Genomic DNA, 71,818 nt, shown 5'->3' with positions numbered 1-71,818 from the left:
GGGAAGGCTGGTCTATATTTAGGGAAGGGCTCTGCACAGAATGGGTAATCCTCTTTCCGTGAATTACCCAGGCTGGGGATTAGACTGCTTTAAACTCTCCCCCCCACCTCCGGCCGCCCCTGCTGCAGGCAGGCTCGCTGGGAGCCAGGGGGGCAAGTGGCCCGAGGGAGGAGTGGGCAGGTTGCTGGTGACTCATTTGGCTGCTGCCAGCCTTGCCAAGCCCTCCGAGAGGTCACCGCGGGCCCAGACGCAGAGTGACACACAAGTGACGTGCAAGGCGAAAGGATGCATTATGGCATCCCGATTAAGAAAGAACATGGAGCTTTATAAATAATTGCGGAGACGAGGGAGTGCGGCAGCAGGTAGGAGGAGGGACAAGAGACCCAAAGCCGCAGTTTTCCGAAGTGTAATATCCTCGCTCGACTTTTTCAAGCTGTTTCTCTAACCTGAGAAAGGGATGCTTTTCGAACTGCAGCCGATACATCTGAGAAGATGCCTCCAAACCCACCAGCCTGGGCTGGATCTGCAAATGGGGTTCTGAGGATGCAAGTCAGGCTCAGCTATTTGGAGTACGAATGGATCACTGTCAATACTCCATTAAAATGTTGAAGGGAGGCCAATAACACAGCTCAGGGACAGTGAGGGTGCAGGGGAAATGGGATGTGAGGCAGGAGGCAGGCTGGATGGAACCAAAACCTGACTATTTTGCCTGCAGTCATGGGGCAAGGACCCTGTGTATAGAGAAGACAGATTTCTGTCCTTTAGCTAGTGGGCAGCTGCTAGAAAAAAAAAAGGAGTCCTGTCACTAATCTCACTCTGGGGACTTGTACATGCCATAGAGGATATAGACTTGTCACCCCTACATGTGGGTCTTGAGACGAAGCTCTGGTGGGAAGAGGAATGAGGAAGGCTGAGCTGTGCCATGCTGGGCTGGGGCTGACACCCAGCTCTACAGAGATGCCAAGGGGGCTCTTCCTCCTGGTGCCAAAGGCAACAGGAAAAAGGCAGGGATCTGCTTGTGAAGTAGGAACAGAGTCCTTGTTTGGGAGACTCAAGACGGTTGGCACCACTGATTTTCTGTATCTGGGTTTGTGGTGGGGCCACTCTTTTTCCTTCCCTTGTCTCTAGAAGCTGGAATCTATCTCAAAACTAGTGTGGTTTGTCTTCCTTCACTCTGCTTTCCAGGCTTTTACTAAGAAATCAGTGCAGGATTTTGATTTCCCCAATTCCCTTTGCATTTTACTGCTTCCTGGAGGTCTCATCACTTTGTCCTGGAGTTACATCCCCCTGGATGTAACCCTGTGGACCCTCACAGTACAGCTGCCATCCCCCAGACTCAACCTTGTCACGTTGTCTGAACTGCTGAAAAGACAGGTTTATTCATGGGGAAGCCAAGCGCACCAAGGCACTTTATTGTTCCTGCATTTAAATCAATTTATTCTACTCTGTGCTGCTTATCCTACATAAACCAAATCAGGACTTCGACCCTATTGTATTTTCCTCTGCCCAGAACTGGGACAAGCTGAAAGCCTCGTCCTGCTGTTCAGCATTCCCACTTTTACTCATATCATCTAGAGGATGCTGTTTAAATAACTTCAGGGGAGTTTGAGTCGAAGAGGGAATAAATGACCAGGCTCCCAAATCACTGCTAGGAAGGGAAATATCTTGGCTGGCCCTGCAGCTCCTGCCTTGCCCAGACACACAGGCAGAGCTTGTTTCTGCATGTGAGGTTAGAGCTGGAAATCGCCGGAGAAAGCCTGGATGGAAGAGAGGAAGCCAAGAAGGGAAACACCGGGGAAAGTCTTTGCCTTTAACGTGAGGTAGTGTGTCTTTCCTCCCTGCGTCGAACATCCTCAATTTCCTGTTTAACTTAAAGTCAACACATCTGTCACGTTAGCATCTCCCGCTGCCTGGTTCCCCCGAGCCACCCCCCTCCCATCTGCTCTCCCTCCTGCCTCCAGCCTCCCTCCGCTCCTATCGCTTTGTGGCTGGGGGGGGGAACTGTGTGCGCGCGCCTGTGTTTTCTGCTGGCTGATGGACTTTTCCATTGCTTGTGCTTCAGTACCTGGATGCGGTCACAGCGGGATGATCGGCTTGGCTTGCAGAGCATTTACTTCTAATCTCCGGCTTGTGACATCCTAACGGAAAGGGGCAACCCTTTCAGGAGCAGCTCCACGGGCTAGAAGGAGGGGAAATGGCTGGTGAACGGCTGTGATGAAGTATTTCCTAGTTCTGGTAAGCGATGCTTTTCTCTTTGGTCCCTTTCTGGACAATCGGTCCGGATGCAAAAGTAATAAGGCTTAACGGGGTAAAAAGCAAAGGGAAGGGAGCTGAAAAAGAGACAGAAAAAACCAATGAAGCCCGATCGGTTTGTACTGAAGCTTTTCCAGGGGTCAGTGCTCATCAAAGCAATTTAATTACTCTTAGCAAGAGGCTGGGAGCCGAGCAGATCAGCCAATGTGTGTGCCTCAGCAGTCAGTGCAGCTTTTACTTGCATGCGGTTTCATCGCCCACTCTGTATCTTTTTTCCTATGTGATTTCCAGCTCAGTCTGGGGCGTATTCGGGGCTCACGGCCAGGCACCAGTGGTGCTCTCCATGTGTCCTAAGTGAGCTGCTACCTGAATGCTGCCTTTTCTGCTTTATGCTCTTTACCGCCGGAGTTTTGGAAGGTGATTCATGAATTCTTCTTGCCCCTAAGTTGATGCATGGAGCCCCTCAACTTTTCTAGCTGATAAACTATCTCGATCATGAAGTCTAACTGCATTTTTCCCTGAAACCAGTCCCCTAGGTGCTGCAAATAGCTGATAGGGAGAGAGTTGCAGATAAAGATGTTTGGAAGGAAGAGGGTCTGGCTGAACTACACGCTGCTGGACGGTGACCTATCTGATGTCCTGGACATTAGCTTACTCTAAGTGAGAGGTTTGCAAGTCGATTTATCTCACAGGACTCTCAAAATGGGCGTCCTGATTCTAAGTTGAGTGACAGCAGAGCTCTTACACCAGGGATGAATATAGGGCCCTTGTTTAAAGAGGATCAGGGAATAATAAACCTAAGAGCAGCCTTTGCAATCTGGCTGTGTTGAATCTGCAAAGGTCTGTACATAACATACCTCTGTTGACTAAAAATGGAGGAAAAATACAGTGGTGAAGCTTTGGCAATTTTGCTGACAGGTACAAAGCTATGACCTTCTCAACAGACCTGTGTTCCACCCAAAAACTGGTGCAAAATTTGGTTTGGGGTTACCAAAACAAATTCTTTCTGGATTTATTTACAACAGGCAGAGTTAAAAAACTACTCCTGGAGAATATTGCAGAGATGATTTGTTTATAAAAATATTCCTCTCATGATGTATTCATACAGAAACCTCCGCTTGCTAAAAACTCACACATTTCCCACTCTTTGATGTTAGATACCGTGACACTTAGAGTGGGGCACTCTGGTTATTGTGCTAATTCTAGAGCAACCTTGAAGTTTCAAGCACCAGTTATATTAAATCTAAAGAGAAAGATCCTCTTCTCCTAAGCATCAAGTGTTGGCTTGAATTTTTGTTTCACTTGTGCTTCTGGGTGCCAATCTTTTGTACCAAATCTGGTAGGATTCTGCAGGAATTCCTCATTTGTTGCCTTTGGGGGGGGGTTGATGATTGTATTCGTGGGGAAATCTTCTTAGGGATGACAGCTTTTGCTTCCTCTCACTGAAACACCATGGTTCATTTCAAAAGGTTGAAAATCCTGAATTCCATGTTTCCTGGAAAAACACTTCCGAGCACCAGAAATTTATATAAATTTCTTTTCTTGTTGAATTATCTTCTAAAACCTGCAGAAATGTTGATGTCAGAGTATCTTTGCTGTCAGTTTTGGTTTTGTGTGCATTTGACTTTTCTCCACGTTCAGTCTGAGACATTGGCCAGTGGTGGTGATTGTGCTTTCCTGGTCCCTGCTGCAGTGCTGCCTGGAAGGGTTAATTTCCCCTGTTTAATTAATGGCTTTGTATTATTTATAAAGAGAAAATCCTTATACACAGCTATAGTAATTTTGGTAAATCTGCCAAGATGAAATTCTAGGGCCAAGTAAATATTACAATATGCTAGATGTACAGATTTTTATAACATCTCAAAGACATTTCCTGAGAGACGCTGACTTGATGTTGGGGAAGTGAAGGACAGATCCTAAAGTCTTTGTCTCTGGATGGAAATGGAATTGAATGTGCTACAGAATTAATGCATGTTATGCTAATTGAATTACAGTCTTTTCTTATGGACATTTGGGCTATAAAGGATGGATTTCACTTGTGAAAAGAACCCGAACATTTGGTAAGGGCAGGGAGTCATGCAAGATCCTAAATGAAGAATACTCCAGATCATTCTGGTGAAGACTCTTGGCATCAGTGTCATTATGTCTTCAAGACAAGGTAATCAAGGAGATGGAAGATGAAACCTTTCCTTGCCAGGGAAACTTCCACATTATTTGATTGAAATTGGAATCCAGTCACCTCATGCTTGTCTCTCCAGATTTTTCTTACCACATCTGCTAAATTACCACCAGCTATTTGCGTTTTAAATGAGGGCCTCCTCCCGCACAACCCATCTGCTCAGCCTGTTTGTTCTTCCTGTGCAGTCACGACTTTATGATCACGTTTATGTCAGAAGAAACACACTCGTGTTGTGGGGAGAAGGAAAAGGGGAACAAGGTGGCCTTGCAGATTCCCTTGGCTGTGTTGAATTCAAAAGAGGAGCTGGGTTAAAAAAGGGGGAAGAACCTCTTCTGAAAGAGAATTAAGCCAGGAAGTTCAGGTCGCTTTGAGGACAAATCTTCTCTTTTTCTAATACTATCCTAGGGAATCTTTATGATTAGACACCATAGACTCTCCCATGTCTAAGATGACATAGTTCACCTGGACATGTTCTTGACTGCCTTAATGCCAGAAAGGAAGAAGAAATTAAAGCTTTTCTTGCTTGGAGGTGGCTGAAATATGATAACACCTTACGGTATTCTAATCTGCCTCATTAAAGTGGAGGGGCTATAGGTTTTCAGAGATGTTTTCTGATCACCTTCGTGTGACAAACCTGGGGATATCATTATAGATGTAGAGGGATGTGAAAGAGCTCTACAAAGTTGTGAGTGACATGGAGACAGTGAGTAGGGCTGTTGACTATCTCTTCAAGCTCAAGACCCAATGTCAGAACTAGCTAATAGAAGCCAGGTGCAGATCCAAGATGGCTGTACCTGACTATTCAAATTTGAGGCAGTCCTGGTCCATAATCTAAATTACCATCTCCAAATAATAGGCGCTGCTGTGGACAACATGGCTTCCAGACCAGAACTGCCCTACGTCCAACCAGCTTGAATCTATCTGTACCCGTGTATAGATAAGATATCTGTACTGACGTTACTTTGTAAGATGCCCCAGAAAAAAAGAAAATCTGGATGTGCTGAGATGTCCTCAGTTGTATTTTCTTCTCCCAGCTCTCAAGGGAGGGCATGAGCAGGATAGCTCCCACACCCCACAGCCGTGAGGGTCCTGTAGACGGTGTGCCAGAGATTTAGGGTGTCATGACCTGGCTTAGCTCAGCTTATATGGCAGCCATTCATGCCTGGTGTTCATTTTCTATAATGAGAAGGATCATTATAATGAGTGGGATCACCCACTCATAGCTGTAAGCAGCCGTCTGTCTCTTAGGTGGAGCAGAGCAGCCAGGAGAGCAGAATATGTTATATTCACCGTGGAGATGCTGGGAAGGAATGGAAAGCAGAATCAGCAGTACTTTTGACTGAAAAAATTGCTCATGATGGGCCATGCACAGACACAGCCATCTGAGAGATGCCCTCTCCCTTCTCCTGCTTCGTGGTCGCTGTTGTCCTGCCTAGGAGAGAGACCCAATGTTTTTGCGTGAGGACTGCAGCAGGCCTGATGCTGGGCAAGCTCCTACAGGAGATGCTGCAGGACTGTGCAGCAGCTGGTTCTCAATGATTCAGTGTTTCCAGTTAAACTTGGTGTTTTGCTGTGATTCACAGCAGCTCTTGTGGGAGATGGGCTTGGTGGAAGATGGATTTCATCCGCTCCCAACTGGGTGATGGATTTGTTCAAGCTCTGGTTCCCACCGTGCTGCCAGCAGAGCAGCTGCCTCCCTGACCTCCCATCCTCCCAAGCTAACAGCAAGGGAGAAGAGTGGTGTCTTCAGGACAAGGCAGCCCTGGTATTTCCACCCAGCAGGGCGCTGGGCACTATTGCAACACAGAGAGTTTCCCCAGTCCTGCCCTGAAGATGGTCCCTGTGGGGTGTTTTGTAAAATGTGAGAGGGTGAGTAAAATCCCTGTAGATTTTTTGACTGAGGGGAAAGTGCTACGGGAGCCAGCCTGCTCCTGCACGTGGTATGTGTGTTTTACACCCCTCCTACTCCAAGGACTGAGCTCCAGTACTGCAGTGGCGAGCTGAAGGCAGGTCCTCTGACAAGACACGAGTGGTCACAGCCAGGTCTCAGGGACTGCTCCCACCACATCCCTCCAGGCAGCAGGAAAAAACCTGCCTCCTCCGTGGGACATTTCTCTTGCCCTTTATAACAGGTGGACAGACTGCTGCAGATTTGCCAGCTTTACCTGCTCTAATTATTGCAGCTTACAGGTTCCTGACCTCATACCCATGCCTTTCCAGGGCATGCGGCATGCTCCTGGTGTCTCCCCTCTGCTGTGGCACTCGGAGGAAACCCTGATAGAGGTGGTGGTGGTTTCTTTGAGGAACCTCATTTATGTAGCAGTCCTACAAGTAGTGATAGCCCTCAAACCAACCCGGTGATATCTGGTTTTGCAGATACCATCCTCCTCTAAAGCACATTCCCGGGGGATTAGCACAGCTAGAATATGAGGTTAGAGACAGATTGAATTGGATCCCTCCATGATGATGGTTGAGGGATTGGTGAGGTTTGGGGGACAGGAATGGAAGTACGCAAAAATGCTTCTCTGGCTGTACTTGGCACAGAGGATCTATTACACTGGACACTTACAGTGATGGATAAAAGCTCTTTTAGATTTACAAGCTATCCTGGATGGGTGGATCCTGATTTTAGTCTCAGGGCTGTAAATCCGGTAAAATAAGCAAAATTCCTCTGGACTTATACCAGAATAAGAGATACATGGGCTATTATGAGGGATATGGCACCTCATAATGTAATAAACACAAAAAGTGATCATTCTACTCTCTGTACACAGGCCCCAGGGCTCTCTCTGCCCTGACAGGTGGGAGGGAGGAGAAGAGGGGGTGATTTGGGCTCATGGCTACTTGGGGCCACAAGAGGTGTGGGCTTTTACCATAGCCCTGCAACAGCTGGCTCCAGTTCTCAAATGTTTTCAGCCCACTGCAAGGGAGGAAATCTGACCCAAATTGCTCTCACCTACTTCCAGTGAAGCTCACGGTGGGCATCAGCGAGATCAGCCACTTCTTTGGGGGGGGGGGGGGGAGGCGGTACGTTTGTCCTTCTGCATCCCCACGCCACATGCACTTGCAGCCCAAATTCACAGATGTTTTAGCAGGGCTGTCTCATTGCAGGGATCTAGTTTGCATTAATTATGAGCATGTGTAGATGAGGAGTTAAATGATTTATACACAGACCCAGATTGAGAAATCCCAGTGGTTTCTTTTCCTGATGTGTAGCCGCTGTTGGCAATTAGTCAAGCTTTCCTGGCATTTAGGAGAAGCTGAGGAGTCTTTTCGCTCATGATACAGACCCAAAGTTGCTGGGCTTGGTGGAGGCTGAACCTCCCTTGTGAGTCAGGGCTGGTTGTGACCAGCATGGAAGGAGCATGGAGCCCATTTCCAGTGGGGCGGGTGCATTCATGACAAATCCTGCCATCATCACTGCCATTCATTAGCCATATGGGGACTGTGGTGATGCTCTGATGTCGGGCCACCCTTGGGAACGTGGGGAATGCCTTTCACATTCTCCAAGCCAGAGGATGAGAATTCAGAGCAGAGTAATTTTAATTAATCTTGTATCTATTATTTATCACTAATTGAATATGCTTTCGGCGTTTGTTTTTTTTTTTTTTTCTTCTTTTAGATAAGGGTGTTTAGGGTTGGTTATTAGTATCTATTTTATAATGCTAGCAAGATAGGATCCTTTGTTCTTAGGAGCTCAGACACTGCAAATCATCCGAGATGCTGCCTGTGCTGCGGCCGTGCCTGGCGTGGTGCCCGGTGTGGTGCCCGTGGGTGCCGGGCAGCACGGGCACCTCCAGCCCAGGGTATCCAGCAGCAGGGAAGGGAGAAGCCAGAACCTCGCCGGGGGGACCTGAAAAGGACTGGGGAGGGTGCAGGACTCAGGGGTTCTGGTAGGAAACGCTCATGGACCTTTTCTGACCAGAGGGCATTTGGTATTTTGACACCTATGTTTTTGAAAAGCCAACCATGACCACTGACTAAAGCAGGACACTTCAGGGGCTTCTTTTTATGGCTTTATTTTAAAGTAACACTTCTTTAGCATGGGAGCTAAAAGCAGGGTCTGCATTGAGTGCCGCAGAGCCAACCCACTGAAGGATGATGTCCTTTCAACCCCTGTAATCCCCCTAACACACACAGGACAGGCACCAAGGTAATGAGGAGATATTAGGAAAAACCTGAATTTGCCCCCGCACACGGTGAGTTCTGTAAAGCCTTGTCTGTGGCCAAGATTTACACCCTGCCTGCTTTAAAACCAGAAAGAAGTGGGAGAGAGCTCAAGTCCTGCTGACTTACAATCACAGGGCGCTGAGCACAGCAATTTCCCAGCCACCAGGAGGAAAGAAAGTAAGATTTACACCTGGAAGGCAGCTGAGAAGCTGGAAGGGAGGAGTGAAGAATAGGGTGCTTCGAAGCCATGCTATTTGAAAGGGGCTAAGGCAGGCTGAAATGGGGCTCCCGTTTGGCTTTCTACTGAAGCAAGTGTGAGAAGGGGACGAGTGCCCAGGCTAGAGAAGGGCTTGGTGAGGACAGGAGGGCTTGCCCCCCCTCGCCCGCTCTGTGCCAGGCAGCTGCCGCCGGTCCCTGCTGTTTCAGGCCACGCAGCTGATTAAATATTGAAAGGGTTTGGTTGCCGTTGCTTGAAAGCTTCTGTCTGGATGAAAATGAAGTTATGTGGGGACAAGTTTGTGCCGGTGCAATTAGTCCCTGTTTAAATATGGCTGTCCGTAAACAGACCAAAAATAGCTTTGTGGGTTGTAACGTAAAGGCAGTGTTAGGACATGGGTTTGGGTCACTCTTTTTTGGAGCCAAGGCATGGGAGAGCTTGGGCGGGGGGGGGATCGCACATGGGGTTCAGGCTGAGCTGTCAGAGAGACCCTGTGGTGTTCGGAGGCTGCTGCGGGTCCTCAAAGGCTGGTTGTGGTGGGAGCTAACACCTGAGGTTTGCGTGTTCACACAGCAGCCTTGCTCCAGGCTCACCTCCCACACAGCCCCGGCACCCTGGGGGAGACAGTGATGGATGGAGATGCAGGCAGAGAGCGGAGAGGGAGAAGGGGTTTGTGGTGGGTTACAGGATTAGGCAGAAGCAGGAGGAGAGTTGGGATTATGGGCAGGGGCCAAAAGTGGATGGAGGGAGAAAGGAAAAGGGTTGATCTTTCTGCTTGCAAACCACAGAAGAGCTCTGCGGAGTCTGCCATCAAAGTACCAGGTCACCCAGCAGGCAGAGAGGTCTCCAGCCTGGCAGAAAAGGGCAAGCTCAATAAATGCTGGGCCCGCTGGGTCAGCATTTCCATCCTTCCTGCAAGGGGAATTTAGTCCTTGCATTGGACTGCATTCGTTTTAATATATAATCATCACTGAAAATTGGTTTCTGGTTGTTTTCATCTATAAATTCAGTCAAATCCGCCATAATTTTACTTGATATTTCCAGATGGTAGAGTCGTCCTGTAGAAACACCTATGAGTAAACGTACAAGCAAAGCTGTGCAGCCTAAGTGAACTGGACAGTATTTTCTAAACTCAACAAGGAATTTAACAGCTAATTTTTTCAATGGTCAGGAAAAGGTGATCATATTTATCTATTCAGACTAAGGTGGTACGTCTGCAGCAAAATTTGCTGTTCACATTTTCGTTATTCTTTAGAGCTAATTGAAACATTTTGAAATTGAAAATTTATGTTAATCAGTTCAGCTTATAGTAGCCATTGATCGGTTCCTAAGTGTTTTTTAACGGTGTTACGTGACAATGTTAATTGTACTTGATTAGAAGAACATAATCACAAGAGGGCTAATGGATGGATTCTCAGCTGAGCAAATCTGGATTAATCTACAACCCTGGGGTTCTGATCCATAACATACTTGAAATCAAATTAAAACTCCAGACTGATGTTATTAGAATGGGATGTGTGTTCATGGTAAAAGTCATTCGATATCGTGTTGGCATCCTTTTTATTCTTTCAGAGTATCTAGTGTAGCTGTTCGGTTTCAATTATTTTTTTTCTAATTGTTCTAAAAAAGTTGTCTTGGCACTGGGAATTATTCCATCTGGAAGCCTTCCAAAACAAAATATTTCCTTTGACATTTAAAAATCAAATTCTGAAACAGATTTTTATTCCTACTGGATTTAGATAAGCTATTTGATTAAAAACCATCCAGAATTTCCATCTCCAAACAGTGTACTGTAAAATGCAGGACCTGATTGTAATTATTTAATTAACCATTGTCGTGTTTTTTTTCATCATACCTGCTATGAAAGAATACTATGATTTTGGCAGGCTTACAACTTCTGAGACCATGTGGCTCAGCAGAAGCGTGTGACATGTAGGGAAGAAAAAGCAGTCTATTACATCAGTGCTATATGGGTTTTCCCAAAAGTGGGAAATAACGCAGGGTCTGCCAACCCCAAAAAGTTACAATAAAGCAAACAGTTCAGCTCAGAACAGACATTTCCCAGGGGTTCCTGATCTCCTGTGCATCTTCCTTGCCCAGGACTAGCTGAATGAGAGGATTTTTCCCCTTGTGGTGCTGTAGGAAGGCAGCAGCCTGGGGGCTCAGGGCAGAAGCTGAGCCCTTCTGTGCATAACCTACTGCTCTCACCAAAAGGAGCTGTTGAACTCCCACGGAGGCGGCTGTGGCACCTGAAATATAAGAGACAACCTTTGTCTGCTTCCAATTAGTAAGTCTAGCTGTGGTTCGGCTTCTTCCTCGCTTTCATTCCTCCTTTCTTTCAGTTTAAAGTGGGTGGAGAAAGGCTATCACGGAGGGATGGCTACGGGAGTGATGGTGCAGGGCTCGGGGCCATCCACCCACACACATCAACCTGGCCATCAGGGAACCGGCACGTGCTTCAGTGGCTTTTCAACAGCAGCAAAACGAGCAGCTCCTCGCCTTGCCTTTACAGCAGGGGTTGTGCGGTGGCAGCTGGTGGATCACAGCCCCGTGGGGGTACAGTGGATAATGGAGTTACTTCCCTGATTAACTCTGGCAGCGGCTGCTGAGTTAATTAGTGGTCGAATCTAAGATGCTGGCAAAACAGTATTGTTAATTTGTCCAAAAATGCAGCTTGGAGCTGGGAGGGTTTGGGGTGAATTTCATGCCCACCATTTGCAAAAATAATTTTCAAAGTCTGCTTCAAAAGGAGTGTTTAAGCAGGAGATGCCATGGCTGTTTCCACTGTGATTCTGTCTGCGTGAGATTTTGGAGCAGACTCTTCCTGCATGGCTTCATTTTGTATGCGTCTGTCCCTGTTTGCTCGTGTTTGGACAGCCTTGCCCTTTCCAGGGTGGTCATTCAGGTTTCATCTTCCCACGGACAGGGAATCTTGCTTGCTCCTAGTAAAGGAGATCAGGTTAAGCATGAGAGACTCCCGAGAGGTGTCTAAAAATAATTCATTGAATGTGGTTGCAGAAGCAGAGGCTTACTCTGACCAACCATGCATGCTTAAAGGATGTAAAGAAAGAGACCTCTCAGGATCCAGCTCACATGCAAAGGACAATCAGGATGTTCAAAACCTGATCTAGTGAAAGATGTCCCGGCCCATGGCACAGGGTTTGGACTAGATGATCTTTGAAGGCCTCTTTCAACTCTAAACATTCTATGAATTAGTAATTTCACAGGGAGCAGGCACTCAGAGCATCCCAGTAAGCATGCCTGTCCTTGCAGCTGGAAAAGAGCCGTTAGCAAATGTTCATTACAATAGTAACTACTTAGCCATTGGCTTGTCTCCATGCTAAGATCTGTGCATCCACAATTCTTTTTCTTCTGCCAGTTCCAGGTAGACAGATGTTTTCTTTGGGGGTGTTATGGAGACTGTAAATAGCTTGGATCAGGATATTGCGTCTGTGCTGTGTCTGCTTTCATCAGCTGCTCTTTCTAAAGGACAGCAGAGATAAGAGTCTTCCGAGTGGGTGATGGAAAAAAGGTGGAGTGAAAAGGGAGAAAGGGTGTAAAATGGAGTTGCTTGTTCAGTTACTGCTCAGTTATTGGGCACGGAGGAGGTTTTTCTTTTTTTCCAGCAATTGCCAAGTCAAGTGTGCATATCAAAGTTTACTGAACAAACCCTTTCTGCATCTTTATGCAAAACATTTCTTGCTTGAAGACAGAGCCAATTACCCTGCATGTATCTACCCAGCTCTAGGAGCCTGCCTGGCTCCTATCTATATTTCATGAGTCTCAACACTCCCTGAGGCTTGCCGCACTCTGCGCTGCCTGCAGTGACGGGCTCCTCGACTGCAAAAGCAACAATGACTCAAGAAAAATGCACAAACAGGTGAAGCTCCCCGGATTTACCTCCCCTGGCAGACTTGGCCTTATCCCCTGAATGCTGGGTGGCATTTGGATGCTCTTTCTGAGCCTGCCTGCAGTCAGGCACATGCAGTAGCCACCAGCTGGTGCTCAATCTACCTGCCATTGGGCTGACGTAGAAAGCAAGCTGCTCCTCACACCCTATGCAAGTTGGTAGCCAATAACAAGGGGTACTAACCCCCATCTGCCGTGCTCTGGTGTCTTTTCCATCTTTAATTCATAGAAGGGTTAAAGCAAGGTCTTTTACATCTTCTGGCTCAGCTGTACAGTCAACACGGGGCTCACTCTTACAGGACACTTCCCAGCAGTTTGTTTTTGATTTTCAGCAACCCCAGTGATGAGGTTTCTGTCTTTCGCCTTGAGATCCTGTCCTTCAGCCCCAGAAATGTTGCTGCCAAGAAGCTTTGGCTAAACCTCGGCATCAGTATGAATTTCAGGCTTTCACATCTGCTGCAAATGCCCCAGCACCTGACCAAGCTGATCAGTACAACTGGGAATACATCACTAGGAACGCAGCCCTCCAGCTCTCTCCCTTGTATACTTCCCATGCAAACATAGCCAGCTCCGTTTTCAGAAGTTTTTTGACTCACTGATTCCATAGAAACTCTCTTTTTATTCCCAGCTGAAATGTCTTTCTGGCCAATTCATGCTGTCCTTATTCTTGCATTTACGTTAGATGAGGAGGGTTTTTTCCCCCCATTTTCTCTTCCACTTCTCTCAGCACAGCTGGGTCCAGCTGGACACTATGGACAGTCCGTTTACACTATCCAATGAAGCCAATGGGTTAATGTAAAAGAGAAGCTCCCCATCTCTCTTTGGAGAACATAGTCCTTCCCTCTGATCAAAGAATGTTCATCCAAACATCTCATTCTCAAAAGAAAAATCTTCTATTCTGGACAAATTAGAAATGTTTGAGAAGCAAATGTTTCCTTTTGTCCATTTTCACTGAAAATGACTGAACCCACTGCAGAATTCTGAATCCTTGGGGAAAATCTGCCAAATTTTGAAGAAAAATATTGACTGATATAAAGAAAAAGTTCATTAGCATCTGTTTTTTGACCCTTTCTCCCTGCTTTGTCTGCCTGAATGTAACAAACAGACAAGCAATGAGCAGAAAAGACTTCAGAGTGATTTGTTTAATATTGAAGGTTATTCCACTAGTTTCTAGTAGATTTCCCATTTGCTGGGCTCTCTTAGTCAGAATCATGTGGAAGAAACAATGTCTGTTCCTATCAGCAGAGCTGTATTTTTAGAAGGGATGCAGAAAATAGAGGTAAGGTTGTATTTCTTCAAGTAATATGTGGGCTTTCCAATGGTGCTCCCCTTGTTTTCTTATTTTGAATTTACTTTAGGATTGAAATATTGTGGGTCTTGACTGGTATTTGAACCAGTATGTGGTCTCTTTATATTGCTTTTATTGTGGAAATAACAAATGACACATCAGAGTTAAATCTTCAGTCGTTGATAGTGCAGCTTGCTATTCTTCCAGTTGGGATCAAGCCAAAGGAATAATCATGTTTATCTATGCAATGCATATCTCTGAAATCTACAGTGCACATTGCTCTGGGATCCAAACCCAGGTGACTTTGACAGCTAATAACCGCTGTAATTAGGAACCTAATTAAATATCCTCTGATCTTACCCTTCTCAGAGTCGATCAGCTCGGGGGGCTGACTTGGATGCTCCGTCTCACACAATCTCATGCAGCAAGTAAAGCACAGATGATTGTTAGCATCCTTTGAAGTGTTAGATACTGCTCATCAGCATCCCAGAGCTCAAAGACGAATAGACCAGCAGCATGAGCTGATGTGGCTAGTAAGTTCCTGCAAAATATACTGAATGTGTTAAAAAAATAAACCACAGGGAATGACTGAGCTAGAGAGGACTCAGGAAGGACAGGAAAGCTTCACCACCTTCCAGCAGAGAAAGTCAGTGGTGTCTCAACCATCTGTAGCAGCACAGCAGGCGGCTTGTCAGGTTAGTGTTAAAATGACTCTGAGAAGATCTGATCTGTGGCTGGGGGCAGGTGCTGTACAGAAGGATCAGCAGTTTTGCCTTCACTTGGCAGCCAGGATTACTCTACCAGAAGAAATCAGTGCTGTCCATGAGCCAAGGGAGCTCTCTGCATGATGTCATGCTGCAGGGGAACCCCTTGCTGCAGAGGCCACGGGCAGCGCTTCCCTCCTGCGAAGCACGCGAGGTGGGAGAAGCAGAAAGAAAAGTCAGGCAAGAATTCCCTGCCCATACTGGGGGCTGTGCGACCTCGGGCTGGGTCTCAGGGAGAGGTGAGTACCCTGAAGGAGCTGGGTAGAAATGGCTGTTGATCTGGAGGAACAGCACTGATACAGCCTTGGGAGTTATAGTGGGCAAATGTCAGGGATGACTTTGGGTTCACGAAGCCAAATGGCAGGATGTTTTGCAGTCCTCTGTACTGAGTGGCACACTTGTGCTGGCCACCCATGTCTGACCACAGGGGAGTTCCCCCAGACTTTGGAAGAGTCAGACACACAGCAGCAGATTGGAGACCCCCAGAGAAACATTTTCTCAGTTTCCAACAAGCGAGGAGACACATTTCTAAGAGATCAGGTGGAGTTATTTCACAGAGAAAATCCTGCTCATCTCACGGTAAAAGTTCAAGGTATGTTGCTTGCAAACAGGAAATGTCTGGAGTCCTCTCAACCCTGCATCAAACTCTGGTACCCCAAATTCAGTCACAGTGCAGCTGGCGTTGAACAGAGACCTCCGGAAGAGCCTGGATCTCCACTAGACTTGTAAGCAGAGTCCTGATGAGGGCAGCTCAGAAGGTGACACTTAGGAAGCAGGTAAAGCTGTCACCTGCACTATGTAGAGAAAGGACACTGCTTTTAGACACCAACTTTTACAAGAGGTATGGCCTTACTAAAAACCAATAAACCACGGTGGGCCAAATGCCTCACCTGGAGGATGTTCTATCTGGCTTGGGTTAGTTTGGAGGTATAGTGTGGGTTGGCCTGTTTTTTGCTCTCTAGCCCTGCAGAAAAAAAATATTGTATCTGGATCCCACGTGGTGGTGAACAGACATGCCCAGCAGCGCACGGCAATGGAAAGCAGTGAGCTGTGAATGCCCGTGTGTCCTGTTGGGGCAGCTGTGGCGTGTGGCCCATGAGTGCCTCCACTAAGGGCCATGGGCCAGCCCCAGAGGAAGTCTGGGCACCAGCACAGCAAAGCATGGAGGCCTGGGCAGGACCCAGGCCCAGTCATGGTTTAGTAGTCACTACAGAAGCCTCTACTATCCAAGGCATGTCCGACCCTCCGCTTCTCTACAGGGAAGCGAGAAATGTGTTCTGTTCAGAAATAAAAGATCTTTCCACAGGCCAGTTTTAAAACCCATCTCATCCCAGTCACAGCAGCAAACCCATTTAGCGTCGAATAGAGGCGTGCGGCGCTTGGCCCTCTGCCAGCACTGAGCTCAAAACACAACAGGCACGTCAACGCCTTTTGCCCACAGCTCTGCGCCCATCGCTAGGTCCCCTGGTGGTTCTCATGCGCGCGGGTACTGCAGAGACTTGGAGAGTTGTCCTCATTCCGTGTTCGTTACCTGGGTTCCTCATACTTGTACCTCGCAGGAGAAAGCTGATGAGGGAATTTAATTTTCAGGCAAAACACCAACTTTACAGGCCTGAAAACCAACCTCCTCTACAGCACGAGCATACCAGCGTTCCCAAGCAACAGCCTTTCGGCTGCTCTGGTCCAGCTGAGATACATTGTCTGCCTCTGTTCCTTAAGCATCTCATAATATACTTGGGATGTAAAAAGCACTCAATCCCATTCCCAAGCAAGAGGGGAACCGGTCAGCTCTTGCCCCTTCTGCTTATCTTGCAGGTAGCGGGATCTGTTACCGCAGGCTTGGCACTGTGGGCTTCAGTGCTCTGGCTGCTTATTCCTGGGTAACCAGAGAGATTTTGCAACCATCAGCAGATTTTGCATTTGTCACTAAAGTGCCATCAGAAAGCAGTCTTTTTTTCTTACCCAGTCTGGGTTAGATGAAAGGCTTAATATCCACCTGCTGTCTGCAGGCCATTCCCTGGCTTCCCTTCAAGTAAGCCTGATGTTACACTTTGATAAATAACTTTTGATCATCATCTCCTTCTTGCCACTTTCTTCACCTGGGATATTCTATCCTCTTTCCCCTGAAGAGGCACTAGCATTATCTGCCTTGAAGTATTTGTTATCCCCTTGAAACTTGCCAGGTAATCCCTCCAGGCTCATCATCTGGAGGACACCTGCTCTCACACTCCATTTCTTGCCTGCCTTCTCCTGTATATCATCCAGGATTCCTGCTTCTAGCAAAAATCTTGAATTTATTTTATGTTAGGTTTACTCCGGGTGTGATAGACTGTACTTCTCCCCCCTCAGGAGTGGAAGCCATTTGCTGTGATAGCACTGTCTTCTGGTGCCATTTCTGAGTGAATAGTCCTAATGTAGCTGATCAAAGGAAAGCCATTTCACAGCCTTCCTGTTACTGCTACCCAGGATCAACAGCCCAGGGAACCCTCTATCCTGTGATCCCCGCTCTGACAGTGGGCACCAGCAAATACATCAAAGAAACTCCTCGGTGGACAGTTACAGAATAGGCTACAGCAGAGTAAAGTTCTGTTGATGTTTGCCTGATGTCTCAAAGAAGAACTTACTTCTCCCAGAGAGGAAAAGGTTGGAGAAACTCAAATGAAAGTAGTGTTCTGCTTTTCCTTAAGTACATCCAGTCCCCACTTTCAATGCTGCCAAGGCCTTGCCTTTTATTCCCAGGAGCCCCACAGGTTAGTGTGTAGGTAGGGATTTCCTTGTGCAGGATTTCAATCTCTTGCCTTTCTAATTTCCTGAATGTCCCTTTGCCTCCTATTACGAGACTGCAAGTGAGTCCATCTCAATTACATTTTTAGGATAAAGAGACTAATTTTTTTCCTTTTCTTTCCTATTGCAAGAAATAGTTTTCATGTTCCAGAGCGTGCTTGGAACCAGAGCTCACACAATGGGTAAGGAAGGCAGATACTGCGTGGAGACCCCTTACCAAGCCTTCTGCCTCATTATGCCTTCCCTTCCACCCAACAGGGGCTTGTGTGTGTGCTGATCTGGCAGCCAACAGGCCACCAGTGCCATCTGCCAGCGGGTGGCTTCACCCAGTCCCTGGAAGGCGTCTTGCAGAAGCATTGCCAACTGACTCGGGGTTGAAGGGAGGAATGAAAATAGAGCTCTGCACAGTGGTGAAGGACGTGATCTCTAAAGCTAGGTGGGGATGAAGTAGTATCAACAGTAGGAGTAAGTGTGATCAACACATTTCAGGCTGCACTGGGCTGCAGACTCTGCCAAATTCAGGAGTTCCCCCCTACGAGTACTGGGGAAAGCAGGAGCTAGAGGAAAGCCCCTGCTCTCTGATCCCACTCCTCTGCTCATCAGAAGCCAGGTGGAGGGACAGTGCTGCGGGGAGGGTTGGCAGTAGATGTACCCGAAGCCCCAATTCTGGCAAGCAATGCCTAGCATGCTTTCAAAAGTAGCTTTCCATGCTCTTTAAGGCCTGTTGTGCCTGGCTCTGCAGCACACAGAGCGTGGCCAGCTCTCCTAAATCTCAAGACTGTCAAAATGACAGTCAAAAGGGTGGGCAGTCAAAACGGCCCCGAGGAGCCTGGTGAAGTCTGATCTCAATGCGTCAAGACATGGACTGGAAGCTGGATAATAACACGCTGACAGATGAAATCCTCAGAAGGGGCCAAATGCAGCTGCCCACCACAATAAGCCTGCTGACAAGAAGAGCTGTGCTCCAGCTGAGGTTTAGAGAAGCATGAAGGGGAGAGGGTGTCCCGGTGCCAAATAACATTTTTGCGAGCAGGCTAAGGAGAAGTGGAGGCTGGCCAACTGTGTGGGAGCAGACAGCCGCTGGAGAGGCATAGTCTTGAGCCCTGTCTGTTGGTGACATGCACCAGGGCACATGGTGACAGCAGCAGTGGGATACAGTATGTTCCTGACTCCCAGCAGGGAGGAAGATGCTGAGTTCCTCTATGCTTAAATCTTGCTTAAAACCATATTTCTCTATTAAAGTCACTTTCAGAGAGATTGCAGCTGGAATTTCTCCTGCATAGCCCCTTGTCAGGCTTGAGCTGGTCAAAGACACTGGGCTTTGTGAGGAAGTAGAGGGATTCCCCTCATTTCGGTATCCACAGGAAGGAGCACGCTTAGACCAGGGATGATGAGGACCAGTCCCCAGGCCATGGAATCCCTGCCCTCCCCAGCTGCCAGGGTAGCTGTCCTTGTAAGGATAATTTCAAGATTACAATAGTTTTGGCAAGAAGAATCTGAAGCACAGTAAGTTGAACTTTTGAGCTCTCCATCAGTGGTTACAAGATTCACTTTTCAGTTACGTATGTATTTTCCCTGCACAATCTCTGACAGGTGGAGAGAGTAAGTTATTATAGCTATTTTGCAGGCAAGGAACTAAGCCTAAGAGTAACTAAATGTCTTCTCTAAGGTTAATCGAGCCACTCGTGGCATTACAGAAAATTGTATGGAGTTCTTGCTGCTGCCCAAGACATTAAGCCATCTTTCCTCTAACCAAACCTGTCTGAGTCCTGACAAATGGCTGCACAGGCATGTATTTTTCAAACTGCTTTCTTACCCTTTTCATATTTTACAGAAGAGCTACAGGTAAAACATAAGCAGAAGTAGCCTGAATTCAACTCTCCTGGCATAAATTACACTGAAGGCAATTTGACTCTAACTCCCATCTGTACTGTCGCGCCCCTACCCACAGGCATGAGTCACACTAAGCAATAAATAATAGCTAAATCCTTCTTCTGCCTCGACAGGTGATTTTGAGGATTTTCTCTCTGCGTACACATGAGCTATGGTGCTATAGTCTGATGATGTATTGTAGCTATTAATTTTGGGAGATGAAGCTTTTTCATCATTAATGTCGAACCTGAACACAGGAATTTATTAGGCTGTTTGGCAAAAATCTGAGGCAAATGCACAGCCTTCTCGCTGCTATGAAGTGGTATGACTAATTACCTCTTTTTTTTTTTTTTCTTCCTTCCCTTTCACTGGCTTAAGGCAACATTAGTTTCCAAGACTGGGTACTCCAGCTACTGTTATGCCTTCTCCTCTACCTTCCTTTCTGACCTTCACCCTCCCACCCCCTGCCTTGTCCTTCCTCCTTTGCAATCTCATGCTCTGCTGTTTTCTCTCTTGCTTTGGCTCCTGCAGTATCTGCTCCTTGTTTCAGTGGTTTCCTCCCATCCTCCTCTTCCTCTCCTATTAAATATAGGCATGAACTCCATTTCAGAAGACTGTGAGACAGTAGATGACCCATGGGACAGCTGAGAACCAGATGCCTTTGGGCTGTCAGGATACAACCACAGGTTTAAGTCTCTGTGTAAATGAGCTGCTTTTGCAAAGAGCTATCCTAAGGATTCCTGTAGGAACAAGAAAGGAATATGGGATGCTTGGGAAAAACCACTGCCAAAATCCACCTTTCCATAGTGTTAGGGGGCCCACTACATGTGCTCAAATTAGCCATACTCCTCTTCTGCTGTATAGTGCACAAAAAAATGCCAGGGGCTCTTTTGAGTTGAAAGTCTCCATATGGGTATAAAACATGAGTATAAATTTAGTGTTGCTATATGTGAGGTCTTATGTTACTGTTAAGTCAGTGCCAACATATTCCAGGCCCTAAGGCAATTTTAGTTTGTGCATCTAGTCAGTGAAAAAAAAAAAATAATAAAATCTATTTTTGTGATTATCTGCAAAATGCTTGTTTCAAAAGCAGGTTCTTCAAAGACCTGGGAATCTGAGATACTCAAGGTGCAGTCTCCCAGCTAAGACAGACTTCACAAATTGCCTTCTCAGAAGAAAACATCACTTTGTGGGTTTGCTTTGTTTGTGCTGCAGTGATATATGTGATGCACATAGTGCATTTGATAACCAGATAATGGAATCTGTTGAATGATCCTGGATGCTATAAAGTTCAGGTCTCCTCAATAGTGTTTCATATCCAAAAAATGGTCAAGCTAATCAAAACGCTGTGAAAATGGATGGGGCAAAAGCAATTTCTCCGGTATTTTCCCTGCTAAATAACCTTGAAAGGAGTCTCGGAGCAAACATCTCTTTAAATCTGCTGCTGCTTGCACTTGTATTTCTCCACAGGCAAGGTGCATAATGAACAGTGAATTTGCAATTTTGAAAGCTCTTGTGGCCACAAACCAACCGTATTGGCAGGCTCCCGCAAAAAAGAAAGAGGCTGAATTTAGTTTGAGAATCACCCCTCTTATTTGATCTCAGTCTTAGCATTGTAATAATTGTGCTCCTTGAACTTGATTGTTGAGCAGCCCCCAAGGGAAACGCAAGTAACAAACCTAGTAAAGAGCATGATGGAAGCATAAGGTTGGCTGTGACTGTGACAGGCTGCAGTACGGGGGATTTCTTGGAATGAGCCTGAATTCCGGCATGGCCAGTACCTTGGTACACTTCACCGGAGCTGGCAAGCAACTGTCTCTAGAGACTGATGCCTGAGCATCCTGGGCTGGGAAAGAGCTGCTCCTGATAGCAGGAACAGTTCCCTGCAGGGAGATCTCTCAGCCTGTGAAAATGTCTCTGCTAGAGCCCTTTCTTAACACGCTCCCATACCATGACTGAAAACAGGAGGCAACAGCCCTGCAAGGGCTGCTGTGGGGTGCATTAAATGATTTGTCGGAGTTTTGTCGGTCTCCGAGCAATGGAAAGGTGATCCCAGACAATAACAGTATCTGAAACACTGCAGTCATTTCCCGTTAGAAATAGGAGATGATGAGACCTTGCACCCTGGCCACAGCAGCGTGGTAACTCTGGGCAAAGAATGATTTTGTGGCACAACACAGTGAAGACACATTGAGTTCATGGAGCCAAAGGAGTTTCATGCTTTGACAAAGCAGAAAAGAGGGAAGAACAAGAGCAGGAAGGACTAGGAGGGGGAACAGACACAGCAGACCTCGACACTATTAGCTAGAGACAGGAGAAAGAATGAGGTATTTAATAAAGATATTTGCTCAAATAAAATCCCTTCTGAAAGAAAGCAGTATTTAGAAATCACTCAGGTTTGTGTCTGCTTTCATGACTCTGTCACTGGAGCAAATCTATTCATCACGGCCATGTATTAATGAATTAGTTAATTAAGTGGCTCGTTATTTAATAACACAGATTGCAAGTGTGATGAAATAAAAGTCCCCTTTGTAGCTAGAGGCACATCTTTGCCAATAAGCTAAGCAGTTCATAGTTAATCAGGCGTGTTTGCTGTCTGACAGGCAGAATTTGCTGAATTGCAGGCAGTTTATCTCCAAGGTTATTGCTTACACTCATCTCTGGGAGCCTGTCAGGGCCTCCAAGCCCAGTAAGGTTAGACCTAATAAAGTGTCCAAGGGCAAACACATAGAAACGCTCAAACTCATCAGAGGGCACTAGGGCATCGTTGTTTCTGAGTCAACACTAAATTACCTATTGGTTTATGCTGCCAGGTGCAATGCTGGTAGAGAAGTTGGTCTATTAATAAGCAGTAAAGCCTCAAAGACTCTAACTCTCTATAATATTTAAAAAGACAAGGAGATAACAGAAACATGGCCTGGGTGTTTGGCACTGATATGGCTTCCTCAGGTGATCTTGGGAAAGCTTCTTAATTTACATCAACATCGGGACATCTTAGAGTATTCCTTGGTATCCAGGTCAGGGTTTGTGCCTCAGCTCGACATTTGGAAGAGGTTTGCGGGGCAGCAATGCTCACTTTTATCTTGGTCATCACATCAGAGAGAGCTGGAGTGAAGGCTGGAAGGAGGCCTTATCTTGCTGGTCTACAGGGGCCCTGGGAATATGGGGGACAGTGCACCAAATTTCCATTTCCATGCTCAGATGAAGATTTAGTCTCCCTCTGCCTCGAGTCAAGATGTGCAAAACAAAACTAAGAACTTTTCCCAGCCTTGCATGGAAGCCGTGAGCCCTGTAGGCTGCTTAGGTACGATGATAACGGGAGAGGAGGAGAAGGGGGAATAGTTATCTAGGAAAGGTTTAGAAACCACAAATATTTTCGCAGCTAAAAGATTGTTAATTTCATTAAGATGGCCAAATTCCAGTTCAGACATATGCAGTTCTAAGTTGTCTTTGGGTAAATTATCATCTCCACAAAACTCTGGCACTTGAAACCAGACACTCTTTTCCCACCAGTCCTCCTGCTGTGATTCTCCCCCATCCTCCATAGTTTTGTTCTTTTCCCCTTCATCGCCTCCCTTCTGACTAAGCTCTCGGCTGTGATTTCTCTCTGCTTTTGCTCCTTGAAGCAAGTCTGTTCATTATTTATTAGCTGCCATACTCTTACACCATCTGTCTCAACTCATTATCCATATTCATCTTGTCAAATTGACCTTTTATGGCCTTTCTCTGGAATCCTAATGTGTATGTAGTCTGTCCCTCCTTATATAGCTTTGTGCTGCTAAGCTATTGCCTTCCAACTCCTATTGCTAAACATTCCTCTCTGTATCTCACGAACACCCAACTTGCTGGTCTGCATCCTTAACTTCAGAAAAGCTGTTTGTTCTGCTTGACTGATGCTTGTTCCTTGTTTCATCTGCTACACATTCACTGTGCCAGCTTTCTGCAGCACATTCTGTCTTAGATATGACCTTTAAAGCATCTGCACCAACAGAGTATCAGGCTTTAAGATATGATCTCCCCTTAACAATCTGGGGGACTTACTGTCCCTTAATTCATAACATAGCACGGTGGATTACAAGTTAAGTTCAGCCCACAGCCACTTCACTGTGAAAGTCACCACCACATAAGGCAATGGCATTTTAGTGCCCGATGTGCTGGAAATTAGAAATCTCCCCCAGTGTGCTCGGGATGGGATGGTGTGAAAAAAATGTAATGGCATTAGAGCAGTACAGCCAGATTCTTACTTAACATCAGGATAGTTCAATCAAGCACAGCTGAACTATTTGTTTTCATACCACGTCCAGCTCTGCCCCCAAATTCATGAGCTATTGTAAAAGCCTCATCTTCAAGCATTATATCTTCTCTTCACAGAAAATTTTATTGCCGTAGCACAGTAATGCAGAACTCCAGGACCACGTTACACAGTAGACATTTTACCGTGGTGGAACAAAATATACACAGTACGCACCTACACACAAACGTGTAAAAACCACCACAGATCAATAGAGATCATCCAGAAACTGTAAAACGACTTAAGTTCAATAGACTCTGTAGCAGGGAATTTTGAACTAAAATGCTTTCTCTGATAAATAATTAATCTGATCTGCTGGTAGCACACTAAATTGCCTCAGCTCTGTTTTCCTTGCATTTCTGAATATACCAGGGCTGCATCAGCACCGATCTTCCAATCTACAGTGTGGGCAAAGTGAATAAATGAGTCCTGTCCCAGAGACCCCAGCAGCATCTTAGAAAAAATCAATGATTTTTACACTGAACAGAGGACTTTTACCCTGCGTGTCCTACCTGTGCTGCAGGGGAGCAATCATCTGGTGCCATCTGTACTGCTGAAAGCCAGTCCTATGAAGCAGCTAATTTCAAGTCAAGGACTTTCAAATATCTTGGCTCTTCTTTTCACTCACAGCCACTAATACAGAATCTGTGGCACAGATAGCTTGCTTAATAAGCTCCATGGAGAGTTTTTGAACCTGTGTTACATATCTATCAAATAACTTCTTAATAATAAAAAAAGTCTCAGGAGAAACTTGTTTTTATCCTTAGTTTTCGCATAATGTGGCACTCTCCTCTGAAGCCACAAGAAAAGACACCTCTTTATCCAGAGTTCAAAGCAAACTCTTTTTAAGGTAGGCCCTGCTACAGACTTCGATTTTTAAATCTCTTGCTGTGCAGACCCAGTTAGTCTCCTGTAAGTATGTGCAGCCATAGTCGATTGTTGTAGCCATTAACACGTAACTTTGCACCTGAAAACCGTCTGTCAACATGCCCACACATATAATCATGGTGTCTTTGGTGGCAAAGTAGTTCCTTTTTGCTTCCAGCTACCATATCACTGATTAAGAAAGTTCATATACATGCCTCGATGCATAAAAGAGACCTAAGAAGTTACATCTGGAGCTGACATTCCTCCAGATGCAAGGGGTTTCCAACCCGGGACTGTGATATGGTCCTCTCTCAAGAATGCTTGATGTTGCAAGGACAAATTTTGTTTCCAATCTTGTGAGAATGGGGAAGGAATCAGAAAGAATTTAATTCATAGCAGTGTATATAGTGCTCCATTACCTGTCTACAATCGTATATAAACTTGCATCCCAAGGGCTGATCTGTATTTCTAAAGTAGAGACCAGGTCTACAGCTGATTAAATCACACTGATTCACTGGCCAGTGTTCAGATCTGAGAACATCCTACTGAAAATTCCCCAGGGACTCATTTCTCATCAGCACCAAGTGATTAGGATATTTGATGGAAAGGCAAAGTAGGGAAAGTGACTGCTGAAAACCTGCAAGAGGTCTGACCTATTTTGATACAACCACTCCCTTAAATAGAAGTCAAGGATCTTTTTGACCAAGTGATGTTCTCTACAGCCCACCTCTTCCAAAAGTGTTTCTGGATCCTGTGCTCTGAGACTTTTCTCCCTGTCTGTTTATTATTTTGGCAGCAAAACAGAGTTGCAAGAAGTCAAGCAAGAATTAGTAAGGATTAAGGCTGAGCTCTAACAGAGATGGCCTGAGATGGGTTTATAATCCTTAGATATGAAGGCGAGAGCTGCTGTTATTGCTAAGCAGTAGGTGTAATTTTTTTCCACAGTTTGTGGATCAGTAATATGTCAAGGCTTCCATCCTTCACTGGCCATTTCCCCCTTTATTCTGAGCACAATTTGGACCGTTAATCTCTGTCCCTGCTCCTTGACTTCTGATTTCACTTGGTTTCCACCTCTCTGCATTAGAAGCCCCCTCATTTCCTTTTTCTAGCTTCACTCACATATATATTCTATCCAGATCTTGCTGCTTTTCCCTCTGCAATATCCTTGCCAAGAACCCAGCCTTGCCATCTGTCCAGGAAAATGATGATACTGCTCAGCTCTCTTCTGGATGTTGAATCTTGTGGCTGCAGCAGCAATATTAATGTTAGCGAAAAAAAGAATAATCAGAGCTCTGTGGAAGAAAAGCCCTTTTCTGTCTCACAGCACAGAGGTGAGATACTTTTAGTCATATGCATATACTGGCAGGATTACTGTTCCTATATTATATTTCTCTATATCACCTTCTTAAAGGCATACCTGAGAAAATATTATATCCATGAAAGTAAACCAGAGAGTTTCTGATGCAATTTTTGTTGACAAGAAAATGACAGTTTCTCAAAACCTGAATTTTTCAGGAGAAAAAAAATCAGTTTCAACAAATGTTTCTAATAAAAAATGGATCAAGCAGCTGACATGCTGGCATTTCTTAAATTAAATGTTTGTTTTTCAGTTTGAGATAACTCTCCATGCACCTGATTTTTTTTTTTATGCCAATGAAAAGGGCAACCTTTTACAGTACAAGATGAAATATTTTTAATGGACCTGATCTGAAAACATGGAGTTGCAAATGAATGTTTTAGAGTTGGTTTTTTTTTTTTTTCAAATTTATACTGGTTGGAAAGAGGGGAAAGTTTTAAAAGTCTCCTGAAGGAAAACAGTAACTTTCTTGGTTAAAAAAAAAAAGCTAGATTGCAAGAGTTCAGTGAAAATCTGACAAGGGCTCTAGGCAGACCACTTACTTTTCCTGGGCCTCAGTTGTGAAACAAAGAGCACAGGGAGTTCTTTTCTCCAATTTCTGGTTTATTTAGGCTTTTGGGGACACAAGTTGCCATCTATTCATATTCTGATCTGCAATTCACACCAGAGGAAGGCTGGGCTGTTCCCATGTGCAGTTGGGAAAGACACAAAAATGCCAAGAAGCCAAGGGACAGACCCAGGGATGCTCAGCCTGTAGCACAGGGCTGTGTTGCAGGCACTTCACCTCCAACTTGGTGATCAGGCTTTGCTACAATTCTCAGTCCATCTAATAACATTTGTGCAGTTGCTGGCCATCTGAAAGACAGGATACTGCTCCCCTCAGAGCTGAAAGTTGTTAAGCACCTCAAAAAGTTGGTCCTTCATGTGTATAAAGGGATGCATTAATCGCATCCTCATTAAGAGTCTGAGGTTTTTGTGAAGTTCCAATCTGCAGCATTTCCTTTCTCCTCTCAGCGAGGAGTTTCCTTTCAGGATTTTTTTTTTTTTTTTTTTTTTTTTTACAGTCAGCTTTGTGACTGCAGAGTGTCCTTGTGGTCACTGTAGGGTCTGGCATCTTCCCAGTGCTGCCAGCAGAAAGCAGCTCTGAGAATGAGGATGTTTTGCTAGAGTTGTCGTCCTTCAGGCAGAATACTAAACTGCTCTGCCATCTGTTTTACAGGGATTATTCTGGTGACTGCTAAATATCCCTTGAAAGCATTTTTAGAGTGTTCCTGTACTGGTCCTTATCCTTAGCTTTCATATAATAACCTCTCCCTTCAGCTCTTGACTTTGAGAGCGTCACCTTCCAGAGCACGCAAAGGCAAAGAGAAGGATCTGCGTTTCAGCTCCTCGCCTTGGCTCTCCCCCGCTGCAAACATACATGCACCCATGGCTCCCTTCAGCTCTGGCTCCCACAAAGCAACAGCTCTACCCTCTTTACTCTTCCAGAAACTCCCTCATGCCCTGAGATTCAATACATTTCATAAGAAATCACCCCTCCCTTTCTGCCCTGCTCACTGATTTGCTATAACATCTGCTCTGTGATAGAGCTCAGCTCTAACAAGCCTTGGAGTCCTCTGCTCTCTTCATTTAGTGCCAGGTACAAGAAACTCACCCTTACCTGCATCCCTTCCAAGCTCTGCTGCCCTTCAGCCCACAGTTCATCACCTGAGCACACCAGGCATCTCCCTTATATGCCCTTGCACAGGGGCAAACACAGGTGTTAAGCTGCTCTTCTTAAAGGTCCCTTTTCCTAGAGTAGATACCGTTTCTATTGTGAGTGTATCCAAGACTTTAGGTTACTATTTTAAGTTGCAGAGCTCAAATGACTGAATTCCTGGCTAAGTGTGCAACATCTGAGCTGACTAAAGAGCTAAGGAGTGCAAGAAAACTGCAAGGTGAATAGAGTGTATTAAAGAGTTGCTCTTAAGTAAATTAGAGTGTGCAAGACACAGGACTAAGTGAAGGGTGCTTGCTGGCATCAGGTTAACCGATGAGATAGATTGTTTGGTGTGGAAATAAGATTATGGTAAATATCAAGCGGTATATAGAGGAAAACCTATAGTGCAAACATTATTTAGAGGGGAAGAAGAAGCAAAGCAATGTACTGAGAAATTAGTACTGTGCTGTGGAGAATTACAAGCGAAAAAAGGAACTGTATTCCCAGGCACTTTAGTTTGTGTCCAAAGCTGAGTTTACTGGGCTACTTTGGGGAGACCCAGAAGGAGACTTTCCTGCCTCCCCGGCAGACTCTGTCTGACGGAACCTTACATTTGTCGTGTGTTTAAACCTCACTTGCACATCTCGGAAAGGTAGCTGTCAGTTAAAAAGGGCCCAAGGTTGTAATAGGCTCGATGTAATGTGTATATTTGTCTCAAGCTCTCATGCATCACTGAAGTGTAATTATAGCAACCCAAGCCTGCAATCTTTATGAGATGTCATGATTTAGCATCTAAATGCTAAATGGGGCTGTTAATATGAGTAAGTGCTGCTCAGCTTGAGTGAAAGGGTGTTAAAGAATGAGGTCTAGAGTGAATCAGCCTGTGCATAGGTGGTAAGGAAAGGAAACAAGTCGTGTGAAGTATTGAAGTAAAGCATTCAAGAGTCCTAAGTTACAGTCTACCTCTGGATACTGACTCTTCTCCTAGGGTGATCCCAGAAAATATCCATCCTACACACTGAATGGGAACCCAGTGACTGTTATTTGCCTTTTTATGACCTTTTTTCTGAATCACACCTTCTTCCAGACACAGGTGGCTGTCACTGGTCTATGGGACTTGTCAGCTCCTGCCATTATTTCCTAAGCTGCCCAAGATGTAAGTGATCTCAGATAGTAAATAAGAACTCTGTGTATCAGTGAAAGAGCATGAATGCTTCAATAGGTCTTACTGAAGTTTGTGATCTTCTTTGTTCCGGTTATTTCAGGAGGTAAAGAGCCCAGCTTCCAGCCTTAGCAGCTTCTTAATAGAGAACAAAAAGATTCCCAGTGTTTGGTCTTCAAGAACATACTTCCACATTTTGAAAAAGTAGGTGTAAGGCTAGGGGTAAGGTCTATGGAGACCTGGAATCTGATCGCTTCTGTTACTGATCATTAGTATTATTATTACTTCATTTCCTAAAATGAGTTTTCAGTCCACTTTTGTAGCAACCAGAAAGGGACAAACACAGTGAGGTCACTGTGCTTCCTGCTCTGACATCTGAGGTGCTTTGAAACATAACCTGCCAACACATGATGTTTAAAGGCTTCCAAAGCAAGGTCTAATGTTCCTTAGCACATATTGTTCTTTTTCCTTTTTTTTGTTAAAAAGTCTCTTTCCTCTACTTGTCAAAAGAAAATGTGTCTCTATGGAACTACATTTTTACTGCCTTGGAGAACATGATGTTCAGTCATGACACAAATCTTTGTGTAATTGAGAAAGTTACTTCAAGACTGGAAGGTTCTGAGACTCAGAAGTGCTCTTAGATTTTTTAACCATTAGTGGTGACAGTCTAGCTTTGAAACAAGAGCTGTAAAACCCAGCTAAGTGCTTCTGATGGCTGTCATATGGTTTAACTCCCCTGCACATTAACATCCCCATTGGGTTTGCAAATGCTTCTCTTTACTGCTACCTGTCTGTAGTCTCCTGATCTTTCTAACCTGATCAAAATGCCCTTCAGATTTTCTAAGTTTTTTTAAAAAACTTTATCGATTGCTCTTTTTCAGCCCTGGAAAAATGCCCTGCTGCTTTTTTAACTTCATGCAAAATGCATTGTGTGGTTCAGCATAAAGAAAGGGAAGCGGAAACACGTTGAATGCAGTGACAAATGGTAGAGGGGTCAGAGAAAAGGAAGATGCTCTGGCAGGGCCTGCAGAGGCCATGTCGTAATTATATGCCATAAATATATAGGTAGCTAAACAGAAATGCAGGGAAAGCTTTTATGAAGTTTCTTGGAGCAGCTCTCATGAGCAGCACAGCAAGGCATGGCCGTGACTCCACCCGGAGAAGTCAAGCCTCTGCTCTTTCCGTACGCTGAACATTTGGGCATCACAGGATTCGCAGGAGGGTGATGCCCTTCTGGGCATTTTGTGAGAGTGCTTCTACTGAATTTCTCCTCTGAAGTAATTTATAGAAGCATGTGGTTAAAATCCATACTGTCTGCCAATTAAAATCCCTAAACGCAGAGGTAATACTGTTGTTTACAGTATGTGCATTTGTGTACACTACGATAGGTCAACTGACTGTGTAGGTACCAACGCCTACATATATAGAGACGTGTGCCTGCGCATGTCATTTTGTAGCTCATTTACACTTTATTTAGGCAAGTAGCTCAAAGCTTAAAGCGAAGTCCACGTTTTGTGCGTGCCTATGCTGTGCTGGCTCCTCAGGCGTGACTCGACTCGGTTTCCCACGTGAGTCTCCTTTCAAGCTCCTTGTCTACAGCTGTGTGCCGCAACAAATGCAGAACGCTGCAGAGCCAGCTGGCCGAAAACTGCTTGAAAAATAATGGAAATCAGGTGTCCAAAATGAGAATGTGTTTAGATGTGACTTGGCTTCCCTTGGTTTTCCCTGCGGAGAGCAGGGATTCCATATTAGCTTTGTTTTTTGCTCTCTGTGAAAATCATCCTCCGTTGATGGTTTGATATGGGAAGAAGAGAGCTTGGTGTGACTTTTGGTGACTTTATTTTGGCAGACACTGCATTTTAGCTGTACATCTGTCATACAGATGGAGAGACACCAGGGGAAAAAAAAAAGCCGTTAAATAAAATTAAGTTTGGGATCTGGATGAAAAAGAGAACTGAGCTCATATTTTGTGTCATTACGATGTTTGCCAGTTGTAGATACCAGGGATGAGTGTGCTCTGGGTAGATGGACAGAAACATATTTCTCAACCTGAGAGCTCTGTTCCAGCAACGCAGCCTGGTCCTGTTCTGCTCCCTGTAGAAACCAGTACCACATGTGGGAGGCAGGACTTCTGGGAACGACAGAAACTAGGACCACACATTACTTTACATTCTGCTTTAGGTTCTCACTTAACTTGCTAATTTTCAATGCTCTTTTTTGTTCTGAGACTTTGGGTTTTGATGATGCAAAATCATTCCTCAAACACTCTGTTGCCATTTTTTTTTGCAGTGGAAAAGCGCATATTCAAAACGTTGGGCGTTAAACTCAATGCATGCGTGCTTGCTGTCTCATTGCTACTGTTTCCTCTTTCTCAGGACATGACCTTCAGCACCACAATGAATCAGGAAAAACTTGTCAAATCCTCCTAGCTCCCTGGCTGTGCAACTTGCTGTTCCCTTGCTGTTCACCAGACAGCAGCTCTTCCCACCCAAAGCGCAGAAGAAGCCAGCAAGTCACAAATGACAGCTGAAAACTGAAGCATTATCAGAAGCTGTGTGAGACTCTGTCAGAGAGAAACTTTATATAGGAATTCTTCTTCTGAGCCTGAGGAGCTTTGTATCCCATCAGTTCCAAAGAACAGAGTAGATATGTTCAAGTAACCAACACCAGAAATTGCAGAAATCAATACATCGATTAGAGTATCTGCACACAGTGATCTATAGCATTTAGAAATCTCCATTCAGAATGGATGATGGATATAGAAACACAAACCTCTACCAAGGGGGCAGGGTGGCAAACCAAGTCTCGGATGACTACAGGTACCAGGACGGTAACTATGAAGGGTATGCACCCAATGATGGCTACTACCGTGGTGGGGATGAGCCTGCTCATGAAGAAGACGCCCAGAGTGATGTTACAGAAGGCCATGATGAAGATGATGAGGTTTATGAGGGGGAGTACCAAGGGATCCCACACCCAGATGACATTAAAGAAAAGCAGAAGAAGCGAGCTCCTGCTGTGGATGATGAGTACAGAGACCGTGCTGATCTTATGGCAGAGAGGATGGAGGACGAGGAGCAGCTTGCCCACCAGTATGAGAACATCATTGAGGAGTGTGGCCATGGACGCTTCCAGTGGACCCTCTTCTTTGTTTTAGGGTTGGCACTGATGGCAGATGGGGTGGAGGTGTTTGTGGTTGGATTTGTTCTTCCCAGCGCTGAGAAGGATATGTGCTTATCCAGTTCAAACAAAGGGATGCTAGGTAAGTGCCACTTGTGAATGGCTCTTCTAATGCAGTAGACAGCAGCTAGTACATCTTTTTCTAGTGACCAGCTGATTTCGGGATTTTCTGATGACTCTCCTTTTGTGTTGCATGTCATGCACAGTCATGGCTGGGTGGATGAGTCTCAAAAGGGGTTTGCATGGTGCTGAGAAGGCAGCTACTCAAAGGCAGCAGAATTGCGCCACACCTAAGCCCACCTTATGAATGTGCTGTGTCCCCCGTCCTGGTCACTGCAGCCTGGATCTGAACAAGGTATTTGCAGTCAGCAGGTCCACAGGGAGAAACTCATAGGGGTGCTCAGGGACAAAGAAGTGAAAGACTAAAGGTGGCTTCTCCTACTTGAGGACTTAGTGACTCAGTTTTCAATCCTTTTAGAAACTAAATTGTAATAAGAAGTCCACAAAGCAGTACCATCCAAATACGACAGATATAAAAGACAGGGGTCTGTTTGCTCTGGATCATCTTGCTATTGCATTGTGGTTCCTGATGCTGCTGTGCTCTCCAAAGGTTTCCACTTTGCCCATGTTCCCCTTTTCTTTAGCCCCAGGTCCCAGCTGGCAGACCAGCTGTGCAGTCTGTTCCTTCTGCACATGAACTTCTCAGCCAGAGCAGTTTGCTCATACGTACTGGGTCAGAAGTAGCAGATGGAGGTTTCTTCTTAGGTCTGTGGAATGCAGTTAATGTGCTGCGTGGGGATTAAAGTCTGGGGCTACTGGCAACATCCCTTTTGCATCACCATTCACACCTCCCTGTGGTCAAAATACAAAGCCTTAGTTACTGCGAATGAGACTGGGTGGAAAGGTTTGGATGAACAATTTTTTCCCTTGGACATTATAAGCCAAAGTCGGCAAAGTCTCCCACATGTCTAAGAATCAGGAAAGCATCCAGCATGGCCTGTAGTAAGAGCCAGCCATGCAATAGTACGGGAAGGAAAATAAAGTAGCTCTTGGAAGAACTGCTTTAGGAGGGGGGATAGTGTGTCCGGGCGGACATGTACTGGGGTTGTAGGGGAATCATCAGGGCTTGCAGTTCAAACATTCTGGTCCAGAAGCCCTGCCTGATACAAGGGAAATGCGGATTTTGGATTAGATCCCAGCCCTTGACTCCATCCTATTTGCACTATTTTCGTGTGCCAAAGGCAATAGATCATTATCCTTATATAGACCTCTTATCTTGGTGTACTGATGTCCTAGACACTTTTCTCTTTTGTTTCTTCTTTTTTCTTCACTGAACTTGAAGGTGTTTATTTCCATAGTTAGCTAGTTTTTTACTAAAGATTTAAACACTTTGCCTTAAAGAGCTTGCTAACTTTTTTTTGCTTCACAAGCCACTTTAAAATTCTAGCTCGAAATATCTCAGGTCAGCTATATAAAAGCAAATCCCTCACAATTGGATCCTGATTTCAAAGGGACTTCCGAATTCACCAGCTCCCTATGGGACACCATGTGCCTTTCCAGTGATGAGACCTTTTATGAAAAGCAGGTCATTTATTTTGGTGACTATATGAAGCTGAAATCTTCGGAAACTCTGACCCCATAAATATCTATCTCCATAGAGCTCAAGCTCTGGCAGGCACCCGAGTCAGAAAACTTCAAATGTCACAAGAAAATCTATCTTTGAAGTATTTCTGGCTCAACCACAGGTAAAAATGAACAAGAAATCTCCCAAGAGAGCTTGTTCTGCTTTTTGCAGCTCAGTATTTGCAAGGCTGAAAGTTCAGGGTGTTCTGATAAGCTCTGAATAAGCAAGGAGACATTTGGGTCTGCATCCAACCCCAGCTCCAGCCTCCCATGCGTTAACCAAGCTAATCTGGAATTGCTAATTAAAGGAAGAACACTCTTCTTTAAAAGGGCCTTTTCTGCCCCCTTTTAAAGACAACTTTTGAGAACCTCCTTTTCCACAACAATTTACTCTATCCTTTGCTTGTTTGTCTGGGGGATCTGCTCTCAAAGCTTGCATTCACATTAGTTTATGGCTTAAATATGATGGGAAGAAATTTTTCCTAAACCCAAGAAAAGCTGATTCTTCTTAGTTTAAGGCAGAGAGGAAAGTGGATATTTACGGTAGCACTCAGTTGCTACTGATTGGTATTATACATGAGGTCTCTGATTCAATCCATCTTACTTGTTAAGCACATTTTTTGTGTCTGCTGGGTATCTCTCGACTGTAGATTTCCTCTTGAATTTGAGGCTTGTGATATGATCCTTTGTGAAAATTAATTAAACTTGGTTTAGAAAGCTTTAGATTGCACAGTGGTGCACTAATGCGAACAATGAATACCCAAGGGCATCAAGAAGTGAGGGTGTGAGGAGGCTGGAGCGGGCGTGGGGCTGCTGGAGGGCGTAAGAGGAGCAGAGTGCAGATCTGTGGGTCTGGAGAGGAGGAGGAAAGCTTTCTGCCAAGCTGAGGGCAGTGCAGGGAGACCAGGTTTGGGTGCAGGCCTGCCTCCAGCACAGCCTGGTGTCCCAAGTACTGCCCTGACAAGAGGGCTTCATCCCTTTTCTGGGCAGCTGTGGGTACATGGCATGATAAAGACAGTCAGATACCAGGTCCTGAAGGGAAAGGCTGGGGAAGTGCTATTGATGGAAACAAGAACATAATCTTCCTCAGAACCCTTCCTGGATTAGCTTCAGCACCCATCCACTAGTAACTAGAAAAAGATATCTCCTAACAAAACTCAGAGGCTTCAACACGTGCTCATTTCCCTTGGGGTTTCCATTCCCATGACAGTGCATGGGTTGTGCTATTGCAAATCGATCTTGTTAATGCTCAGGGTTCAATGACACTTATAGGTTGACTTGGCGCAATAATGGTTGGCAATCAAAGAGCTGTCTACCTCAATTTCTGCCTAATGTGCAGTGGCAATCTTGTAAAAGTGTGTCTGCACAGAATGAATGGAGAGTTGATTAGAGAAAGCAAAGCTTTCCCTCAAATTATCATGAACCTTCAGGGATGCGGGGTCATCATCCACACGTGTTATCGCCCCTTACCTTGCTCCCATGTGCCAATAGATGTCTACAGACAAGCTCATGTTCATTCCCAAGCGACCCTTCACCTCAATACATTTTTTGCTAAGGAAACATAATCAGGTTATCCCAGGTGGAGTTAGGGTTGCTTCCAGGCAGCTGCTAACATTTAAACACACGGCAAGGTCTCAGCCATAACAAGTGAGGCCAGGAGGGAAAAAAATGGGAAATAAATCAGGTAAATAATGAAACTCTTCCAGAAATAGGAAGGGACAAATAAGAAAGCTAAAGTAGATGCCCCCTAAAGACCAATTTAGTGAAATTCAGCTTTTGCTAAAAGGACATTTTGCATTAAATACTCTTTATATTGCATATTTTTCCTCCCTCGGAAAGCAAGCATGGAAAAATATCAAGCAAATTATGGCCAAATTATGCAAAAATTACAAATAAACAGATGCCCACAGTGTTTCATGAAATGTGTGAAATGAATATGACACATCTTAGAAAACGTTTACATTTTGTTCTGAAAATAAACATCTCACCATCAGATGCAAATTAACAGCTATTTTAGCCCTAAATATCCCTAGTGGGACAAAACACTTACTTGGAGTTTTCTGTTATGCAAAATGCTATTTTGAAGTTGATTGCAGGGGTATTACAAAAAAAAAAAAAGAAAAAAAGAAAAGAAACAACTGTATATATTTCAGCAGTTTGATTTTATCAATGTTTAACACTAGTTGTTAAGAATAAGTTTGGTAACTTGTAACAACATTATTTTTACATATTCATTTGATAAATCTGCTTTGCTGAACTTTCTCCAGTAGTAGTCGTAATAAAAATTAATTTATTAAATTTACTGAAACATAATATTCCTTTTCAGTATAATGCATCCTGTCAGAAACAGAATATTTTTTTATTTGCTAACGATAATCATATGAAGAGTCATAAATTTTCTATTTACATATTTGCTGAAAAGTACACAGTATCATTATTTGGAGAAATATCATATAAATTTATATCTTCAAGTGCTTTTAATCACCTCTCAGAGGACTAAGTCTACTTGCAAGCATAGAGCAGTAAGTATACAAGAATAAAAGATGGTGTCATAGTCATGTTTTAGACTTTTTCACATCCTTGTGTATCAAAAACTCAAGGCAGAGTTAAAGCTTCTCAGATCCCCAGAGCTGCAGTTGTGTTATCATCATTTCACACTTCAGCAAACTGAGACAAGAAAATTTTTTAGGGCTTTGCCCATAACTGCAAAACAGCCACACCGATGCTGAGAATAAAACGGGTCTTTCAGGCACACAGTTCCCCTTTTCTTTTTACTGAATTTCACTGAATTTCACTGAATTTTTAGAGTTGGAAGGGACCATAGAGATCATCTAGTCCAACTCCCCTGTTGAAGTAGCATTGCCTAGAGCGTGTTAGAGCATGTTACTCAGGACTGCATCCAGGTGGGTCTTGAAAATCTCCAAAGAAGGGGACTCCACACCCTCCCTGGGCAGCCTGTTCCAGGGCTCTGACACCCTCACCATGAAGAAATTTTAAATTACGTAATAAATAAATATAATAAATAAATAATATATATATTATTATTTATTTATTGTATAATTATAATAATATTATAAATATAATAAATAAATCGTAATAAATTACGATTTAATAATAATATTCTAAGGAGGATATCATCTTACAGACTCTTAGCCTCATAGTGTTAGATAGAAAAAATAGAAAAAAAGATCGTATTAGTAATTGTGCAGTTATGTAGCAATTCAAGCTCGGCTGTGTGAGTCAGGTTAAATAGGATGTGTAACATTATCCCTGCTTTTAGTTGTGTGAAGAAGGTGTTTTATTATCAGCTGAGATAAAATCTGGCCTCAGCTTCTCATTGACCTGAATTCTCCTGATATGACAGTAAATCCTAATCCCCTCAGCAGAGCTCAGTGGCTTTTCTCCACTTCTTTTTTTTTTTGCTGGATAAACGCAGATGAGCCCAGCCGTGGCTCCCTTGCTCTGCTGTGGCTCGTGGCTGCCTGTTTTGCACCTCCACAGACATGGACCCCCAACACAGCAGCCAACTAAACTCTGGTGAGACCTGCCCATGTCCATGTCCCCACCATCAGGCATGAATTCCTGGCTGCAAATCTGCTCTTGTGGACAAACTCTCCTGCAGCCCAAGAAGCATCATCATCCTGAGTCACAGGGACACGTTAGGGGAAGAAAGGTGTTTTTGTGATTTGGGAAGACCCCATGCCTTGTTCAGCTCCAATATGGGGATGGCTGTGTCCCCATTTATAAACACTGCGGGAATTTCATCTAACGAGAGCCAGCACGAGCAGGTTTTTGTTTAACGGCAAAGGATTTGTTTGGCTTCCTCTTTTTGAAAACTTTGCTTTAGCAGAGGGGTTGGGTGGGGGGAACCAGATGGTCCCATGAATACTGTAGTGATGGACAAGTCCCGTGGGGGAACTGTGAAGCTGGCTGAGTGTAAACAGCCACCCACGCCGTGCTGGCAGCGCTCGCCGAAGGGTTCGGTGTGCGTTGCCTCCCCGCTGCTGCGTCACAGTGCTCATGAATTCACGCATCCACCTTTGGCTTTAACGTGCAGAATCCCCTCGATCTCCGCAGCCAGATTTGCCCCATATCCACCCCCAGATCTCCAAAATTGGAAAGCCGCCTTTCACATGGGCGACTCGTCTCTCAGTGGCAGACCCATTAGCTGTAGATGAAGTCTCTCTGCTGGTACTTAATCAACAAGGAAAGCACAAAGAGACTTCCCTGCATTTGATTTCTACTTACAAGGTCAAGGAGATTAATGGGGAAAGCACTAATAAGCCTACAAGAAAAAGCAGATAAGAAATTTCAGGAAAAAAGGGAAAAAAGGCCACCCAGCCCTCAATTCATCCTCTACTGAGACCATCCCCTGTTCTGGGACTCGCTGACCATCACTAGAGCACAAGACAGTCAAGTCTACCATTGGCTTATTCCTCTCTTTAAATTACTTATGCACAATCAGATCCTGTGCCTTGCCTCATCCATCTCCCAAATTGCCCAGACCTGACTCACAAAATTTTGTTAGTGTCCATAAAATGCATCTGTGTATAACAGATGCTACACTGGCAGGAGTGTTTGGATTTTGTTTTTGTTATAGTTTGAATTGCAAGATATATGAGGTTCTAATAATCTTCTGTTGTCCAAATGCTTTCCCCCTTCAAATGTCTTCTTTTTTGCTGTAGGGCTGTACAGGTAGTGGCCTGGGCCTTGAAGGCAGGTAGGAGCTTCCATGTTCCTGTGGTTACTGGTTCCGTGCAGACTAGTTAGCAGAGGTGAGACAACCCTGCACCTGGACCCAGGTAGCCTCCTCACCTTCCTGACAGCTCCAAGGGGTCTGGGACTAATTCTTCCCATTGAACTGGGTTTTTTTCTGCTCGAATTTTCCCTTTTGTCCACAAGTCCTTTTTCTGACTTGAAAGGGATTATTTTCAGATATGCCTCATTTTTAAGAACTTTAATCACATTAACTATCAAGGAAGGAAATTCATGCTTGTGATGGAGATTTAGGTAAACCTTGATTTTTTTGTTTTCTTTCTGAAGCACTTACTTCTAAATATATTAAAATAGTAAAAAGACAGTTTAGCACACACATAGCCATGTACTGCATCTGCCTTTCCTTATTCCTAGAACTTCAGTTTTTAAGTCCACAATTCCCGTCTAACATGGAACACAACTTCAATAAAGGCTAATAAATTTCTTAGCGTGAAAATGCTGTATATGTTACCTCTTTTCTAGTGGGAATAAGCCCAGTCAGTGGTCACATATTTTCCTTATAACTTCAGCATTGAATGAGTCATAACCTGAAATTTATTCTTAGAATTCTGCTCTTTGATTTTCCACCAATTTTATGGAAGGCTATTGTAGACTTTCCCACAGGCATTTTTTTATACTCCATTACTCGTGGAATAGTTTGCAAATAATAGCTTGTTCAGAGTTGCCCTTAACACTTCACCTAACCACTGCATGTGTTAATTTGGAAGCTGAACCCTCTTAGCACAGTCTAAGTCTGCGGGGTTTAAAGCTGAGGTTTGAAGCCCAGTTTCTGGTACAGACCATTGTAATGTTGTTCTGTAGAATATTTGGTGGGCAGAAGTAAGACAGCAAAAGAAATACCATTTAGTGATCGCTTTTCTTGGTCTAATTCTCCTTAAAATTCAAATTTCCTTGATAGGAGCTGGATGTCTTTCAGAGGTAACGACCATCACTATGTTCTCCAGATGACTGTCTCTCCCGCTTGGAGACTGTATGAGTAACTATTCCACTCCTCCCTGGGTCCCTGCCACCTTGTTGTTAACCCAGGACACAGCAATCTGCAAAGCCTGATGTTTGTTGTTCTGCACCTTGGGTCCCAAGCTCCATCAGATGACAGAGTGTTTTATAGCAGCTGCCCTAAAAGGTTTAATGATATTGGCCAGGACACGCAGTCTTCCCAAAAGAGACCTCTCTATCATAACAAAGTGTCCTGCTGATTTTGTTTCAGCCTTGAAGCAAATATTTCTATAACCGGGATCCTTCCCCTCAGAAGCTGGCCAAGCAGACAGTCTCTGGTTGTCCCTGAGGTTTCCTTTACCACAGATTTTCATTGTTTTAAATTTCTAAGGGACGATGCATCCACTGGTTTATCACGTACAAGAACCAATTAAAGCCACATGGATGCTGTGTTGCAGAGAGATAATTTTCCATTCCATCACAGGTTTGGGCTCCTCAGTCAGAATCTGCAGAGGTTTTCCCACAAAAGCAGCTCTGCTCCACTTCTCGATACCCAGTTTCACACACTGCCACGTCCCATGCCGAGCCCACCGTTCCCCTGGCCAGAGAGCTGGCTGCCCTGCTGCCGACAGGATACTCGGCTGCAATAAATCACCAGCTAGAAAACAGTAACAACCTCCTCCGCCTCCTCCAGACCTGGGACATTTTCTGTTATTAAGAGGATTTGGATGAACATCTGCCATCCAGGGATTTTCTCCGAGGGGGAAAAAAAAAAAAAAAAAAAAAAAAAGAGAGAGAGAAAAAATTAACTCTGGCAGATCATTTTTTCTTCCTCGTCAGGGTCTGGTGGGGTGGGCTGGGCTGTGCTGAGAGCTGCTCGCATGGTGCTGGCAGGGCTCACTGTCAGATGGGCGGCTGCGACGCACCAGTGAGCAGATACGGGGAGCATCATCGCTTCCGTCTGCTGGCTGCGATCAGAGCTGCTCCATTAAATGTAGCTCAGGAGCCAGGGTAAAAGCATTAAGCCTTACAGCGCTGCATTAAGATTCCTCCTTCAGAAAGATTTTGGACTGAAACAGTTTTTTACCTCAGCTCTCCCTTGTAATTCGCACTTCAGCGAAGAAGCTGGAGACCAAAGTCAGTAGAGAAAGTGATCCCAGACTCCCAGCTGAGTGTGTATCTTCTCTCACTGCTGCAGATCAGTATCTGAAACCTTTACCCACCTTCAGATCACCTCACCAGGCCAGCTCGGGAGAGGAGGGTAGGACAGGCAGCGTGGGTATTGATTGCACAGAGCTACATGCTTATGGTGGAGGTACCTTAGAGCGGGAACACCTTATAGTGGCCTTCCAATGCCTAAAGGGGGCCTACAGGAGAGACAGGGAGGGACTCTTTATCAGGGAGTGAAGCGATAGGATGAGGGGTAATGTTTTTAAACTGAAAGAGGGGAGATTTAGATTAGATAATAGGAAGAAATTTTTTACTGTGAGGGTGGTGAGACACCGGAACAGGTTGTCCAGAGAAGCTGTGGCTGCACCATCCCTGGAAGTGTTCAAGGCCAGGTTGGATGGGGCTTTGAGCAACCTGGTCTGGTGGGAGGTGTCTCTGCCCATGGCAGGGGGGTGGAACTTGATAATCTTTAAGGTCTCTTCCAACGCAAACCATTCTATGATTCAATTGTGCTGGCAAAATCCTGTCCCGTGGTTGTGGTACAAAGGCTGTTAAGAGGCAAGAACAGATTTTTGTGCCTTTAACACACAAAATCCTGATTGGCCATTAGACATCGTGTGGATAGAAAAGAAAGAACCATTCACAGAGAGGTGACCCCACTGCTCTGCTATGGAATGGGGGAGATTTCAGAAGTCCAAAGTTTTCCACTTCTGATCAACGTGAGACAAGCATCCTTCAAATGCTGCAGTGGCTCCCTGCTGCACAGCTTTTAATTTAGTAATGCATTTCAAATCATGTGTAGGCATTCACAACCAAAAGACAGAGTCAGCTGCCAAATAACTCTGCATTAGTCCTTAGCCAGCTTTGCTCGATGGCATAGAACAGCCTTCAGCTATCAAATTGATGGTCTTGCTTAAATGTTAACGAATTGCAAAAAAATTCATCGTCACCTTGTTTCCCAAGTGATGTCTTTGACAGAACAGGTCCTGGGGAAGATGTTGGCTCTCAAGAGAAGTCAACACTTGGTTCAAGGTGAGGATTAACCCTCCAAAGGGATATTCTTCAGACGTGCCGGAAAAATGTTTCTTTTTGACATTTCTTTAGTCAGCAAATAGGAATGTTTCCCATTAAGACAATGTATTTACTTGCTCAGCATCTGTTGCCTTCACTGGGAACCAGGGATTCAGGGAACACTGATTCTTTTCTTGAGTTATGGTGTTTCCTTCAACCCCTGCTCAGCCAGGTCTTGGACCTGACATGCCCCCAGCCTCCAAGCATCTCCAAGCATAATTATTTCCTTCAAGAATCCCCTGCACTGCAAGTTCTGCTTTTTGGCTAGCAGATATTCCTCCATCCTGACACAGTTCAGCTCCTCTGGATCATATCCAGCCATGACAAGGCCCCAGCAGGATCTCAACAGCAGGACTGTGCAGCGTATAGGCATAGACTATAATCCTGCCCATGGTGTCTGAGATGATATAGGAGGTGTTCTGGGAACAGCCTCTTGCACCTCCCCAGGAAACACAGTGGTTGCCACCACTTTCCTCTGAAATATGGTGATGATGACACTGCTCCTACTCTGTGGACCACTAGCTTGCAGTAGACAGCTCTGAGACATATGTGGGTTAGTAGGTGAGGAGCTGCCAACGCAGTAGTGGTGTGCTTGGGTGTGTTGCGCCAAACTCTTCCATGTCAGCAGCTGGCAGAGCCATCAGAGCATGCTGTAAAGTCACCTGGTCACCAAGTGGGTTTGGTCCTGCAGTGCTAAGAGGCAGCTGCAGCCACACAGAGAAAGTGGACAAAGCATGAAGGTCTTTGTCTTTTGCACTGTGAAACTCAGGAGAACTTCAGGAGCATAGGCTCTCTCCTTGTGCTCTTGCCTCGTCTGGGCTTTTTCAGAGGAACCTTGGGGACACATGCTCCTGCCTGATCCCTTCCATCCTTACATGTTTCCTGGCTCAAATGAATGAACAGATTTGTTCACAGCCAAGCCTAAAATAAAAATTTAAAGCCCAGGGGCCAATAAAGCCTTCAAAGACCTGGTCCGTGTGCTGCCAGTTGCTAGACTGATCAATTCCCAGATGTTATTCCTTAACAGCAGTGCAAATCATTTTCATCTAGCTGATCAATGTTTCCAGCCCTCCAGCACTGATTGCTGTTAGATTTTAAATGCTTAATATCTAATCCTGCTGTCCTTTCATATCATAACCCCTTCAGGCCTCAACAGGAATTTTGCCAACAAAAGAACCATAGCTTGTGGTTATTCCTGGCAATATTCTTACTCACTGAGTATCTACAGCTGGAAAGTAGATTAAGAAAAAAAAAAAACCCTGGACCTGTAAGCATTATTAATTAGTGCTATTTACACTATTTCCAGATAAAGGAAAAGGCAATATAATAGGCAGCCCTCCTGGTGGCATTGTCAATAGAAGAGCCAAGGACAACTGCCATGTTTTCTGGGCCAGAGTTGCAAGCATACAGTGAGCTGGGTACAGGGAGCTTATTTAGAGAAGAAAACCCTTTTCTCCTATTCAGCCTGGCACTAAACACAGTCACTGAAACTGTCTTTTGAGAACCCCATGGTAGAAGATCTAATGAAGTCAAGTTAAAAAATGGAACCCATTTTTCTTAACAATGTCAGAGTGCCAGCTCTCTAGAGCAAACTGTGAAGACAAGCAGTAGATTCTGCCTTCTCCTGAAATTTCGAGATCAAAACTGCACTCTTTTCTGTAAGTTATCCTTTAGTTAGGTTCCAGATCTTGGCTCAGTAACGAAGGAAGTAGCTGTGCTACACAAGGTCAGCCTCAGTAATAGACTGATCCTCTCAGATAAAGCTAGGAAAAGCAGAGAGTGAAAGAGATGATATACTGCGAAGGAAGCATGGGTAGGATAGGTAACCTGCAAAGAGATTTAGCAGTGCTTTAGCAGTCTCTCTGCTCTCACAGCTTTCTGAGTACAAACAGCAGCCAGAGAGAGCCTCCTCCCTACACATCCTCAGTCCCATTGCGCTCAGGAGGGATAGCGGAGTTAAGACATCAGGCTTCTGTTATATCGTTGGTGGCACATAGCTGGGACACGTGTATCCTAAGCTGCTTATGCCTGGCCATTGCTTACGTGCAGGGGATATGTGAGCAGTGAGGTTGGGAAAGAAAGTTGTGGGTCTGGTCAAATGAGGGTATGACTGTATTGCATGAAGCAACGCAGTAGGGAGCAATGCAAGCTCACGGGCAGAAGATAAGGAAATTAGGTTTCACCAATGGATAGAGTTTCTGGTACCTGAGATAGCTAATTCACTGGGGGATGAGGGTATCTCTACTTTATTGCATAGTATACCGGGTTGACATCAGCTGCCATACGGGTGCTTTAAAATCTGGTTCTACATTGCATAATTTTTGTACTCAGTAACCAAACTCACTGTCTCTCTGTCTCTACTCTAGGCTTGATAGTCTACTTAGGAATGATGGTGGGGGCTGTCATGCTGGGCGGCCTCGCTGATAAACTGGGAAGAAAACAATGCCTCATCATATCACTTACAATCAATGCTGCCTTCTCGTTCCTCTCCTCCTTCGTCCAGGGATATGGATTCTTCCTCTTCTGCCGCCTTATCTGCGGCCTCGGGTGAGTAACTCAAGGATACACTCAGATGGGTGAATCCATCCTGTGTCCTGGAGGAGTCCTGTCACAGCTTGGCAGTTTGGGTGCATGGGGTGGGAGAAGGAGGGCTGCTCCGGAGATGCATCTCTGGTACTGAGCTGGGATGGTGCTGCTGTTTAGCATGTGTGGTTCCATTACCTTATGCTTGACCTTTAAAGTGTTAACAGTAAGAAAATACGGTCATTGACATTCTTCTGCTACTGCCCAAATTGTTCAGAAAGGTGAGTGAGACTGATAAATGTCCACCTCATTTTACAACCCTTACTGCCAGGGCCTCCAATGAGACCCTCAGTGGTCCCCATCGCCTGCCTGTATTGTGCTTCCCTAAAATGAGTGATCACAAAATAACAGCAGGGAAGATGTTATATAAACTGTACAGGAAATTCAGCTTTCAGAGCATGAGAAGGATCTTGTTTATCTTTGATGTCTAAGACCAGTCCAGCCAAAGAGAGGTTTGCTTTTTTCCAACAAGTCTCACCTTTGTGCAGCTGGTCTATGAGTGTGACTTTCCCTTTTTATGTGTGCAATCCTAACTACAAAGACGTTGAAGATGACTCTTAATCTTCCCATGTGTTGTTTTTTCTCCTCAGTATTGGGGGATCCCTCCCCATTGTGTTTGCCTATTTCTCTGAATTCCTATCTCGTGAGAAGAGGGGGGAACACCTGAGCTGGCTTTGCATGTTCTGGATGATTGGTGGCATTTTTGCTTCAGCGATGGCTTGGAGCATCATCCCACATTATGGTAATTGCTTCATGCTTTTAACTTTTGACACCACCACATTCCTGCACTACCCCAGCAGCCCCCGCAGGTGGTGTTAGTCAGTCCTTACACATCCCAGCATAAACAACACCGAAAATAATAGATACCTGAAGTGCACATGAAAGGTCGGATAAATTGACTGCACGATTGATTGACTGATACTAAGGCTGTAAATAGGACTGATGAGGGCTGTTTTTCATCAAAAGCTTCAAATACACACCTTGAATTATGCTGCCAGAGCCTGAGCTCTTAATCTGAATGTCAGGGCATTCAGGGAAAACTGGACTGAGATCATATTGCAAAAGTTGATCCAGTTATCAAAAATAAGTAACTTCAGTCAGAGAATTAATGGGTTCCATGAGTAATAGCAGTGAGGACAGCACACAGTCTTTTCCTTAGCCGTGTCAGCACTCTCAGGGCTGTGTATTTGGCAACACATCTCCCCAGCATGCGATGGGCTAGAGTCATCTGACTTCACCTAAGTCCGTTAAGGAGTGGAATGGATTCCCTGCCCAGAGCTGGAAAATGGAGAGAAAAAGTAGATCGGTGGACTCTGAAACCTATCCCTGCTCTGGGGAGCAAAAATCTGCATGTCACGTGGTATTCCTTACAACTCATGTGCATATCCTAGGAAAACATCAGAAACAAATGTCTACTGGAAAAGATTAATTCCCTCAGTATTCAGTGACACCAGCTGTTTGCAAAATCCTGTTTGAGCAAAGTAGGACAGACCACAAAGACCATGAAGAAAAACACTAACATGTACCTATCTATCAATCCATTTTTACCATATTTAAAGTACACTCAGTATAAAGAAATGTTCATGTATTTGATTGATATGACAGAGGCTGTTGGAACAAATAGACAAACTCACTGCATAGTGGTCTCAGGTTGAAATAATGGTATTATCTGTAATTACATTTGCTTTAAAAAGCCCTTATATATTTACATTACATTTAATTTTCAGATGACTTTTTGATGTTATGTTTTTATAGCTTCTCTTTTTGATTTCCCATATTCCACCTACTATTTTGGAACTTTGGGAAATGAGTAGAATACCATGACTGATTCAGATGAGACTTTTGCAAAAAACATTGCTTGATGATTTCCTTATTATGCGAATAAAAATGTTTATAGAAAAAAAAAAAAGAATTAAACATTCCTTCTGAGATTTGAGCCTAGGGAAAGTAACTGGAGCAATGTAAGAACGATGCTGTACTTTCTAGTCCCTAGCAGGGGAGTACCTGACCTGGTCAGACATCAGGAAAAAAGCAGGAGAGGGGTAAATCTCAGATGCAGGATTAGGATCTTGATTCTTGAAAGTTTGAATCCCAGCTCAGGTTTTGTAGGTCTGGAAAGAAATAAACTTGCTTTCCTAGCTCGCTTCCATAAAATGTGAAATACACGTGTGATGTACGAGATGGAAAGAAGCCACCCCTAATGTGCCTCTCAGATCAGAGAAGATTTAACCTTTGTAAACTTTTTGTAACATTACCGAGCAGCAATAAATTATGGCTCCGATTCCTCTGCCCTTTCCCAACCTTACTTGTCTACAGCGGCATGGAGCTATTCTTATCACTAGATGATTTCTAAACTCAAAGATAAAAGAAGGTTTTTAAAAGGCAGAGCCTGAGCAAGAATGTTCCATTTTCTGTAATGAACATGAACTCACTTGCTGTTACCTACTGAGCATGCTATTGAGTCTCTAAGAGCCGACATTACTAAGAATAGCAAACTTTGAACCTGTCCCCGTGTCATAGAGAGGTGCTTTAGGAGAGAAAAACTCAGAATGCCTGGTCAGTATTTTTACTTTTTGGCTCTTGCTGTTTCCAGGCTGGGGGTTCAGTATGGGAACCAAGTACCACTTCCACAGCTGGAGAGTCTTTGTACTTGTCTGCTCTCTGCCCTGTATCGCCTCCCTGGTGGCACTGAAATTCATGCCTGAAAGCCCGCGTTTTTTGCTGGAGGTAAGATGATTCATCTGAACGTTGCAGTCTGATGTTAGCAGAGGATAGCTGGTCCCTAATGCGTCACCGTCTGTCTTTCTTTGTCCCATCAAACACACATAGCACAAGCTCAGAGGCAAAACCACTCTTACATATCTATACTAGCTCCACAGATTGCTTAAACCCCAAAGACTACAGACTACGAGATCAATCAACGATGGCTAGTGTTTAACTGCCAAATGTGGTACAGAAAAAAGGTGGTGGGCACTGGCAATTTTATAAGTCCAGCAAAGACATTTTGAAAACATCTCACAGAGTTTGGACATGTAACTTGTGAATCCTGGTGGAAGAGCAAAGGACAGAGTACATTTTACTGAGTAAAATACATAAATCTCTGAGCTCTTATGCAAGTATTCTTTATTCCTATTTCACAGATGTGAAATGCAGAGATACCTAGCTCAAGTCAACCCTGCAAGTCTTTAGCAGAGGTGGGATTAGAGCCCAGGTCTCCTCATTCGTCTCCTCTTCTTTCATCTGGTTTTAAAGCTCTGTTCCTGATTCCTCTCCTGCCTCAGACAGTTTTAGGGTAACTCCTTTCCTCAGCACAGAGATGCTGCACCTGGTGAATACAACCATGCTTTCAGCTATTTGCATTTAATGCAGTCAATGCTTTACGTGTGCTTCTCCACTATATTGGACCTCTAGAATTGTCTTCTCTCTATGCTTTGTAAATTACAGAGCTGGGAACTGCAAAATTTATTTTCCTTTTCTTTGGTGTTTTCAGATAGGTAAACATGATGAAGCCTGGATGATCCTCAAGCAAGTTCATGACACCAACATGCGGGCCAAGGGCGAGCCAGAGAGGGTGTTTACGGTGAGTTTTAAAAAGTCATCAGCGTGTAAAAAAAAAAAAAAAGGTTGGACATACCATCCTTTGTGCAGCACAGTACCAGTTTATTCCTCCTTGGGACTCTTTCAATGTGACCTCCCCCAGCAATCAGAAAAAGGACTCTTGAGATACATATTGTGCATTAAAGTTGGATGCCAGTCTGTTTTTTCAAGAATTAGTCAATCCTGTGATTTGCAGTGAGTACTCTTCATTCCTGGTGTTACTCTGCAGCATATAAACCAGCGATTTGCCAATTACAGACATGCTTAATTGGTCTGGTGTAACAGACTAAAACCAAAGAAGAGAGATATTAGTCATGTGGGAGATCTGAGTCACTCCTTTCTCCATTCTGGCTTCTAATCAAACTCTGATTAAACTTCACGTACCTGCTAATGAGCTTCCTAAACTCCACCTGCCTCATACCCAATCTTTAATCTCTCCAAGGGAAAGTGGGATGAGTGGCTATTACTCATTAGTCTGCTGCTTGTTGTGAAAAAGGTCACACCAGTAGACTTTGTTAATAGTAAAATCAGGTAAAAGGTTTATGCTGGGGTTAGTTGCAAATTACTATAATTCAGTTGTAAACTCCCAGTGAGCTGGCCGGGGAATAGCTCTTGATTTATGCCTCTAAAGGTAAGAGAACACATGCTTTTAAAGGATGGAGATGAGGAGATATGGCTGTGTGTAAAATATGTCCTTTTGAACAAAAAGGAGAGTAAGACTACCTGTTCATAAGGGTCGTCATGAAATAGGGCCCTTCAGGATTGGTCCTTCAAGAAAATTAAAGATTAATATCAGTGCATGACAACTGTGTGCAGGGTCAGGTAGGAACTTAATAAGCATGTGTTATTTTTAGGGTACTGACTATTTGACTAACGTGAACCTTGATAGCAAAGGCGAGAGGGACCGTCTATCAAAATTCCTACCTGGCTTTGTTGTAACACCAAGCTGGGCTGGCCAGTCCTGCTGTGTGGTGGGAAGAAAAGAGGACTGAAACTCAATTTTTTATATATATATGTATATGTGTATATATATCTCTCTAAGCTGAGCACTATGGGAGTCTGAGTAGGAGAATGAAGGAGCAGCTGTACAGCACCCATTAGTGCTCATTGCTCCATCCAACAGTGTCATGACTGCTCCAGCATGAGCGGATCTCAGGATCGCACCTCGAGGTATGGTGCGCCGGCTGAGTCAAGACTTGCTGACATCCGTTGGCACGGGCGGATGATCAATGTGGCTGGTGTAGCACAAACTGTCAGATTTTGTGTTTTTCTGGTAGGCCAGAAGTTGCCAGTTTGTGGTGAGTCAGCTGGTGCCGGGACAGTTCCCAGATCTGACATTTAAATGGTGCCAGCAAGAGGAACACGGAGACTCCACAGCCGAGCCAAGGCGCTCATTCCTAGTCAGAAATTTATTCAGTAAATTTTCACCTCCTTCTTGTGTTTACAAACAGATCTGGTTTCCTTGAATAAGTCTTTTATTTAAAATTACTGAGTAAATATTCCCTGGGACCCGTTTTTAAGGTTTCTTGAGCAGTCCAGCTCAGGTGGTCGGTGCTGAAAATTCAGACTGGTGGAGCAAATTGATTGCACGGTGTGGGCTCAGTTGATGATATGATGCAGTTTCAGATGCAAGAATTCTATATATCCATTTGTCATAGAAATTCTGCCAGTGATACTTAAAAGGTGCTGAATGAGAAATATTCCTGTCAGCTGCCTTTGAAGAAACAGATCCTGAGGGCACAGTTTGATGAGGATACAAGTGGCTGATTATGGAGATACTTTTTACTATAATTGCCTAGTCCTAATTTCTAGTGGGAATCTAAGGGATAGAGAAATAAGGTAGTGCACAGGCACATTAGCCAGCAACTGAAAGACTGAAGTGGATGTGATGCACTTAAAATATTTCAAGGCAGGAGAAAGAGAGAAAGGATGAAGGAAAGGATGGAAGGAGGGCAGACTTCTTTCTATAATAAAATATCTTGCTGTAATTAAAACAGTTAGCTCAACTGTTAGTGATAGCATTCAAGGAAAAGATAGTAAGAAACATCAGGGGGAAATAATGCCCAAAAGACAGTGGAGTTTAAAAAACACCCAAGATCAATTCTGGAAACTTCAGTCCATTTCTTTTTTCTCCTTTTTTTTTTTTTTTTTTTTTCTTTTCCAGGTTTCCTATATCAAAACTCCAAAACAAGTAGATGAATTTATTGAAATCCAGAGCTCAACAGGGACCTGGTACCAGCGGTGGCTGGTCAGAATCACAACCACTTTCAAACAGGTAAAGAGAAGGAAAAACATCCCACAGGGGGTTTTGAGCTTTGGGTGCTAGTGCCTCATTGCTTCAGATCATTGTGTCTTGAAACCCCGACTTTCACTCAAAAAAATCTGCTGTTGTCTGCAAAGGGCTGTAATCTGATTGCACATGCTATGCAGATATGTGCATCTGCAAACTGCCGGGTCCCAAAATGCCCCTGTGAGCATCACAGTAGTCCAGCTGGGCTAATGGCAGAGCTTCCAGGACGAGCCACAGCCCCAAGCAATTGCCTCTCCTTCTGGGCAGAGAAATATTGATTCCCTCTTCCCCAAGCCTAAGTGAATTTACCACCCGCAGTGGATTCAGAAGATTGTTTGCTCCTTGCTCATGCTGAGACTGAGTTTCTAACGATGTTGTATTGTCTCTTCCGCTAATTTAACCTTTCACTCATGCTATGCTGCTTACCTATGCCCATGCAGAACTTTGTGGAAAATCTTGCTAGACCTTCTAGCCTAGGAGGATGAGCTTAAAAAGGAGAGTCTTTCTTAATTAATAGCAATGCAGGTGCTATACTATTACTATATTTATGTGGCAAGCTAAGAGCATGACGAGTTACATCACCTCATGTTCCTGGCAGTATTTTCTGTAAGAGGTCAAGAAGAGCAGGTCTTGTTCTGCCTCCTGTTCTGTTTGGCTTCATCCCTACCTGAGTTCATCTTACCCCTCCTAAAATGCCAGCTGTGTTTGGGGTTTTGCTCTTCAGTGAGCTTTGGAGCTCAGTTTGAAAGCACCCCTGAGATCATAAATACATTTGAAAAGACAAAATAGTCAGAGAGTCTGTAGAACAGGCTTATATCCACATTTACTGATACAACCTGAGAGAGACACTATCAGCCCAGCCCTAGTCATGCACTCCAGCTCATTACCGAGGGTTCAGATCAAGTACCCTGCCCTGTAGCTGAATAAGTGATCTTTTTGTAAGCCATTTATCTTGATAAATATAATTTTGAACCAACACTGAGTAGAAGCCACAGTGAGCTTCCCCCAGTGAGCCCTTTTTACTGACATTAGATTCATGATGCACACAGAAATTAATCTGCCAAGTGTCTGCTTGGGTGTCCTTGCAGCTAATTCCTTCTTGTGGATCTGCAGGTCTGGGACAACGTGCTATATTGCTTAACAGCCCAGTACAGGATGAACACACTGATGCTGGCTGTAGTTTGGTTTACAATGGCCTTAAGGTAAGGTACTACTTTAACTTTTTCAGGAAACTAGAGGGCCCTCAGAGCCTGAATAATTATTTACACATTTAAATAAACTATTACAAAATTAATCCTGGTCTTATTTTAAGCAGTTTTTTGTGTACTAAGCTTTGCTCTCCTATGAACTATTGATCAATCTGATTGCTTATATGAGAGTACAAGGTGCTTTGAACAAATCAGGACTTGAGAAGTGGTGAGTAGGGCAGTAATATATCGACTTTCTCATCTCTAGATCTTTCATTTGATCTTGTCCACACCAAAAGAGACACAGCCCTACCTCATTCTCAGCTGTTCTTTAGTCTAGATCAAAACTATTTGGGTGAACCTAGTCTAAACTACAGGTAAATTTTGTCTAACTCCCACTTAAACTTTGCACTTGCAGAAATCTGCCTTCTGGGGGAGTTTCCAAACTTCTTACTGCTTTGTTAGTATCTTGGGCATCCAGGATAACACATTGCTTTATTTCCCAGTCAAAGAGTCAAACTTGAATGAATTGTCCTGCTTTAAGTGAACAATAATAGATTCATAGATTGGTCCAGGCCGGAAGGGACCTCCAAAGGTCATCTAGTCCGACCTCCCCGCAGTCAGCAGGGACACCCCCAACTAGACCAGGTTGCCCAGGGCCTCATCGAGCTTCACCTTGAATATCTCAAGGGAAGGGGCCTCAACCACCTCCCTGGGCAACCTGTTCCAGTGTTCCACCACCCTTATGGTAAAGAATTTTTTCCTAATATCCAATCTAAATCTCCCCTTCTCCAACTTAAAACCATTGCCCCTCGTCCTGTCACTGCAGGCCTTTGTAAACAGACCCTCCCCAGCCTTCCTGTAGGCCCCCCTCAGGTACTGGAAGGCCGCTATGAGGTCTCCCCGGAGCCTCCTTTTCTTCAAGCTGAACAACCCCAGCTCCCTCAGTCTGTCCTCATAGGAGAGGTGCTCCAGCCCCCTGATCATTTTGGTGGCCCTCCTCTGGACCCGCTCCATCAGGTCCATGTCCTTTCTATACTGAGGGCTCCAGACCTGCACACAGTACTCCAGGTGAGGTCTCACCAGAGCAGAGTAAAGTGGCAGAATCACCTCTCTGGATCTGCTGGCAACACTTCTTTTGATGCAGCCCAGGATGCGATTGGCCTTCTGGGCTGCGAGAGCACATTGCCTGCTCATGTCCAGCTTCTCGTCCATCAGCACCCCCAAGTCCCTTTCCTCAGGGCTGCTTTCTAACACCTCATCCCCCAGTCTGTATTTATACTGAGGATTGCTTCTTCCCAGGTGCAGAATCCTGCACTAGCTTTTATTGAACCTCATGAGGTTCAACTGGGCCCACCTCTCCAGCCTGTCCAGGTCCCTCTGAATGACATCCCATCCCTCTGGTGTATCGACAACACCACACAGCTTGGTGTCATCTGCAAACTTGCTGATGGTGCTCTCAATCCCTCTATGTCTTTGATAGCTCAATGTGCTTCTGAGATCAGCTGAGTGCTTAGAGTAGGGAGACACTTGGTGTGGTCCTTTGTCAGAGCTGAGCAAGAATTTGTATCGGAAGTGCATTTGCATTAGGAATTTAACAGATTTGCAAGTTATGAAGTAGATAATTGGAAAAGCACTGCAATATTTGTAGTGCAGTATCTTCTATCTCTAATGTATGTCTCCCATTCTGCTATAGTTACTATGGCCTTATTGTCTGGTTTCCTGATATGATCCGGTATTTCCAAGAAGAGGCATATGAATCCCGAGTGAAGATCTTTGATGAGGAAGAAGTGTCACACTTCACCTTTAATTTCACCCTGGAAAACCAGATCCATAGAAATGGGGAATACAGAAAGGATAAGTAAGTGAACAGAACTTGGTTTGATGCATGCAAATTGAAACACATTCCCAGAAAGCGCTCTCTTTTTTTTTTTTTTCTTTTTTATTTTTCTTTTCATTTTCTACCAACTTGAAAATCTCTGTTGTTCTTTTGGACACATAGTCTCAAATCCCAAAGGCAGTTTTCCACTGACCAAATACCCTTTTTCTCCTGCTTTTCACACACTCTGCCTCATCCACTCGCATCTCCAGATCCAAGGGGATGCCTGTGAGGAGCCCTGCATCCAGCAGCCCCTTGCTGGGAGCAGGGCGGTGGGCACCTACCTGGCTGTGCTGGGCAGCTCTGGATGCAGAGGTGACTTCTCTTTCCTTAGCACACACTGACATCTGCTGGTCTTGGGTAGGAGAGCCCATCACTTGTAATGAAGCTGCTCTGCTGCCGCATTTCCAAAATAAAAAGCAGTTTTCTCTTGAAGTTCTCTATATGACTTACCCCGGTCTCCATCCTGCAGCCCGTTACTGCGAGTTGTGTCATGGCCGGTTGTACTGGTGTGCTTCTCCCACACTGGCTGGCATCTCCCCACAGATGAGTCTGTCACCTTCTCTTTTAGCGCTTTGAAGTCAATGAAGTTACTCTAGCAGAACATCATTGCTTTTCTCCCTTTCTTCTCCTATTTGGGCTGGGCCTAGTGGTTTTTCTTCTGCATCCAGCCTGGACCCCAATCAATCTGTGTTCCACAGCAATAAAAATACTAGTGATTTATAGCAGGCCATTATTACTTTTCTAAATCCTAATAAAATGGGTGGTAAAATAGACCTATTTAAATTCTGTGGAGATCCCATTGTCCTAGATAGATTAGCCAGGGTATTGCTCCAGCTGCCTTACACCATGCGGGGAGGTCCCACTGGATGTTCAATGTTACACAAAACACTGATTGTTTTAATCTTCAGGGTTGAAACCATACCACACTGCCCAGTCAGGTTATTCCTCTCTTCTCAGAAACAATTTGTCTGTGTTTCCTTGGTGTATACCTGATAAACATTAGTGGGGGACCCCAGCATGTGTTCCCATGTCCTTCCAGGGGCCGTCCTTGCAGCAGGGAGCTGTATTTGATGGTGCAAACCTAGTCCCATAATTCCTATTCCCCTGCCTATAGAGCAGTGAAAGAAAGTCTGGTGGGAAGTGGATGGTGATCAAATTTAGGAACTGGGGACTCATACACAGAGGAGATGCTCAGTTTTCACTAACTTCATTGGGAATTGAGGATGAAGGATGCAAGATGCATCCTGCACCTTGCAGGATGAGGACATAAAAACTGTGACGTACATCACTATTCTCCTGCCTTGGTCCTTCCAATTCAAAAACTCAAAACCTGATCAAACTGCATTCCAGTAATGCCCAGAGCATATCTCAATATGATTTATAGCTGTGTTTTATCTCTAGCCCTTGGCTGCGAGTTAAAACTCCATTGAACACCAGTCCATTGCTACAGGAGTCTTTTAAAGATGGACGTTAAGCAAGCAAACCGCAGGAAAAGGGCTTCTAACTGCCTTCGGGAGTAAATACATCACAGGCTATTACTGAGCAAATGCAGAACAGCTTAAGTTTTGCTGTAACCTATGAGACCTTCTACATGGAATAAAAGACTTGAATAGTCTTCTTGCGGTATTTTCAACATTAATAATATCTGTTAGTAGCTTCAGTTGAGAAGCCCTGCAGTGCTCATGTAATGGTGTAAACAGCCATCATGCGCAACTATGTTGTAAGTGCTCAATTCAATTAAGTTTCTGGGTATATGTTAGAAGGCTTTTTATTTGGTGACAGTCATGGCCTCTTTAACTAGAGCAATAATGCTTGCTCTTAATAGCTCCTTACATCTTCCAAACGTGCCTGTGCATTAACTAATACATCTTCTCAGTGTCCCTGCAAAATTTCATAGGTAAATCAATATTGTGTCATCCTTCAGGCAGGCAGGTCAGACATGTCAAGCTTCGCATCAGAGGAGAAATCAATCATCTGACACAGTTGATTATTTTTAGTGTAATCTGTTTTCATTACACAATAAGCAATATTTCTCCAACAGAGATGGTAACAAGCAGAACTCAGATAATTTCCCCACTCTCTCCAGAAACCCTACTGCATTTTTGCTTTAAAAATCACTTTGAGTTTAAACAACTGTCAAAAGCCTTTCACCAAATGGCTCGATGGGCTCCTGATAATGTCTGTTGTATTTATGCTGGAGGAAGGGGCAGAGTAAGGAAGGCAACAAGGTCAGTTCACAAAGAAAATGTCATGCATTGAGTGAAATTATGTCTTCTTCGGATGGACTAGTACTGAAAGTCAGAGGTTTTGTGTCCACTCAGCCTTAGAAGCACATTTTCTTAGATGTGACTATTTTTGGAATAGAAAAACTGCCAGAAATCCTAAAAGGTCCATTACTCTTAAAAAAATAAAAACCAACCTCTTCAAACCCGTGTCTCTTACTAAAATACAAGATGTATAAACATGGAGTTGGAAGCACAGTTATGCATTCAAGTAACGCTTTTTCTGTAAATGACCCTAGAAATTGCCGTTAGTGCTCTGTCTCTTGAAACAGCCATTACATGCTATATAGTGTAGAAAATACCTTAAAGCACAGAGTGAAGTTCTGTTTCCTGCCCCACAGGTTTATTGGCATGAAATTCAAGGAAGTGAGATTTGAGGATTCACTGTTTGAGGAATGTTACTTTGAAGATGTGACATCCAGTGAGACCTTCTTTGAAAACTGCACCATCATCTCTACTGTCTTTTATAACACTGGTAATGGGATTCCTGCTATGGTCTCATCTCTGTAATTAGGAACTATTTCACCAGATTCTGGGAGAAAGGATGATGAGGTTCTGTGTGTGTGTGATGTACTTTAAGTATTATAAAATGAGAGTGATGAGCAGTGAACAGCACCTTGCAGATCTCTGATTTGGTTTTGATGCCAAGTCCTGTTGCTGCTGTATGAAGGGCGATCAGCCGAGCAGATCAACACTTTGCCTCTTTCCCTCGCAGATCTCTACGAACATAAATTCATCAACTGCAGGCTCATAAACAGCACGTTTCTGGAGGAGAAGGAAGGCTGTCACCTGGACTTTGAGGAGGACAATGATTTCCTGATCTACCTGGTCAGCTTCCTGGGCAGTCTGTCTGTGCTGCCGGGGAACATCATCTCTGCATTACTCATGGACAAAATAGGGAGGATAAAGATGATCGGTGAGTGGCGACGATGGGTGCATGGCACAGGTTGTGGGTGGGAGCACGACTCTGCAAAGAGCCCGGGTCAGCGTGAAGGTCTCCCTGCATCCGCACACACCAACGCAAGCCGAGATGGCTCAGGTGGGGATGAGTCATTCCCGTACCAAACGGAGCAGAAGGGTAAAAAGACTTGAAGGTAAGGCAAGTGATCTACTCTGTAGCAGTGGGCAAGTTACCTGCTCCTCGCCTCCTCCTGCTTTTCTGTGTATCTGTGACATTCTCCCTTTTAATTTGGCTTTTATGTCAAAGCCTGTATGTTTATCCAGGGCTCAGCACCATAGTGTCAGAGCTGAAGCAGGACCTCTTGGTGCTGTTGAGTTGATGCTGACGTCCATAGCACTCTGTATAAATAAATAAACACTTTGCTTGTAGCAATGAATATTCACAAAGTTTATTTCATGAAGCTGCTTGGTAGCCCAGGAGTTCCCTCTTTTGGTTTTCTGATTTTCAAAGGATTTTACAAACAGCTTCAGAGAGCATACGGTAGATTAACTGACCATGTCACAACCAAGCAGGATGCCACCCTTTAGCATTACTGGAATAACTTATCACCTTATCGGCTTTAGGATTACTTTGGGAATTTCTGGTGTTGCTTCCTCCAGGGTTCAAACCTTGCTCTCCAGGTACTGTGGGAATCATGCCTCAAGGGACAGCCAAATGAGTGTAATAAAATCAGGGATGTGGCTCAGGGGTAAGGGATGACTCACTCTCTTGAGCTCACCTATCCCTTCTGAGAAAAGAAGGAAGTTTAGTCAGCTCAGCCTCAGCATCATACAGGTTAAGGTAAGGAAGATGAGCCCCCACCAGTGTGTCAGGAATGTATGCTGGGGGGAAAATGAAGGTTCATGTAGTGAATTTAGAAAAGACCAAAACAAATCAGAGGGTCTGTGGGAAATAAATTAAGTAAAGCTGAATGAGAATCAGATTGTCCACCCTGCAAACATGCCAGCATTTCAGCATCTTCATCTGGAATTGAGATGACAGCTGGAATCCTAAATGCTTATTCCTTCTGCAGAATGAAAAGAACAGGATAAAAATTAGTAACGACATGCTGAAACGTTTCACTATGGAATTTTCAATTGAAACAGCCTTCTGGCATCCCACCCGTATCATTCTGCTGAACATGTTATTTCTGGTCAGCTTAACATGTAAACTGAATTTTGCTTTTTGCGTTATGTGCCTCGCTGGGACTTCAGTTTTATCATGTTCCACTAAACCCTCTCCTGTGCCAAATGTCAAATCTGGTGCACAGAGGGTGACCCTAATGCTGCCTCTACCTCTTCGGCGGAGGGAATATCATCACCGCACAGTGGGGGATGTAGTTTGGCCAGGTACCACGGAGGAGAAGTGGATATGGAATCCTGCACGGCAGCTTCTCATAGGCAGGGCACCACAGTGGCAAAATGCGACATAATGGCCAAAATGAAGCATTTTAGTTCCAGTTCAGCAACCAAATTATTTTGGATGGTGCCAAATTGATTCACAAAACCCCAAACAAACAAAAAAATTGTTCAATTTCCTGGTAGTAAATGGAGATATTTCAGCAACAACAGAACTTTCCAGTGAAAGATACTTTGATTTTGCAAAAAATTGCATATTTCAGGTGAAAATTCCCACTGGAGTAGAAGGCAGTGATGTAGCCATTAATATTTCTGAATCTGAACTGTGCCTAACTGTGCATGAACACTCTCACTTTCTCCCCTGGTGATGTTCATAAAATTATGGCTCCTGTGCAAATGTGCCATGAAATCTAATGATGTTCTTATAATTAAAAGAGACCTCAAGTGCTTCATACAATTGACTGTAAATTATCCTAATTGAGACTATAAATGTGTCAAGTGATTTCGATATGATATGAAATGCACCAGCTCTTCACTCAAAACTCAAGTTGGAAAGCCTTCATAATGATTCTTCCTCCTCATTGACTTTCATGTTTACTTGCCTCTGCTCTTTCTGGGTCCATCTGGAAGTCTGAGATGCTGGAAACACGCCTGAAAAAGCCTGTCTTCAAATTCTCTGTAGAGCAGGGCTATCAGCAAGATCAGATGGTCATTGAGAATATTTTCAGGCTGTTTTCCAGCATCAGAGAATGACGGATAGGCAGCATCAAGGTATTTTTGGATTCTTGCAGACTTAATTTGTTTTGGGGTGAAACACTGTCACTTGAAAGCCATCTTTATCAACAAATGTGTTTGCTCAACTGTGGACAGGGGAAACTGGTGCCAACGTTTTTCTCTTGGTTTCTCCCCCCGTAGGTGGCTCAATGTTGATCTCAGCAGTGTGCTGCTTCTTTCTCTTTTTCGGCAACAGCGAGTCAGCAATGATCGGCTGGCAGTGCCTCTTCTGCGGGGCTAGCATTGCTGCCTGGAACGCCCTGGACGTGATCACCGTGGAGCTCTACCCCACTGACAAAAGGTGCTCAGAATATTTCTCCTTTTAGTCTCCACCCTCTGACTTTGTCCTCTCGGTTCCTGATGGAAAAAGTCACTCTAGATACACGTAGATGGGGGAGGTGTATTTCTTTTATTATTTTCACCAGTCCTTAAGGGTTGGGTAGTCCTGCGGCTGTACTGGATCAGCACAGACATTTGCAAGCATAATTCTGCATGCACAGTGGCTTGTGGGTGTATGGAAATTGCAAGCAGATAAAATATGGATTCTATCATTTCCATGGATGTGCATGGAGGTCTGGCGTTTCAGACTGTATCCTCCAGCCTCTTGTCATAGCTCATCATCGTGACAGCCTTCCCCTCCACAACCTGGAGACAACCATGTGTGCAGAATGGTTTGGGAGATGAGGTAGCACAGGCAACTTCAGGAGAATGTGTTGCAGATGAAATCTTTCCTTGCGACATCATTATAAGCCTTTTTTGCCTTTTTCACCTTTTTCAGGCAGTTGGGGGAAGCCAGAAGGGAAGGAGAAGGACTGTGCTTTGAAGGCAGCGTGCTTTTAGCTGCTGGGTGAAGCAGAATTTGGAGGAGAGCCCAGATTGGTGGGTGACAACCCACTCCAGCCAGGGCTTGGAAGGGCTTTGACAAGTTCTAGAACAGGTTGTGTCCTGCTGAATTTGCGAAGGACAAAGGCTGCCATAGTGGGCCACTCTAGGGCTAGGGAGAAGCTGAGATGGAAAGGAGAAATGACTACACCCAGACATTCTCCTCATTCACACAGAGATGCAAAACCCCAACATCTATTTACGTATTTATTTATTCTGCCTGGCTTTACTTGCTAGAAGCGTAGCCTGGGCAACGTTAAGAGCATTCACAAAATTAACCATCCAGATCTTCTGTAGTTATGCCGAGAACCTCTCTCCTAACCACTGCTTTCTGCTTTTCTTCCCCGCAGGGCAACAGCCTTTGGCATCCTCAATGGGCTTTGCAAGTTTGGTGCCATCCTGGGGAACTCAATCTTTTCCTCCTTCGTAGGGATAACCAAGGTGGTTCCCATCCTTCTGGCTTCCTCTGCTCTGGTTGGAGGTGGCCTGCTCGCTTTGCGCCTGCCAGAGACTCGAGATCAGGTCCTGATGTGAGCAGCCGAGGCCAGAGGGGTCGGGGGGGTGGACACAGAAGAAGAACAAAAACAGAGCCATGTTTGGAAAAATCAAAATGTCCTTTTCTAAACTGTTGTGTCGATACCTCAAAGAGAGAGGGCAGAGGGAAAGCAGAGCCCAAAGGGATAAAAACGAAACCCCTAGTTTCTGACCTTTTTACAGCCACGACCGGTGCATGCAGCTACTCCACACCCCTTGCAGAGCTTGGGTTTAACCTTGCCTACGCTGGGAGTCCACCCCCTCTCCCTCTCCATCCCAGCGTGATGGGCACAGGACGCGAGCAGCGGCTTCGTGCATGTGTGCGCCTGCGTGGGTGTGAGCGTGTCCGACGGGAGAACAGATCCGGACCCCCTTACGCCTTTGCCCAGCTGTGAGATGCTGCCTGCCTTGCCCACCACTCCCTGGCAATTCCTATCAGCTGTGCTCCGACACGAAGCATCCCCTGCCATCCGAGGGGGAGGCAGGTAACAAACCTACTGTAGGTGAGCTCCAGCAACAGGGATGAGGGCTACCAACGTGACTAGTGGCCCTGGCTGTCTTGATTTTGGGGTTACCACCTGAACCACCCAAAAGAGTGGGAGAGTCCTGATTTCTGGAGGATATGAGGGTGGGTGCTTGGCGCTCTCAGAGGAATCAGGGTTTTGAAGTCCTTTACTGTCTTCACTTGGGCATAGAGAATCACTAGGCACCTTCTTGGTCTGGGAGAGAAATATATACATAATTTTATATATATACATATGTATTTACACATACTTGCAAACGTACATACACAGATTGAAATGATCAGCTATTGAAATTTGTAATTTTTAATTTCGCACCCTCAAGAAGATCTTAAGACAGACACTAAAAACTAATCCCACTAATTCAAGATTACCTGGAGTCACGATCAGCTTAGTGGCACTTCATTCTTTATATCCAGACACCAAATATTTAAATGTGTTAATGGCTGAGAATATATATTTCTATGATGATTAAGAAGTTTTCTCTTACAACTTTCACAGAGGAGAAACCGATACGATGTTGGAGCATTCCACAAACCAAATGTGTACATATGATCCAGTGTAAATAGGTGACTTTTTGTCTAATACCTAGAATACGGTAACTGTGAATTTACCAGCATTTTAGCCATATTATTTAAAGAATATGATGCTTGATTTTCTTATATGCTCGGGTCTCATTGAAACACTGTAAGCACAGTTACTTAAAGCCATTTAACTTGTTACACAGGGAATGCACGCAGCAAGATTTCACTGTACAGAACATTAAATTCTCCATTAAGCGGCACAGTTAGGTTTGATATTCTGTAAAGATCATTTTTTAAATTCATATGCCCTTTTTATCATAAGACTTAAGTCCTATTACACCTACAAGTAAAGTGGGTTGTGTATTTTTGGATTTACTTTCTTGGGAAGCAGGAATGAAAGGCATACTGTTAAATTACACACGGAAGCTCACAATTGACTAGATAGCACTAATTAGACCCTTTCAACAAGCTCAGCAATAGACCAGAATTGATCAGAAACTGTCATATAATGCAGGGAGTTTGTCTCACCAGGGTATTTTGTGACATAAAAAATTCTTTTGTACTTTTGCTAATGATCTTCCAATTTACCTTTCTTTGGATCCCTGAAATCCAACAGGACTGAAGTCTAACACGCTCACACTAACGCACTCTACACTAACAGCTCACACGGGGACCAGCCCTATGAAACCATGGGAGTCAGTGCTGGTGCTGCTCCAGAGGACAGATGAAGGAGACAGAGCATGGTTAGATCACAAAGAGCAAATCCTGGCCGACGAGGCAAAACCCTCTAATAAGCATCATTTTTATCATTGTGTCAATCAAGGGTAAGCACTGCCGGAGCAGCTAGGCTACAATGGGCTTTTTGGCATTTTTGAGATTTATTCTGGGGTTTATGAAATTGATAAAACCACAAGATGCTGTAATAACCGAGCTTATTATGGCTCATTTTTTCATTTTATGGGTAGCTTGGGGCCTTCTTTTGATTTCCCTTCAAAACAGCAAGGTTCCTTCTCTAAGGTAGGAGTGAATGTAATTATGTCCTTTGGCAGCGGTTCACGGCTTCTGTTGAGAATCACAGCCCAGAATGTGTGGGTTGTTTTTTTTTTTTTCTCTAAGAATGTCTGGTCCTTTTTCATGGTGAGAAGCAGCTAAATATGTATTTCAACACAAAAGCTCACCATGGTCTTTATGTTTCATCCATTTTGTTGGGTCGTGCATGCCAATTGCCACATGGCATTTTGGGGACAAAAAGTTTGTTTCATTTTCTGGACTATTCTGTTGTGCTGCTCTGTGGAGCCAGAATTTATCTTTATTTATTTTACGAAGCACTCTTAGTTACTATCATCCAATGCTGTGACAGTAAACCTGACTGTTTGTGTGTACAGTGACAGTAATGAGATCATTTATTTTGCAAAACCTCTCTGCTAATTTTCAGAGAAGGAAGAAATTGAGGTCTTGAGGAGATAGAAATGGCAAGGTAATATTAGGAAACATTATCCAATCTTAGAAACCTTTGTTCTGTACGGAATAGCTCTTTCACAGGCTGTTAAGCCTCACCTTTGAGAGATTAGCTGGGACAAGGTAAAGAGCAATAGGATGTTGTTGTCAATGTCACCCAGGTACAGGAAACTCTTTGCACCCCTAGAATGCATGGGTCAGTCACCTGAGGGTCAGGGGATGATGCACGTGTGTCACGACAAGACTCCTACCCCTGACTTGACCAGGGAGTTCATGACCTAATAGGAAAGGGCAAATACCCCACTGCAGCTGGTACACAAGGTCCTGGGAAAGGACGGTAACGAAGAGAGAAGGAAGAAAGGAAAAGTGAAGGAGAACCCATATCGCCTAGCCTTAGACACCTCTGAGTTAGATGTCTGGATCTGAACTCGTCACCCTGGGTTCCCATTATTCTTGGTTGAAAGGCACAGACAATATTTGTGACCGTGCTCAGGCACCATGCTGAGAAGAAGATGGGTTGCCCTGGATGGCCCTGCTCCTCTGCCTCCATAACAGAGAAATCCAGGGCAACAGCTCCAGCTCAGGCACTTGCCTTCGTGACACCTGGGCTGACATCTCCCATCCAACTTCAGTGTGAACAAGGCTTAGTCAACACTCCTGATGTGTTTGTTTATTGTCCTTGTCATGGTCTAAATCAGTGTAGGCTTCACACTACTGCTCTCCAGAGCAAAATGGTTGTCGGGTGCAGATCCCTCAGCACTGGCTGTGTTTTGATTTGGATCTCAGTTTCAAGCTGTGGGCTACCTGTGGGGCTGAGCCTGAGCCGCAGAGCCCCAGAACACTGTGCAAGGGGACATTTCTCATTAGGCACCTCCTACAATGGCTATTGCTACTGTAAGAATCAGCATTATACCTGCAGTGCAAGGGCCAGCATGCCTCCACCAGTGGTTCCTCTTGCCTATGTTTGCCGCAGTGACCAGTCTCCTTGTCTTGGATACACTGGAACATCCACAGAGAAAACTGCTGACCACGGGTCCACTGATGACCTCTGCAGAGCACTATTTCCTTGGATTCATGAACTTTACTGCAACGGGGGCACAGAGGACCAAGACAGGGGACTTGCCTTAAATCCCAAAGACCTCTACTAGAGGACAGCTGGACCTCTTCACACGTGTGTGGCACACCAGTACAGCTGCTTAGCCAGGGACTTTGTGGGACGGGAAAGGTGGGTCTAGGGGATCTGAGCTGGCCTGCTCTGATGTCTTTAGCTGTACAGCAGTGTAATGGGGGTCACGGGAGGATTTCATTACTGATTTTCTGAGCATGCAGAAACAGACATTTAGAGGAACACAAAGCACTGTTGACACTATTATAAACGACCAGTGGTATTATGATACGAGTTCTGCCTCCTTCTATCCCCTGTTAATTTAACTGGTGGTTGTTAACCTGTTCCTGTGCTTCAGTTACGCAGGACAGGTCCCGCCACTGCCTTTGGCTCTGCTACATCCTACTGGTGGTGGCTGCAGCTTGGGCTGGGTGGGGTGATCTCCTTGACCGTATGATCCTCATCCCCTTGAAATGCTGTGTGACTTATAAACGGCGGTGTATGGATCTTCCGGACTAAGAAAAGGGACTTGGAAAACCCAAATCCAGAGCCAGATGTTCTGGACTCTGGAGAGAGGTCAGGCAGCCCAATGTCCATCGGTGATGCCAGAGAGGTACTCTAAGGGATATTCCCTGAGCCTGGGAGCAGTCCAGCCCCAAGGCTGGGTTCACGCAGGAGCAGAGCACGGACCTGAGCTTTCTGCAGGCCTGCAAGTTTCCTCCAGGTCCTGCTTTGAGACCTTCAACAACAGAGTATACTCTGATACTGTTAAGGAGGCCCTAGGTCCATTTATGTTCCCTGCTTGTGTCCTTAGACTTTCTGAAGGACATGTAAAACTGGAGAGTATATGTTTAGGTTTATGTAGATTTCAGCCCCATACATTATATTTCCATCAAGTTTCTCCCTCAGTTTCTCACCCTTGTATTAGCAAATGCTGCTTTTAGAAAGAATCAAGCCTGGGAACTGCAAAGGAAACAAAATGAAAGAAATTTCTTTGCTCTATGTGATGCTAGTGCTGTATAAATGTACACACTGCAAGTTCCACTGTAAATAACACCCAGTGTCGTGCATTTAATGAAACGTTTTATTTAGATGTTCTGTCAGCTCTGTGTGGGAAATAGCCAATTCCAGTCCCTTGGTTTCTTTTCTTCATTTGAAACCTTTCTTCTTTTATTTTTTTTTTATTTGATCTGTGTCTGGTTGTCACTGGAAATTGCAGCTGTTCCAATGGACTTTGTTTTTGTTCTTTCCGTCACATTAAAAAGCTGGAAGAAAAAGAATGACTCTTGTAGTGTTTGTGTTTAATGTGCACTTTGAGTCTTTTTCAAAGGCTGTTTTGGGTGATTTTGTACCGTTACAATGTAGGGACTTCCTCTGATGTTTGCTATGTGCATGTCCTTGCTCTCTCAAACAATCCCACCTCAATTAAGTCACCCTTCTACCACCATTTATTCGCACTGTGCACTTCCTAACACACTACATGAGAAACACTATATATCCTGAAAACTTTTCTGGTGGACAAAGCATGAAATATTTTTAAGTGCCACACAAAACTGGAAAGCTAAACTCTTGCTTTGTAACAAGAATACCTAAAAAAAAAAAAAAAAAAAAAGCAGCTTCTTGTAGCTTGACACAGGGCTTGACCATAACATACATACACTCTTCTGGATGTATTTCTAAGGATGTGTGGTCTTTTTTATTTTTTTTATTTGCAGCTCTTTGTATAAATCTAACTACCCACCCCGTGCTTTCAGAGCAGGATGATAGAGACTTGCACAATACCAGCTGCGTGGGAAAAGAGCTCATGGCATAAACAGTGGAGACTGTTTGGCAGAATATGGGGGTTACGCATGAATTTCAACTTCATGTATTCCATAAAATGCAGCATTGTCTGTTCCCCCAGATCCACTGAACGTCTGCAGGGTTCTGATTCTGAGGCAACTCTGGCTTGTTGATAGGACATTGAGGGGCTGAAAGGTTGGCAGGTCAATCAGCATTTAGTTCTCTCTTCACATACACTGCATATGCAACAGGCTAGAGCTAATATTCAAGTGAGAGATAAAGAGCCAGAAGATATTGGAAATGTAATAAAGGAACCATGAATGTACCTCCATCATCAGGAGACTAAATCAGGCATTTTTTTCCTTAGCTCAGGTTCCATTAGGTCCCACAGGACCCATCTGAGCTGGGGTCCCACTGAATGAACCGAAGCCAGCAGCAGACTGGAGGAGATGGTGAGGACTGGTCTCAGGTGGGAGCTGCTAGCTGTGAATTTTGCAATGCTCATGTCTGACTGGAGAGTACAGGGCTATGGAGTCAGCAGCCCGTAAGACCTTTGTGTGTGTTCTGCCTTTATGTAGGAAACTGTGTATTAGCAAACACCATCAAACAATATTTTCTAAGAAGTGGGCTTTCAAATAAATGTCAGAGATTTGTACTGAAAGCCTTGGAGATGCTTTCTAGTGGTCCTTACTCCAGGCTAGTTGACATTCTGCATAAGACTGAAATCTCAGTAAGCAGGAAAAATCCTGTATTTGAATGTGCAGATGAGGTTGTTGATAAAAACTGTGCATAAAAAACACCCTGACTAATTTTAAAGTAGGGCGCAGGGAATTCGAGAGCAGGATTATGTGACATAGCTGCCTGAGATAGCATAGGATGGACTGGATGATAAGAAAACCTTTGCAAATCTGTATTCCTGTTTTTCTGTATTGATGATTCTGCCTTGCCCATCTCATGTTTCTCACTATGTGGAGTTTCTGGCACAGATTCTCGTAGCTACCAAGAAATGACCCAGATTCCCTGGATGTGTAGGTTCACCCAAGCTGTCACAGAAGGTTACCCGGTGGAGGAAGAAGGCTGGAAATGACGGCAATTACAGCAGCCACTACGTTCAGCAATAGGTCTGAGTGATGTGTCTGAATTGTGAAGTGACTTGATATTAGGAATATGATTTGAGTTAGATTATGGCAAGCTGGCCCATCATTTTATCAGTGCTGCTATATCACAGACACCGGTTTGGGGACTCTTAAAGTAGAGATCAGACGTGGCAATCTGAGTTCACATTCGTTCAAAAGTCAGGGGAAGGGCAACAACTTGGCCAGGCACTTGATGCTGGGACATGACGCTCTGTTTTCCCAGCTTGTGGCAGAAAGTGCTGCAGACTGAGCACCCTGCCAATACACAAACACTGACATGACTTTGTGGGTGATACCAAGTGGGTCTGTTTCTCAGACCAGTTTCTTATGAGCAGATGTGTGTAACAAAACAAACAAAAAAAAAAAAACCAAAAAACTAGCCAAGGAGGCTGCCACGGATATTTTTTTTGGCTGTTCTCAGTGGGTGAGGAGAATTAAGTGAAGAACTTGCAGCTGTCTTGGCCCATCATAATTAAAACAGTTAGGGCCTATATATAATTTTTAACATGTTAAGCATATGCAGTTATTACTGCACTAACCCACACAATACTATTTGAAAAAATTATAAGTGATATATAAATTTATTGTTCAGCACTCGTTTCTCCTATAAAAATATGTGTGAATATCTACATATATATATGCACACATATGCATTTATGTGTAAAACTAAATTAGCACACCTGACCTTCCTGATTCTGCCTCAGCTTTTTCGGGCCCGAAATTAGTCTCAAAAAGACCAGAAGATGGCAGCAGTTGCCCACAACACAGGCTGCTGGTCCCTGCTCCCCAGTAACTGCAGTGCTGTCTGCAGGAGGCTGCGCCCAGGACCAGGAGTCCTCGCCGGGACCCGCATCGTGCACAGCCAAGGTGCTGCAGCAGTGCCATCAGGTACGGGTCACAGGGATCTGACCTCCAGGAAAGTCAGGGAAAAGGGGGCAAAAAGAGCAGTGATTAGAAAGCTTAGAGAAGGGCGAGTCCTGTCTAGTGCCAAAGCTTTTGAAAGGGGAGCTGTGCAAACCTGAAGCGAATGTGATTATGGGGGAGAAAATGTGAGAGTTTCTGCTTCAGTAGACTAGTGCAATGGTTTTCAAGCTTTCTTGGCCTGCAGCTCCTAAGTGTTTTCCAGTGGAGATGCAAGTCCCTTGTAAAAATGCGGTGAGACTCCAGTTAGAGAAGAGCTCTGTGCTGACCAGTGCCTTACCCACAGACCAAATAACAGGTCAGCATCAGCTGTGACTCCTGGTGCAGCTCGTTGAGATGCTGCAGTGAAAAGGGTTTGTAGAGAAGTTCTCCAGCCCAGCTAACTATTGTAAGATGTCATCAGCACTGTCCCATGGGTTCCTCCTTCTCCACCCTCAAGCACAGCTAGAACCTTCTACAGTTAAAATCTGAGCTCTTAAAATGAGAATTCTCTCCACAGAGCAGTTTCATGAACCCCTTCTGCATCCCTGTATCATGAATGTAAGACAAGAGACAACACACGTATTTCTAAGAGCTTTGCATATCAGCTCAAAACAACCCATGGCCACGAATCCTCAATGCCTTCCCTCTATGGGCCGCAGGTGAGTCAGATCAGAGGACAGCCTGCTCAAAATTAACCAAATAATACCAACAAATGTTGCAGTTCCCCTTCTTACAGCTTGTAGAAACCATGGAACCCACCTTAAGACTTGTCATCCAGTTAAGTGGGGCTTTACTCTAGCCTTGTGAGTTTGCTGCCACCACAGCTGGATGCAGCTGGTGTCCACTGTGGATTTTACATTGATGGTTTCTCTCTGAGAACCAAGAGGTTGCGTTTCCCTGAAAAGCTTTTTATTCACCATAGAAAACAAACAAAAGAGCTATCTAGTAAATATAAACAGACCTAATTGCAACGAGACCAGAGCCAGATCCCGGGTGGCTTCATTCCTCTCTTTTGTCACCCTAGCAAAGTAAAGAGACTTACCCCAGGGATGAAATATCTTCCCAGGGTTGCAGCCGGTCTCGGTGGTGGAGTGCCTCAGGCAGGACGGCAGCTGGAGCAGGCTCTGCTGGCTGTGGGATTTCAGAAGTTGGTAATATTTCTCCAGAGGGAGCCCTTTCTTAGCCTTGAAATCTTCTGCTTCAGACTGGGAAGACAATATTGTACTGAGCCTCTCAAAACACATCTTTGAATAATAAATTCGGTGCTTTTATCCTTTCTTTTCTGGGATAAGGGTAAGAGCATCGAAAACTTCCCAGCAGCCCTGTTCCTTCCCTTAGGCCCCTGAACAACAAACTGCTCCGCAGAAACCAGCCACGTACTGAGCCCTTAGGCCTATAAATATATCGGAACAACTTTTTTAGTGCCTTCATTTGACCTTATCCAAAGAGACCATAAAGAGTTCGCAGCCCTGGCTTGTCCCAGCTGTAGGACCCTGCTAAGTTGCTTTGTTCCCATTCACATCCCACCTGGAAGAGGACAGGAATAGTGTCAGCTTTATGTTGATCTCTGGGGCAGACCTCTTGCCCTCTGTGTGGTTACTTCTGTGTTAGGGTCCTGAGTGACCTTCTTTGGCAGATTTTCAGAGGTTTTGGGTTTGGGATGTCCTGAAGCTCTGTTACTTTGCTAGAATTTATCTCTGGCATTGCAGCATGGCCCTCCTTCAGGTCAGTTAACAGAGCTTTCTCTTCTTTGTGGTGCAAATTTAATTCCAAGTAACCAGTTTCCCTATATCCATAGGTCAAGGTTCAGTATAAAACCTGCATGGGAGAAATGCTGGTTAAGGAGAAAAAAGTAGAGGTGAATGCCATACCCACCACAGAGGAGTTAAAAGCTGAAGTTAAGTGTATCTCCAAATCATAGCTATGGTTATTGCAACCTTCCAATGTTCACTGGGGATGAAAAATTGCCTTAAATGGGCTTTAGAGATGGGATTTCACAAAGAAGAGGAAATCCAAATGGGAAAATGATGCTGGGAAATGTTAAAAACCAACTAAACAAAAACCCAAGTTCAAACCCAAACCCTTTTCTGATCATTATCTGAGCTTAAAAACAGAGTTTTAGCATTTGCAGCTTTTCCTGGTTGCTCTACTTTTAGCCCTGGGAGAAATTCTTGTCTGGAGATTTTGACATCCCAGTCAGCTCCTTGGCAGTGAGCAGATAGCCTAAACAGCCTAATGATAACTTGTCTCGGACTGCTCAATCAACAGCAGTGCGAAGATAAACCTCTTATACTCTCAGAGAGTGACAAGCCCAAAGTTTATATCCATTGTTGCAGGAGTAAATGGTGTCACAGACAAGTTGAAAGAGTTTCCCAGCTCACACCCTGTGCTTGTAGAGGAGAATTCATGGGCTTTTGCTGGAAACCTTGTTCACATGGGAATGGTGTTTTGAAGAAATTCATTGAGAGGAGTAGCTTTGAGGTTGGCTCCACTGAAGCCCAAGCTGAGGGAAAACTCAGAGAGTGAGCTACTCAAAATGTCTCAACAACCTTCAGGGTATTACTTTTCCTTTCTTAGGGCTGGCTTAAGACTTAAAGGCAAGTTTGGATAGGAATTTTAACGTGATATTGTCTGGGCTTTATTAGATGAATAGAACATTTTATTTTCCAGAGTTGTCTTTCTGGTAGCGTTTGCCAGCCCAGAATGCTGAGTCCTTGCAAAGAAACAGAACAATCTCAAGTAATTTCTAAGAACCACAAGCAACGTAGACAAAAAGCTTGTATGCATGAGACAGTTGCTTCAAATTAAGTGGGCATGTGATCTTAAACAGGGTAGCTATTCTTGAAAAGCCTTTGCCCCAATGGTCTTATGCTGAAAGATGTGCTAAAATATGAGCAATTACCAAGCTAATCAAATGACAATAATCCTCTTCTGACTGCTGGCACCTGTTTGATGTGAGGTGTTGTAATAGGCCTTTCCAATGGCTTCTCCCAGCATAACACTGGTCAAGATGCAAAGCAAAGGCAAAAGTATCAACCCGAGTCTCTGTCGTGCGTGCAAGCCCCAAACTAGCGGAGATGTGGGTGGGAGATTCTCTGAATAAAAACTAGGGTGGTGGTGTGGCTCACTGGAGAGCTAGCAGTTCTTTCTCACTTCAGAAGAAAGACTTTCTGGACTAGATCTCCGAGGTGACACACAGCACAGCAAAATCTGGGAAAATCACCTTCTGTCTCCTTTTCTTTCTCTCTGTTTTATCTCTTCATCTTCGGGTATGACTTGCCCAAGTATCCACCCTCGTTTGATGCAGCTGGAATCTGGTGACATGATGCAAATGCTATGTTGATTTTTAAGCAAGATTATGTAAATCCAATATGTTCAGTCACTGTGCAGTCCTGGGAATTCCCTTATCAGCAACATAATCATTGAGAATGAGTTCCTCCAGTATGTGAGATAGTGGTAGGGAAGGAATAAGGGCTGAGCTAATCACCAGGCATATCTCAGCCAGGATTTAATTGTGCATGACAAGGAACCAGCACAAGGTGAAATGTTTATACAACAGAGATTTCCACTGCAATGACCCTGCTCTTCAAAGAGCAGACATTCTCATATAACTGCACAAACCATTAAAGCCAATGTGGAGGAAAATCGAGATCTTTCTGTTTGCCATATAGGGATCCTAATCTAGTTTGGTGTCTGCCCTTGAGCTGGTTTAGGGATAAAGCATTCCAGTTTTCTGCCCTGCCCTGCCCTGTTCTGTAGTTCTAATCCTGAACTATTACTTCATGTGTTCCTCTTTTCCTCTGTAACAAGAAGCTGTTGCCTGACATTACACCTGAGTAAAGTCCTCGGATGGGGGCCTGATTAATTTGGTTTCAAAATGGGACATGGGGGATGATGCTGTCAGTACCTATATTATGTCCTTGCATCTTTCTTACTACCTATCTTTGCAATCAGAACTCACAAGTGACTACTTTGTTTTCCTTCAGACATAATTTACCTTTACTTATTGTCATTGTTGTTATTACTGTTCATAAAATAAATTGTCAAGGTAACCTGGCTGATGGACTTTCACGCATTTGGTAATGACTTCTACAAATCACAAAGAAAAATGTAGCTTCCAAACTGAGGCATAAGCAAAAGCAGGCAAGGTGATGACGAGCTTTAATGAATAGGTGTCATTTGAAGTCAAAGATTCCTTCCAGATTGAGATTATCATGCAGTAAATAATGCACCTGCGTCTTTGACAGTAGGAAGCAAATTTACCCTGCTGCAAATATACTAATCAGTAGCCTAGCGACTCTCATTATTAGCTGAGAATAATTATTTTCTCCAAGGAAAGTGTAGACCTTCAAAGGAGATAACATCTTAAATCACAGCAAATTTTAATTTAAATTCAAAGTGTAGGAATGCACATAATACCCCATCTCTCTGTTATCTGGCTGGGATGGTGTCATTATTGTGTTTTAAAGACAGTCCCAATCATTGAACTAAATACCTGCAGCCTAACACTTT

The 71,818-nt window shown here is 44.4% G+C and overlaps 1 protein-coding gene across 1 annotated transcript; it reads left to right on the top strand.

Annotated features, from left to right (window-relative positions):
• Positions 1 to 31,557: 31,557 nt before the first annotated feature.
• Positions 31,558 to 59,877, top strand: SV2B (synaptic vesicle glycoprotein 2B). The gene is made up of 12 exons (XM_074155780.1): positions 31,558 to 32,074; positions 43,935 to 44,115; positions 44,742 to 44,893; positions 46,745 to 46,878; positions 47,642 to 47,731; positions 49,913 to 50,023; positions 51,152 to 51,240; positions 52,922 to 53,086; positions 55,731 to 55,864; positions 56,105 to 56,305; positions 58,603 to 58,762; positions 59,694 to 59,877. The coding sequence occupies exons 1-12, from the start codon at positions 31,558 to 31,560 to the stop codon at positions 59,875 to 59,877; spliced, it is 2,118 nt and encodes a 705-aa protein (XP_074011881.1).
• Positions 59,878 to 71,818: the final 11,941 nt, after the last annotated feature.

Source organism: Numenius arquata, chromosome 11 (assembly GCF_964106895.1).
Source record: "Numenius arquata chromosome 11, bNumArq3.hap1.1, whole genome shotgun sequence".
Classification (NCBI taxonomy): Eukaryota; Metazoa; Chordata; class Aves; order Charadriiformes; family Scolopacidae; genus Numenius; species Numenius arquata.
This window is presented reverse-complemented; position numbering and strand designations above follow the sequence as displayed.

What these genes read in the sequence shown, in the direction of transcription:
- SV2B (XM_074155780.1), top strand. Translation starts at nt 31,558, where the DNA reads ATGGATGATGGATATAGAAACACAAACCTCTACCAAGGGGGCAGGGTG. An exon ending in TTCAAACAAAGGGATGCTAG is followed by an intron (nt 32,075 to 43,934) that starts GTAAGTGCCACT and finishes TCTCTACTCTAG; the next exon opens with GCTTGATAGTCTACTTAGGA. An exon ending in CTCTACCCCACTGACAAAAG is followed by an intron (nt 58,763 to 59,693) that starts GTGCTCAGAATA and finishes TCTTCCCCGCAG; the next exon opens with GGCAACAGCCTTTGGCATCC.